At 40.8% G+C, this 60,948-nt stretch overlaps 1 long non-coding RNA gene across 1 annotated transcript; it reads right to left on the minus strand.

Moving 5' to 3' along the window:
- Nucleotides 1-35,909: 35,909 nt before the first annotated feature.
- Nucleotides 35,910-59,815, minus strand: LOC146542287 (uncharacterized). Its single transcript, XR_014880524.1, has 11 exons — nucleotides 59,770-59,815; nucleotides 58,315-58,495; nucleotides 56,954-57,111; nucleotides 54,071-54,203; nucleotides 53,801-53,936; nucleotides 51,821-51,929; nucleotides 50,922-51,089; nucleotides 47,779-47,896; nucleotides 46,810-46,934; nucleotides 46,081-46,341; nucleotides 35,910-45,759 (listed from the first exon to the last, which is right to left on the minus strand). It is a non-coding gene; the product is annotated as an uncharacterized LOC146542287 (long non-coding RNA).
- Nucleotides 59,816-60,948: the final 1,133 nt, after the last annotated feature.

Raw genomic sequence — 60,948 nt, forward strand, 5'->3', positions numbered from 1 at the left:
ATACTACCCTAACTCTAACAACCCTCTGCTCAATCATGTCCCTGAGCACCACATCCAAATGGTTTTTAAACACATCCAGGGATGGTGACTCAACCACCTCCCTGGGGAGCCTATTCCAGTGCTTAACAACCCTGTAAAGAAGAATTGCCTAATATCCAACCTAAACTTACCCTGGTGCAACTTAAGGCCATTTCCCCTAGTCTTGTCACCTGTCACCAGTGAGAAGAGACCAACCCTGGTTTCACTGTAAGTACCTCTTAGATATTTGAAGAGAGCAATAAAGTCTCCCCTCAGCCTCCTTTTCCCCAGACTGAACATCCCCAGTTCCTTCAGTCTCTCCTCATAGGGCATATTCTCCAAGCCATTCACAAACCTTGTTGCCTTTCTTTGGACCTACACCAGCACCTCAATGTCCTTTCTGTACTGAGGTGCCCAAAAATGAGCACAGTACTCAAGGCAGGACCTCAACAGTGATGAATATAGGCACAGGATGACTTCCCTAGTCCTGCTCACCACACCATTCCTGATACAAGCCAGGATGCCATTGGCCTTCTTGGCCACCTGGGTACACTTCTGGCTCATATTCAGCCGACTGTCCATCAGTACACCAATGTCCCTTTCCATCAGGCAGATTTCTAGCCACTCCTCCCCAAGCCTGTAGGGTTGTCTGGGTTTGTTGTGACCAAAATGCAAGACCAACACTTGGCCCTATTGAAACTCATGCAGTTTGCCTTGGCCCATCAATCCAGTCTATCCAGGTCCCTCTGTAGTGCCTTTCTTACCTCAGGCAGATTAACACTCCCTCCCAACTTGGTGTTGTCTGCAAACAGGACTGTTGAAGAATGATGAAGAGTGGCTTGGCAACCACATCTGCCAAGTCCTTCAGCATTCTAGGGTGCAATCCATCCAGTCCCATTGACTTGTGAGCATCCAGTTTTTGGAGCAGGTCCAAAACCATCTCATCATGGATCATGCAGGGCCTATTCTGTTCCCCATCCCTATCTACCAGTGCAGGGGACTGTGTGCCTAGAGAGGTTGAAATTAAATGGTCTATAAGGTCCCTTTCAACCCAAGTCATTCTGTATTTCTGTGAATCTATGAATACTGTTTGTTGCAGTCTTTTTCTTTTCCCAGTGGACCTTGAATCTTATAGGAAATGCATAAATTCTTGAAAGAAAGGATTGAAACCACCAAAATTTCTATTAAGAAAAGAATGTAAGAAATGCATAGAATTTTGCTATGGAGTAAATAGAAAACCAAAAGACAACCACCTACCATTGACATTCTTCCCTTGTTTTGCCTTTGACTGAAAACATCTGAGTTTTCAGTGCAGGAATTTATCAGGAAGACTTTCCCATCTTCCTTTTCTTGACAGCCAAATGTGATCTGGTTTATTTCCAAAAACTCTGCAGCAAGTCCAGATCTCAACATGGGAAGAAAAAGCACACATAAGAATTAGTGGCCTCATCTACTGCTTAGAGGTCTATTAGAAACAGAGCTCCAACGTCAGAGAGAAGGTTTACCACGTCATCTGAAGAAACTTTTAAACTTCCATAGCTTAATAGCCACTGGGCTTACACTCATGCCTTCAGTTATAGTCCTGCTTGTTCTTGGTACCAGAGCAGCGCCCAGGGCATTATGGTGAGACAATTCAACTTTCTAAAGACATAGAAGAACACAGGTATCACAGAAAATTTTCCATTAAAATTGATTTGCCTGTTCTTTTACACTGAAGGTGTTTATGACATCAGTGACTCACAAGAAAATGCAGACTATGGTGGTGATAAAACTCATGAAACAGTAAACCTTGTACTAACAAACGGAAATGGTGATAAATATTGTCCTCAAGTAGCATCTGATTTATACTGGAGAAATTAAGAAGTAGGGACATCAGAAATACACATCTCAGAGTCACTTGAGCTTTAATACAACCTGACAGGAACTGCAAATGTGGACTTCCTTCCAATATTCTCTAAGCTAGTCTTGATCTTCACAAAGAAAGCTGGCAGTTAGTACCGTGGATTGCAGCTCAGCCTTTTGTATAAAAATTCATGAGGCAGTATCTATTTCAACTGTGCTATACAGCAGTAAAGGGGAGGGAAAAAAAGTTTAGCCCTGCAACTCAGATAGGGTTCATTTTGAGCCATGATTGCAAACCAGCCGTGGAAATTACAGATGCTACTTGGTTCACTATTATTTTGCAGCATCTCCAGTAATCTTCAGTGATCATTTATAACAGCATGTCTGATGACTTTCAAAACATAACTGGAAAGGATACTTCTTTGGAGGGTATGGCTACTCAAAGGAGAAATTGATCTTTGCTGCTCAGGGAGTCAACTTTATACCACTGCTATCAGACAGTGAGAAATTTCAACACAGAGAAATAAGGTTGGGGGTGCTCCAAGCCATTTCACCTTATTGTATCACATGAAGTGCAGCAGGATAGATCATTCTGTTTTGTTCTATTGAAAGTAAATGTAAAACTGAACCAAGTTCGAAAGCGCACCTAACCAATTGCTCGCCAGTGGGAGAAGCAAACAGGCTACTGAGCAAAGAATCTCAACAAGGCCTCTACCATGGCCGTCCACTGGAACACACGTTGTCCTTGCATTTCCAAAGCATCTCACTGATTCCCAGAGATAAAGGAGACAATGTAAGGGTTGTCTTCCAGTGTCCACATGCCTGTAGCTGGACCCCAGTCAGCTAAAGCGGTAGTATAGAAAAACTGAAGTATACCAACAGTTCAAGGTTCTCAGGGACTATATTTTTGTTGTGTTTAAAACAAGGATGCAGTGGGATCCTGCTCAGTAACACGGGCTATCAGGCCCTCTTGTAATAGATACTCACATGTGAATCATATCGTAATTGCACAGACAGATATAGATTTTTCTCAGAAACGCAAAGTTCATGAAAACCCTGGCAAACTGGACTTGTTAATAAGCAATGGCAACAGCTATATTAAATTTCTGACTATTTTATGGATATACAAATAGATAGAGTGGTCTCTTCTCCATTCGTATTAGACATGTTCAATATGAGTGTCATGTGAGCCATTATATCACACAACTACAGGCCCCAGACTGAACAGAAATGCAGAACTATCTTCTTACACTTTCAAGACAGATTAAGAAAATACTCTAGCAACAACAGCAAAAGCAAACAAAGAAACAAACAAAAGCAAACAAAAAAAACACCACCCAAAACATGCTAAACAGGCAATTAAAATAAAGGAAACAGGAGGGCATTTTGTTAGAATAATGTGGTTGCTATGATAATTGAGCATTCGTATTAGTTTTGCAATTCTCTAACTGCATATGGAATGAAACTATCCTGATATTCAGATGTGCAATTACACCACTCTGAAGCCCATACAGCAAAGAGGATGGGCCTACAACTTTCAATTTCCATCCTAACTCAGCAGCCAAACACACGTGCTCACTCACTACACACCTTGCTGAGTTTGCTTCTTTGCTCTAAGTCACAGACTGGCCAGGTCTGTCTTTATTTACTGCTTAGCTCATTGTACAACATAATGGTCCTAGCCATTCTTGTTCAAGACAAACACATGGTGTGCACACACGTGCATATCTATTTCAAAGAATATATTAAGTGCAGACCCAACTAAATTGCAAGTTGCAATTTAATACTAGCAATTAATTGTACACGTATTTTTTGTACCAGTGAGCTGCAGCACAAGTGCTGGCAGTTAGATATCCTTTCATATGGTGGAGTTTAAAAATAACTTCAGGGCACTCTTGTGATGGCAAATGCTTGCACAAGGTATTATTAGAGCAGTTATTGACACAAGCTGTAGAGAAAATCTGCACCATGACAGATAATGGAAGCATCTGGGAAGTAAAAGGGAGGAAGAGATAGAAAACATAACTGAGATAGACTTGGACGATGTCTGCAGGCAGGAGAATATTTTGGTTGATTATCTGTTTCATTTGTTGAAAAATCAAAAAGAACAATATGATAAGGAAATACGACCATGATGTCACAGCACAGCAGAAAATTCATTTTCTTTCTCTGTTTTATCCTAGATAAATAATCTTGTATTGTTCGATCTCTTTTCAGTTTCTATGAGTCTTTCCAAGTATAAAGCACCAAACCACAATCTCTTCTCAGGAAATGTAACATGGGTTACATAAATACACAGGGCCACGTGCAGAAATTGCCTTTAATTAATCCCAAGCAAAATTCTTTGCTGTTTTGTCCAGAGATCACAGAAAAAAACAGACCATGCATCTGCCACATACTGATGACTAGCATACAGATGTGAGTTACTTTTCACAGCCTTTTGTCACATTGCAACATCAGCCTGAGTTAGATGGTTAGCTGGTCCTACAGGGACTAAATCTAGGACAAAAGAAAAAAAAAAAAAAAAAACGGACTCACCTGAGCTGAATAAATGCCTAGAAGCCCCAAAGCAAAGGTCTTCTGAAACTCCTGAGGCTCCTCCCAGACAGAGTTCTGGAGTTACAAGTGGGAGGTTTAGATGCACTTGTAGAACACGAGGTTTGCTGGAAGGAAGGCAGTCCATGTGGGTTGAAGCCAACACTGAGCAGCTAGTGTGTGTCAGAACAGACAGCTTCTCCAAAGCAGTCGTTCTGCTCACCACAGCAGTTCTGCACCCTTGGTGGACGCGTTTACCCTAAAAGCACCAATGGAGAAGGCAGTGCCTTAACTCAGCCCAGAGGCATCAAGAGCCTATTTGTGACCATTTCTGTATTCTGCTTGTCTAATGCACGAGTGTGCACCAGTTCCCACACGGAACATGTGGAAGCATTCAAAGGTGTATTGCATATTCTGTTTTCAACAGCTGCAGAAAAGGTCAAATGAAAACTATTTATAGTAGCAGGTACTGCACAGCAACTAATTGTGATGAATGATGGTTAAGAATGCAGATGGATAAAGCAACTATTTCCTGGTATTATATCCTTGTGCTTAATCATTTCTACTCATTGATTTCTTTCCCTTCTCTTCTGTTTCTGAAAATTCTGTAATCACCTAAACAAGCTGCTTTGGCTCCCAGTTATAAATGCCGAAACTGGTTTCCTCACCAGGGTGCAGAATCTCAAAACTCCCCAGTCCCCGGAATGCAGTTCTTACTCTGGGACAAAATCTGTACATTGACACAAAACTTATGGTACCCAACACTTCCAAAGCGGAGGTGGGCATTTTTCCTGGATCAGTTATGATGGCCAAGAGAAGAAATTATAAGACCAGACATCTTTAAAATATGTCTGTGCTGCATTTGGCAATCTGACTTCAACAGAAGGCTCCTGAAAGCAGCACATCAATGCATCAGAAGGACAGCAGCCCTGATACTAAATAGCTATCCAACAACATTTCCACAGAAGTCAATAAAACCTGGAAATGAAGCAAAGCTATTTGGCTCAACGCACACACACACACACAAAAAAAAAAAAAAAAAAAAAAAAGGAGTATGTTTATATGTTTTGCCAAAGCTGTCCTTTTTATCAAGAATCTCGTTACATTTGACATTTTCTTGAAGCCCCAGCACAAGAAAGAATAAAACTTTTTGTTTTGTTTTGTTTTGTTTTGTTTGTTTTCCATTAAAAGAAATCTTTCTAGTTTTGCGGTCCTGGAGAAAAAATAAATAAGTAAATACAGACAGAATGTAATCCTACAGACTCAAGAAACTAGAAATCGAATAAAAAGAATGGTATTTGATTAAAAAAAAATGTAGGCAACAATTTTTGAAGTGATGTAGTGATTCTAGATTTCCAATTTATGACTTTGAAGTCCTATCCTGGCAATGTCTCACTAGCTGAACAGAGAACAAGCATCCAGGCATAACAGTATTTATATCCCAACTCCTATTCTTTTTCAAATGACTGCCACAGCTTTGACTCCATCAAAAATGTTATCCATCTGTCTATTACGTTTTCCCACAAGTAACTTCTTCCAGTCCCTAATCTCCATCTTTCTACATTAAAGTTACTCAGCATGGATGTCCGCAGAGCCAATATATCATTCCTTCTTCATACATCTCCTTAAAACTCACACTGTCCAAGTTGCTGATGCTCTGCCAGATCTCCTTTAAGGATCCACTTATATCTTGTATTTTCCTGTCTCCCACTCATTTTCTCCTGCCTTAATTCTCTTGCTATAGATAAAAACGTCACAGTCAAGTTATTGCAGGTAAAACACTTATCACTTGTTAACTGAGACATGTTCACCAATGGTGCACACTCTCTTCCCATGCAGAAGCAGAAATGAAACATTAGCTTAAATTGGCTCAGCTGACAGGTGAAACTGTATGACGAATTCTTGCAGTTGTCACCCATATCCTTCAGCAGCAAACTGTATAGAGCATTTCTGACTTATGTTGCATGTGTAAAAACTTCTTCCCAGTCCCGACTAACATTTTTAGCTTGAGAGCAGCTCCGTGGAGGAGGAGTTTGGGTTCTGGTGGATGAAAAGCTGGACACAAGCCAGCAGCGTGCAGCTTGAATGCCAGCAGCAACCTGGGCTGCATCAGCAGAGTGGTGGCAGCAGGGAGAGGGAAGGGATCGTCCCTCTCTACTCTGCCCTTGTGAGAGCCCCATCTGCAGTAATGCATCCAGGCCTGTGGCCCTCAGCACAAGAAAATTGCTGAGCTGATGGTGTGGGTCCGGAGGAGACCATGAAGATGCTCAGAGGGCTGGAGCACCTCTCCTGTGAAGAAAGGCTGGGGGAGCTGGGCTTGTTCAGCCTGTGGAAGAAAATGCTCTGAGGAGATCTCATTGTGGCCTTCCAGTACTTAAAGGGCACCTACAGGAAAGATGAGGAGTGACATTTTACTAGGGAAACTATTTACCAGGGAAAAAGTTTTAAGGTAAAGGAAAGTAGGTTTAGATTAGATATCAGGAAGAAATTCATTACTATGAAGGTGGTGAGGCTGTAGAGCAGTCACAGCAGGGGATTTGGAACTAGATGATCTTTAAGGTTCTTTCTAACCCAAAACATTCTTTGGTTCTATAATTCTAATATGTCCCCATGCATCTGTAATACCACAGCAACAACTGATGCATACCTGGATCTCTTTCACATGAGTACCCTCAGGGAGACATGGAGAACCACCTGCTTGAAGAATGCAGAAATACTGAAGTATAGGTCATGGCCTTAAAACTAATGGGCTTTCTGACAGCAGCAGAACAGAAGCAGAATAACAGAATGTCACAGACCCTGTTGTGCATTAAAAATTTCATTCCAGTCTTCTGTGTTTTCCTGATTGGGCTTACTGTTATTCACACTGTAATTATTCACGCAGTTTGTAGTATACCGTAGATACTCACTGCACGTTGTGTTAATACTTCAGGAATGAGACAAAGAAAATCATCTCAATATTCATAGATGAACACTACAAGTGAATTGCTGACAGAATGTTTCCTGGGGTGGAAAAAATGGAGAAGTTTCTGTTTTTATGGGTTGCCAGAGGGAATAGTTTCTAACACACAGCTCGTGCACTGAAGGAAAATGAAGACAGTCCCAAAAAACAACACCCTTAGCTCAAGGTTTTCTGTTATTGAGTTATGGCTTTTATTTTATATGCAATGCAAAAAAGTGCTGATTATTATCATTCAATATTCTTTAGGAGAGACAAAAGCAGTAAATAGAGTAGGTAGGGAGATAGAGGAGAAACTTGTCACCAACTACAGAGTGTAGCAGTTCTGGGGGTTTCAGATGGGGCTAGGAATGATGTTCCTTTGCCACGCACAGGCATCTTGACATTGCTAGTAACTGATAAGAGGCCCAAAATCTGACCTTCCTCTTCCACCCTTCTGTGGTCATTCTTAAAATTTATAGATGGTTTTTATCTTCTTCTTCTTCTTTTTTTTTTTAATAGTGATTTAACAACATCTGGAGACCATTTAAAACACTTAAATGAGTATACTCCCAAGCTAAAACGCTCACACAGAAATGATTAAAACTCTGCAGCCATGGCACACACCAGCCTTATCTCGCAGATCTCACTCATTAGGCACACCTTTGGGGCAGGGTCATGTCTGAATCAATAGTCCCACCGGATGTTGCGGGGATGCCTGAAACAAAGATAAGGCCAAAAAAAAAAAAAAAAAAAAAAAAGGACCACGACGACTCCTCATTAACAATCTCGCTGAATTTTTCATGGGGTGTACTTGTGTTCGTTGTTGTCCCAATTAGCCTAATTCCAATTTGGGTAACAATTCCCTGCCTGCTTTCGTTGTTAAATCCCATTACACATAACACCTTTCACATGATCCTAATCTGGTAGGTGGGAGGGAAGGCACTTCAGCAATCGACACGTTGGGAGGAAGTTTCACTGCACTTTTTATGGATAGCACTGTGTCGAGCCCCGTAGGATCAGAAACACTACTTGACGGTGGTAGTATGGTACACTACAAAGAATTTGGCTCACTAGGGTGCCAAGTAGCACAGCTTTCGCCCGGCACCTCGGCCTTCACTTTATGAGGGTGACATGCCCCGTGCGCTTGTTTTTCTTTCGGGTGCTTCCAGCACAGCTCCCGCTCCCGGAGGAGCTGGGGGAGCGCTGACATGCACTTCCAGTATGGCAGGACCGTGCCAGGACCTGTCCAAAGCCCGATTCGCTCCGTGTTAGCGGCGCAAGTGCACCACGCGGTTTCGTGGTGTCCCACGGCCCGAGAACCTGGGGCAGAGTCCTGCAGGGTGGACAGCATCTCGTCAGGACACTGAGTGTATGTATGTCTGCGCCGTGTTCTGCCGCTCTCCCCGGCCCGGATCGGGGTTCCTTTGAACTTGGCGGTCCCCGCAGCCCAGCGCAGAGCATCACCCGCAGCCGCTTCTCCCCTCACCCCGCTCCCTCCTCCCGTATCTCTCCTCCAAGGCCCCTCTCCGTCAGCAAGCCCTCACACCAACACCTGGTTTCTTTGTTCAGCTGCTGGGAAAATTCCTCCGTTCCTGGCCTCCTGCGGGGCACTTGGAGAAAACTGGCTTTTCCCTAGGCTGCAGCCACCCCATTGTTCCGCCCGGACCATGCCTATTCACGGGCTAATAGTCCTTAACGACTGTCTCTTTCAGCGGCAGAGCCGGAGGCGCCGCTCCCCTACTTCTTAGCACAAGAAGCATGAGCAGTGCGCAGACAAAGATAGTGATTAGACACAGAAATAGACAGTCCATAAAGCTACAGTGCATTTCATAAGCTGTACACAGGCATGTTCTCCCCGAGTGTCAGAGTGATTATCTGTATTTCAAGGGTATTTTTTTTTTTTTATTGTTTCATCTTGTTATTCAGCGGAGACTGGCGTTTGAGTAACCATACACAATTGGACATGACTGAATCATATGAATCCTTCTCTAAACGGCCAAGTACCGCGTGAGAGAGAACAGTCTGCATCGCAAAGGGAAGCCCTGAGCAGGATTCGTGAATTGAGTGAGGACATGGGTTATCGGCCCCGTGTTCCCAGCCATGTGTATGACCTTGGCCATTCGCTATCTCCAGGTTTGACCTTCCCACTGAGGAAAGTACCTGGCAAATGAGAAGGAAAATATAAGAGGGAAGGAAGGAAGGGGGGATCTATCTCAGCCTCAGAGATGACAGAGGAACATAGGTTGGCAGAGCATGGAAGGATGGTAATTATAGGTTCAATCAACGATCAAAAAGTAAAGGGTGCAGTTTACTTGCAATTGCTTTACCTGACAGCTTGAAATATACACAGCTGCTGTTTCTCCTTTATGGGAGATAAGATTTAGCATGGCACAACCTGTGTAGGATTCAGATGGAATTTTCAGCAAGTTCTATCTCCTCCAGAAACCACGAAGAACCCCATCCATCGGAATAACTGAGTCACAGTCACACTACAGCTCAGGGGAGCAAACATAGTCTCATGAATGAGACTTCTGTAGCAAAACTGACTCTAATTAAATTCTGTCATTTCCATATGCTCGGGATGATCTAGGATGACTGCAGATGCAGCCCCAGTCATCGCAGCTGCAGAGGCTATCTGCTGTACCAGGCTAGGAGAAGAAGTTGTGGGTCTCCACCAAATCATGGAATGATACATAATACAAGTTGCTACCTTCAAGGAGTATAGAGCTGTGAAGTCTAGACAGAGGATATCAGGTCTTTTGTTACATGGGCAAAAAAAGATGGGTGATATCTTTGACCATAGAGAAATCCACACAGGATGAGCCCACATCTCTTGTCCCACATTAGGCTGGCATGCAGTCTCCAGACAGAGCCCCTGATGAGGCACTGCATCTTGCAAAGGCTATGCAGAAACAAGGGCTACCAAGCAACTCGAATTCTCCTCTCTGGGAGGAAGCAAGACACCGAGGTCAGTGCTGTTGTATTGCAGTCACAGCTCACTGCACACCCCACCCAGCCGCACCTTGTGGAAAAGACACTGGCACCACTCTTCTGTCACCCACCTGCAGAAATCTCACCTCTGCGAGTGTCCATTGAGGCCCTGCAGCTCTCAGCTGTGAAGCCAATGGGTCAGAGTCCTGACTGGAGGCAGATGTGGTCCTGACCCATTTTATTCCATGGCATTCTCTGCTCTATTCCTCTGTCTGTGAAATGGTGATAGCAACTGTATTTCTCTATGTGATGGTGAGAGAGGATGTTCAAATGCACACACTTGCAGTTTTCAGGGAAACTTCTCTGTGACAAAAGCCTCAATCAGCATGGCAGAAGTACCTAACAAGCGTAATCTTTTTTACTATGATTTTGTGTTCAGATTTTTTTTCCTGTGAATTTTATGTCGTTGTAGAAATAACAAATATCATCATGTCCTAACTGAAATGCAAAATTTAGAATACATTTCAGTTCTAGTACAAGCAGAGGAATAATTGTCTCTTTGAGATACTCATCATTTCTTTTCTGTATACATGTCAGTATGATATTAGCATTTTCATGAAGGACACCTGAATGCCCCAGCTGAAGCTGGTCCCTATATTGCTAGGAACTGAACACATCCATGGGTTAGAAATCGCATTAGTTCCTTCTTTAGATGTTTCCAGACCAAATAAACAGAGAAAACATATTCCCATGTTAAGTTGTGGATCTGAGGCACAAAGAAGATGAATAATCACTACAGGTGGAAACTAAAGTGAAGACCACTGTTTCTCATTCCAATACTTAAACAACCTTTTTTTTTTCCTCCCATATCTTCTCATTGAGAAGACTCACATTTTGCTAATTTAACACAAGTGACAATGATCATGACCAGAAAGAATGCGTGCCCTCTCATAAAGGAACTCTATGTTACTCATCAGACATAGGGCACATCTATGTGCTTTTCCCAAGCAGTTGTCTTCCCATCATATGGTCTACCAGTTATGTTTGTGTCTGTGTAACATATAAATACTATGAATTAAACCCACTACTCTTGCCATTTGACTGGTAATATTTTTTTTCCCTTTTGGTGACAAAACACGACCATTTATTTCCAGAACTTGGTGAGTGGGTTCCTGTTTTCAAAAATGAATTTGGTGAAGGAGTGAAGAGCCTCCTGAATGGTGTATTCTCCTCACTGAGTGGCTGTGTGCTCCTGGATGACATCTCTGTGGGTAGGGTAGAGGTGAATACCTTGTGTGTAGAATGTTGCAATAAGCAGAAAGCTGTTGTAGACTGTCCTGATGGCAGCAACATTTTCATGATAGAGATATCTAAGTTCATATTTGTATTTATTTATGTGGAAACTTGAAAATCTGTCCAAGATAATAGTGAGGAAAATACAGCTGTCTTGTTGCCAAGGATATTTTGCAGAGTCCAAGAAAAGCAAAGTACAAGTAGAAGGGCTTCCTAGTGCCCATCTCAGATTGCTGGGGATGACATGAGTGGGTGGCAAAAGCTGAAAAGCTATCAAGATGAACTAAAACTATTTGAAAGACTAAATCCTTGATAACTTTAATGGTCATTTGCTGAGATCTCCAGGGAGGAGATGATCTCTGAAGATAACATTGTGAAAACACAAAATTTCCTCTTTGTCTGTGATACATATTTAGCAATGTACCATAAATACTGCAGAGGACAGCATTATTTCTTGATTATACAATATCATGTATCTATTCAAACTTCTCTGTGGAAAGCAGAAGCATAATAAATTATAAAACTATTTCTTTTTCTGCCACTTCCAATTTTTTTCCTCCAGTCCCTCTCAGCTCATTGGTTTCAACATCCGTGGTACATGAACTTCACTTCAGCTTTCATTCAGAGGTACTCACCAGAACTGAAAAACAGCAAGCAGAGAAGTTTGGTTGAGAGACCAGAAAAAAAAAAAAATCATGATTGTGTGTGAAATTTGCTTTGTGATGGAATTAAATACACTTTTTTCTTTTTTCTTCCTTTTTTTTTAATAGAAAAAACATTTCCCTACTCTTCAGCTTATCCAGAAAATACTTATGTTCCTTTGCTACAGATCAACATGGGATTGTGCTAACTGAGGTGTAAGGCTCTTGCTAACTGAGGATACATGGCCTGCTGCTGTTTAAATCCCATGGCACAGTCCCAAGACACATATGGAAGTCTGAATCTTTCAGAAAAACCTTCCTTCTCCTAAAGCTGCTTTTTCCCCTTCTGCATTGTGCAGCAGAAAATGTAGATTAAAAAAAAAAAAAAAAAAAAAAAAAACAAAAACAAACAACAAAAAAAAAAAACCACAGCAATTCTTGACTGACCCAGCATTAGAACAGATCTTCTGGCATGTTTCCAGCAGCCCTGACATTGAGGTTATTACGGAAATCCAATCACACGCTTTACAATTAGAACTTGGGTTATCAAAATTACCGGCTTGTTTTTCTCTATGACTAAGGTGAAAGGTGACAGAAAATGGAGAACTAATAGAGATCCAGCAAATACAATTGGAGAGCATATGGGGCAAAGCATAGCAATTAAGAAACGACTATCAGGATTAGGTTCCTCAGCCTTATATTAGACCTCTGACAATGAAGTCGAAGCATGACTGACAGAGGATCATGACTGCACTGTTCGGAGCTTGGATCCCATGAAGCCCCTGGCCAGAGCCCTGACACAAAAGTAATTAAATACATCGGACAGAAAAAATGGCACGTCCTTCACATTCACGGCCACAGGCACCACTCATCATTCTGTGGCACACATGCAACTATGTGAAAAGAGATCTTGAGGATACTCAAACATAGGAAATGTAATAAGGTTCTAATTTTAGTGACAGTTCTTCAGGTAGACTAGAAACAGGTAGCGAGAAAAATATCCCAGAAATTCACTAATCTTCTCTACCTCCTACTTCCATCGTCTGCTGCCATCCACAGAACCTTAGGTCAGATGACTTGATCATGTTTTCTCTGTTCATCACAGCTGGACAGTGAACCAGCAAGGTGCTGAGCATTCACATGGAGTCAGCACAGGGTAAGACCACTCTGTCCTTCTAGAGGTTGCTCTCCTAGCCTGAGCCCTTACAGGAATTCAAGAGTCAGAAGCCAGTGACATGTAATCAGTCCATCAGGCAATATAAAACAATGGGCAAATGTGTGCAAAGGTTGTGAACAATCTCAAGAGGAAGAGGAAGGTGCTACCTCCACATCTATATTTAGTTTTGTTTGTCATCAACAATTAGCTCTGCTTTAATTCACAGCCTGTTAAGCATATCCAGGTCACAAACCATTTATTCTTTGTGTGAGGAACAACACGGCATTAAAAATCCAAGTTTGTTTTTCTTTTCTTTTAAGCAACAGCTGACATAAACCCTCATTCCAGATTGTCTTTTAACATTCTGTGGAGGAACCATATTTTCTGGGCATCAAACCAACATCAACACTCCTCGGTGGGGGTGGCTGGTGATAGGAGAAAGGTAAGTGGAGGTATGCATATCTCAGTAAAACAAAACAGCAGAACTTTCTGGCAACTCCCCAGTCTCCACATTCCTTGGTCTTCTGCAAGGACAGAGGTCCTACTGAGAAGGATTCCTTGAAATCTCAGATTCTCACAGATCTCTGTCTTGATATGTTCTGAATGCTGCAGAAAAGAATGTGTGCCCTGGCTGTGCAGGAATGAGTATTTTTATCACCACAGAGACAGTAGATATATCCAGGTAATATGCACTTATGAAGCAAAGAAGTTACTAGCAGCAGTAAGCTGAGCTGTTCACACAGCCTACCTGAGAAGAAATAATACCTTTCTTTGTGCAGAAGTACAAAAACTACATGGTAGCACAGCTGAGATATATTCTCAAGTAAATACCTATTAAAAATAAAGCTGTTAAAAGAATGCAATGGTTGGGCATTGAGTTTAATGCATTTGCCAGGGTTTCTACAGCAACGCGGTGAATTCGCTTTCAGTCATGATGAAACAGTGTTCTATTTTAACTATGTATAGGAATTCAATTTGTGTCTTCTACTCTCCAGTTTCTCCACTTTCCCTGACAGTTTTCGGGGTAGAAAAAGAGAACAAAGAAGGCGCAATCACTGAGCTTGACAATGTAGCTGGTGGAGTGCTCATGCATGGGCTGACCACTCTGCTGCATTTGTAACACAACTGTTATCTTCTAAAAGAGTAATGAGCTTCAGAGGTGCTGGGCACTTCAGAGTTTTGTTGGCATCATGTAATATGCAAAGCTCCAGCATCTTCAGCACCCTTCCTCCACCCCAAGATCAGGTCAAGAAAACACCTCATCCTGTATCTACTTTTATTTAGGCATGCTAATGCTCAAAGCTTCTGCCTTTTTGCATATTTTTAGGTTTGTGGGATTTAAAATGATTTCTTGGTGTATCAACTTTCTGTTATAAACAGGCAGACCAGGTAAGCCCATTTCAGATTGATTAGCACATTAGCACCATGTCCCCCAGCTGTAATCAAACAGGTTTTTTCTCAGAGCTTTGCCAGGCCTCAAGCTAGGTTAACAAGATTTTTGGGCTTCTCAGGGAAACAGTAAGTATAACAGCAGGTCATCTAGAACAGGACTTGAGTCTCTTCTCTTACTGCCATACAATGACATATCCAGCTCTGGATAAAACTGCCCTTACCTACATGCTGTCCCACCAGAATAACTACAATTTACTGTAAGTGCTTTCTAACAGGCAACACAATGAACATACACCTGTCTGCCCTCGTACATTATGCTGAAGATACACACATTGTTATACTAATGCTAGCTCAAAGTCACACATACATACACACACACGCACAAATAAACCCCTCTATTATAATAAATATCTCATAAAAAATGACATATCCTGAATAGATTAGCAGCAAAATAGCAGCTGTTGCACAGTTTGAGGGGTTTTTTTATTTTTGACTTATTAATATGCTGATCAGATTCTTTTACTCAGAAGATAGGGAGAGTAATCTCATAAAACATGTAAACTGTGTTATATGTGAGGAAGGAAGGAAGGAAGGAAGGAAGGAAGGAAGGAAGGAAGGAAGGAAGGAAGGAAGGAAGGAAGGAAGGAAGGAGAAGGAAGGAAGGAAGGAAGGAAGGAAGGAAGGAAGGAAGGAAGGAAGGAAGGAAGGAAGGAAGGAAGAGAAAGAAAATATTGGTAAGTTTCTTTCCTTGCTTGCTTTCTTTCTTTTTTCATTTCAGGAGCTTGGAACACATCTGCAGTTTGAGTTGAAAGTGGTTGCAGGTCATCACCATAAGTCCAGAGAAGCATAAGTAGATGATGAGACGACAGGGAGCTTTTAACCTCTGGGCCTACGATTTAACTCTTGTCCTGATCTGCAGAATGAGAGCATTTCTGGTTATGGTACGTGTGAAAGGAGTTGGTGGATGCCTCTATGTCTGTCTCGGAAGAATCATGATTGCAAAAGGTATCCCTTGCAAACAAGAGAACAACTGGAGGTCTAGGGGATTATATCAGTGCCAGTTAAAGAAAATGTGACTGACTCCCCCCAGTGACTACAAATAATTCTTGTATCACGCTGTTAGGCAAGGAGAAGAGAAGTTGGCCTTCTCACCTGCATGGACAATTTCTTTGCAAGATATGTGCAAAAGTTTTGCAGGGGAAGAGGAAATTTCAGGAGCCATCCTCTGGCACACAAGAGATCCAGGTAGGAGCAACAAAGGTTCAGAGACTGCGACATCAAACTCAGGACATTTTAAATAGGTCTAATAGGGAAGAGGCAGTTATATAATGCTTCCTGAAAATCATAATTTGTGTAGACCAAACTGGTCTAGAGAGAACACTTGATGTACGTAGGTATTTAGTCAATCACTAATCCAGGATAAAATAAAAAAAATAAAATAAAATAAAAAGAAGAATGTACAATATAAATATATGTAAAATGTAAAATATAAAACATATAAAATATTTTTTTAAAATGGAGGATAGCTGTATTTTTAAATTAACCTCAACAAATATTTGTAGTTTACTGAGCTAGGGACATTGAGTTCTTTGGGGATTTTAACAGTTTAATCAATATTCTTCTACAGGTTCATTAAAAACAGGAATGAATGTTTCAAAAATATGCATAGAGAGATAGCAGTGCAAAAGATACATGAGTTTGATCAGTCAGGATATTTTCTAGTGCTGACATACAATTAAACCTAATTGGGTCTTCTTGGGCTTGTCATACATATCTTGTGAGAGAACAGGACTCCAGTCATCTCCATTACGGTCAATCAAGAGATGCATTCACAATGATGATTATATCAGATCTGGTTTAGATTGACCCAATAGGATTTGTCATCTAATCTTCCATGAATAGATCCAGTCACATGAAGTTAAATCTAGCGAGGCCAATCCAGTTATATGCACAAAAACAAAACAACATTTACTGAGGCTTGGATGCAACCAGGAAGTTATGACCTTACTAACCGATGAAGCTTCCAACTAAGACTTATGTGAACATCATTCCAAAATACAGATTATTTGTGCTTGTTTCTAGGACTAAACTGCCATAAATTGCTTGCAAACTATGCACCTATGCATTAGGTATCAGATCAACAGATGATTACTTAAGGACCGGATTTAAATTTTAGGGCTCTTGGAAACATTGTTTAATATCCCCATGTAAGACAGAACTTTGAGAGATATGCCTCAGGAGCCATGAATTCTCTTTAAGTCAATAAGACTTCCTTCTAATTTCTTATTTTCTAAAATATCTATAGCACTGGATTAAGTCCAAAAGTGGACACGATATTAAAACAAGTGTAGAAATTACAAGATTTGGCAGAAGACAGATGAATACATTGGGTATAATAATCAACATGTGCAAACTCTGCATCCTGCCTCTTTCCCTATTAATCTGGTATTTTTCAGAGGCAAGACTGTTTGCCCTGTAATGAATTGCCATCCTTATCCTCTGTTACATTGATACAAATTGTGACTCATCATAGCTAAGACAGGAGCTTAACAGAAAGTAGACAGTACTCGTGAGCAGAATCAAGGTTGTAGAGGTAGCCTGGCATTTTATTACAAGTTACTAGACAAGTTTTACATGTGATAATCTTGCCAGACAGGTCATTTATCCATGATGGTCACCAAAATGAAAATTAGATTACACCTACCAGTTATGTTTGAACATCTGTTATTATTTCTCCTATTTACACAATAATACTGAATCCTGTGGAGTATATTGCCAATACACTGCCAATATTAGAGTGGTCTCTGTTCTTGATTCTATACAATTCAATAAAGGCATTCAGAGGATAGGTAGGGGGATTTAGCCTCAAACCTTGGGCTACTTCATGAGCGTCCAACTTTTTGGCTTGAGTGGGCTGCATTTAATGAAGAGGAATTGTCTTGGGCTGTGTATACACAGGTCACTCCAGAAGTAATGCTTCCTATTTATTTCCATGGAAACTACAACAGATACAAATAAAACACTGTTTGAGAGAACAAATTCTCAGCTACAAAACAATATTTTTCAACATAATCACCACTGTTACCTCTGCAAATGAACAAGAGCCTGCAATTCACACAGAACCTGTGCGAAGTTGCACACTTGTTGGTGTCACCCCTGCTGAAACACACCACCCACTGTCTCACTGTGCTCACATTCACTGTTAGGTCTCCATAAATGTTCATCAAGCATCAGTGAATGTCAGTAGGTGCCTTTGTTTCCACATGGAGAAATTCAGTGACACACCTTTGCTCCATCTGCACTTCCATGTCAGATGTCATTCTGTCTAACTGCCCCTTTGCTGCCATCTGTCACACGGCAGTAAATGTAATGGGATATATGTGGGACAATTCAACTTTTACTGCCACACACCACCAACATCCATCTCTGACACGGTGGGCCAACATCATAAAAGAGTAGGCATTACTTTCAGGGCAGTCCTTGTAAAATATATAATATAGATAATGTATTTAAGTAAGAAAACTTATTTTAATTTTTAGTACTTTTATTAAAACAGACAAAAGAGAGAGGAACAAAAATATGAAACTAGTGGAATACTTTACTCTGTTTTTGTGAAACTGATGCATTGTGATGGTTTGGTGGCAGTGGCTGCAGTTCTCAGTAAGCTCTCAAGGTGTTCAGTAGAAATTTTTGATGAAATTTTACTCTTCCTGTACTTAATCCTTGACAAAAGTTGTTCACAAATGTACATATTGTCAAAAGTGATGACATGAGTAAGGTATGGTTGTGAAGTGAGGGATATTTTTCTCTTATAAAAGTTTTCCCCATGCCCTGCTTTCAGCTCAGACAGCATTAATAATTTGGTTGTTGTAAACAATGGGTATATGCCTGAGGCAGAGCCAGGAGAGGTGGGAAGAGGAGGGGAGAGGAGGGCAGAGGGAGACAAGCTTCAACACCCAACGTTTACTTTTGTTGAATGCCATACCATTGCTGATTGTCCAAACTATCTAAATATCTCTGCAAGGCCTCTTGTCCATCCAAACAGTGAAGAGAACATTTCAGTTTATTACTGGCAGTGAAATTGTTAAAAATACATTCAACTCTCAAAGATAGTAGCTGAATAGATATTGTCCACGTAGTTGCAAATCTTCGAGAGCTAAGATTTGAAGATAGATACACACAGATGCTGAAACTTTGCTCAAAAGATTGACAGCAACATTATGAATCCAGTGTTTTCTAATAGAGCAGATCTTGTCAGTCCGTTGATTCATCAGCCAGTCTGACAGGTGTTGGTGATGACCTACAGAAAAGAGAAAAAGTATTGGAGTTTTGTAATTGTAAAGGAGGGTAATTGTAAGAATGGTGATCTTGGAGTTGTTGTTTTACACAGAATTCAATTCATGAAATGAATTGATGTCCAAGCAGCAACTTTAAAAGTGTTTTCAGACATAAGCAGGGGAAAAAAAAAAGGCTGATGTAATAGTCAGACTAGAGTAGAAGGAAAGTAACTTGGATATACTTCAGTTGTAACTAAGACCAAAGAACTAGATGCTAAGCTCTCTTTTCTGGGTGCTGGTAACAATGACTAAGAAGAAAAGCAGCTACAAGAGAGGAGTATCATAGCATGTATACCTTGCTGAATATTAATTCAGCAGGTCACTTGTCTGCTTTTTTGAAGGAGCAAGCTTGGTCTACAGAATGGAATTTGTTTACAAGATATTTGCAGAGCCTATGAAACATGATAATTGCTTTCATGAAAAGAAGGTGCAGGATTTTGCGGAACTGAAGCACTGTCCAGTTCTTGAAAGTTAAAAGGTGCTCAGCTGAGCAACAGAGAAGACAGAGGCATTAATTTTCAAAACATGGCAACCTGTTACATGGTCTAGTAACAGACAACAGTTTTGCACAGCCACAGACAGAAATAATGTTTCCTTTACCTTAAAACACAGAATGCATAGCAGACAGCAAAGCTAAATTTTGTGTTTTCTGTACACATTGCATGAGCTGCACAGCTTCAAGCTCACCAAAGACCTCTATGAGGAAATCAAACTTTTAAAATTATCTCAAGCACTTCTTTCTTAAAATGGAGGATACTGCTGAAGACCTAGCACACTTCGGCAAGCCTACATACTGCTGATTGTGTCAGAAATGTGGAATTCTTGAATCAGACCTATAAGATTCATTGACTTTAATAATACAGCACAGCATACTCCCTTGGGCTTGATACGCATAGCGTACCAACTCACCTGCACATCTTTTTGACGAGGCTCCTTAATAGTACTAATGCAAGAGAGTAAAGAACTTAAAAACCTGCAGGATTTTTTTTTCCCCCCTGAATTTGGACAAACAAAGAAGCTTTCTTCTAGATCCTTCAGAAACTGCAGGCATTAACATTCCATCTGGATGTCCCTGAAGTGCAACAACAGATAAGAGAGGCTGCTGTTATCAGCCTTCTGCACTAAAATGGCAAAATCCAGACTCTGAATTCCAAATTTTTTTTCTGTGTAAAGATCATATATTCCAGTCTTAAGTAAGTGAGGTATACAGATGTATTTTGAGACACGAATGTAGTCTGCTGGGTTAGAAGTTCTGAGTGGACAATTAATGTCACACAAAGAATTTGGGAAAGCAAAGAAATGACTGTATCAGCAGCACCCAAGCTGCAAGCAGGCTTATGAAATGGCACTGTGCCCATGCCTATCACACCACTGTGGATTTATGCGTATGCTACACAGTCACAACTGCATCAAGTTGTACCAGCTGTAGATCTATACAATCACAGAAACTATGGAGGAGGAGAAGAGTAGTGTGAGCCTGTTCCATGAAGACTTAAAGAAGCAAAATAATCACAATGTTTGAAAAAATAGAGCCAGTCGGGCATTATCTGATGAAGACATCTAAAAGAAAGGTTAGTAGTAGAAGTACTTACCTGGTCTCTCTTAAAAGACATTTCTAACACAGAGAACATCCCCTCCTAAGACAGATATTTAAAATAGGTCACTAGAAAGATTTAGACCTAGAAAGATTTATTCGTTTCCATTGCCTATAAAAAGCAACATAGATGATTAGCTCAGATTTAAATATCTAGAATTAAGTAAGCTAAGATGCTTTCACCACAAGAAAATATGCTATTTGTTTAGTTATTTAAACAAGGAAAAAAATTGTTATAGTTGCACTGAGAATCTCCTTTTGACTAGCAAACTGTTACAGCATTATGGTGCAAAACCAGTTTCATTTGACAGAAGTTTGACATGGAGAATATGGTTACCTCAACATAGTTTTTATTCATTGGAAGATATGTCTGAACAAAGTCTGCCATCATAAGTAATTCCAAAAGTCTCACTAGAACATACTACTCAGGTAGTATTAAAAGCTGAAATTTTGACCTCATTGATTTTGTATAATCAAAACACCAAGAGTTTGACAAATTACCTGTGCAACTACTATAATTTCAGACCATTGGCTGCTGTAATTTGGTGTATCTCCACTGACTCCAGCACAGTTCTGTTAAATTACATCACAAAAAATCCACTGATTTCCACAGAACTGGGAGACTGCTAATTATTAGAACATCCAACTTGCTTTGTGTCATGAGGCAGTGCAGCTGCAATGGTCTAACAGATAGGTTTTCCATAGAAAAACTTCTACAGTCCTGCCAGCATCATAGACCTCTGGAGAGCCTAATGCTACAACAGCCCCACTATGAGTAGTCACTGTACTTACATGTTTTTAACAAAACGTTCATAACAGTGAGTATTTTGTTTACTACTAGTGTCTGATGAACAGCAGAGGATGCACAAAATATACGGGGATTGAAAAGTACAAGGTATCTTGTACTTTTACTTTTTTACACTGTACAAATCCATTTTCAACACCATGCACAAGCAGACGCACAAGCAGAGATGGCTTCAACACCACAAGCAGGGATTGCTGCACCATTTGATACACCCAAAAGTGCGATGGACAGAGACTGGATACAGAACAGCCCCCTGCCTCCTGCCCCCTGCCATGACTGTTTGAATGTTTTATATATTTTTCTCAATTTACATAATCTTTTACTATCCAGAAAAATGCTTGAACACAGGCAATTTTTCTCTTAACACAAAAGTCTGTCTCCTGCAAAATTAAAATTCATTTCTACTTGGTATGTGAGGTAGGCTCTAAGATGAATCATATTAGTCAGCCATTATTTGTCACTTTCTTGGTGGCTGACTGAAATACTAAAGGCAGGGATTTTATGAGGAGAGAAACCATAGACAACTGAAACATGAGAATCACTTTGTTCAACGTGATGACACAGAGTTAAAAATGAATCTGTCTGAAGTCACAAGATGGTGAACCTGAAACCAAGATACAGAAAGGCTGTCCAGCATTACAAATGGTTATGTGTTAAATAAGGAGTGAGGAAAAAAAGTCTTACCCAATAGGAAATCAGCCCCTCTCAGGTAAGTATCATCTTAAGGGGCAATTAATTTGTTTCTTTTGTTTGATACCAGTAACAAGACCAGCAACAATGTCCAAAAAGCAAGTTGTATGAATTAGCAAAAGGACAGCTGTATGTTATGTCTTATTCAAAATTTCATAGAATCATAGAATTGTTTGAGTTGGAAGAGACCCTTAAAGGCCATCTAGTCCTACTCCCCTGCAATAAACAGGGGTACCTACAGCTCCATCAGGATGTTCAGAGCCCTATCCAGCCTGACCTTGTATGACTCCAACGGGGCAACCTGTTAGAGTGCCTCACCACCCTCACTGTAAAAAAGTTTTTCCTTACATCCAATCTAAATCTCTCCTCTTTTCATCTGAAACCATTTCCTCTTGTGTTATCACAACAGGCCATGATAAAGAGTCTGTTCCCTTCTTTCTTACAGCCTGCCTTCAGACACTGAAAGGCTGCTATTCTCTTCTCCAGGCTGAACAACCCCAGCTCTCTCAGTCTGTCCTCATAGGAAAATCCCATCCCTTGGAAAATTTTTGTGGCCCTCCTCTGGATGTGCTCAAACAGGTCCATGTCTTTCCTGTACTGAGGACTCCACATCTGAATGCAGTACTCCTGGTGAGGCATCACCAGCACAGAGAGGAGTGGCAGGATCACCTCCATTGCCCTGCTTGCTACACTTCTTTTGCTGCAGCCCAGGATAAGGTTGGCTTTCTGGGCTGAGAAGACACATTGGTGGCTCATGTTCATCTGCCATCATTCAGAACCTGCAAGTTCTTTTGGCAGGGCATTGCTCCATCCTTTCATAGAATTGTAGAATCACAGAGAGTGTGGTCTTGATCCAGGTGCAGGCTTTGCACTTGGCTTTTCTGAACTCCAGGCAGTTTACCTGGGCCCAGTGCTTGAGCCTGTCTGGGTTCCTCTGGATAGCATTCCATTCCTTGGCTGTGTTGACCACAATTTGATCATAAACTATATATACCTTGAAGATGGCAAAAAAAGAAAATAATTATCAAATGTATTTCTACCTTAACATATAGATGTGAAATCTGGAAATCCATCAGAGATCTAGGCAGATGTCTTTGTGCTTTCAAAAGCATAGGAAAATGCTAGATATTAAATGGAATAAGTTTATAACAAGTGCTGATATTCCTCTCACAACCCAATAAGTCTTTAAGTCTAAAATTATCAAGTAAGAAAATAGAAGTATCTGGAGTTTGAGTTAATAATTAAATCAGAGCATCTGTCATTGCAAGTGTGTCATGAAATTCTGTGGAAAAAAAACACATAGGAAGAGTTTTAAGTAAGTGATAAAACTGTCAGAACTTTACAGCACAGAGGCTTTGGAAATGGTATCCCATCACTGAAAACAATGACTAAACATTCTTTACGTCACGTTTCATACAGCAGGAAAGGTACAGATTCTAATCTTGCAACAAAAACAAAATATCCCAAATTTAAAGACCAAGCACATAACCACATACAAGAGACATATAAAGAGAAAACTCCTTTGGAAATTTGTTCATATAAACTTGCTGGCAAATGTGAGGGTAAAATATGTTCTCAGAAGCATTGATCAGCTCACAAGTCAGCTGTGAATAGAAAAGTAGCAAATTCTTTTTTTTTTGCAGTGAATATTTTTCTGTTTCTAACATAGATCAATAGCTTTTTTTTCACAAAGTATATTCTTTATCTTTTAGCTGAATAACTGACATAATTTTTAATGCCTTTTTTCTTTTCGTTCAACAGAACAGCCAGTGAGACCAATATGGTAGTATGAGGCTGAGAAAAAAATAGCTTATTGTTCTGATATGGAAAGGTAATTAACTAAAATATCAATTCTACTTCCTCAGAATACATCACTGATGTGTTTTGTTGTGTTTTTTTGTTTTTGTTTTTGTTTTTAATTTTTTTTTGGACACATCTTTCTGCATCATTGAGTGTTCTGGAAATCTTAAAATAATCTAACCTCTTCCCACTCTTCCTGATATGGAATTTGACTGTTTCTCTTTTTTTAATTAGATGTTGAAAATATATGGGATCATTTAGCTGTCTATAGTCAGATATGGCAACTTTTCCATATTTTCTTGGGCTGTGAGTTGGGTATGTTTTTATGTACGCCTTTGTCAAAATAAGCATATAAGCCATTTTTTACTTCAGTAAGTCTTTTTTACTGGATAATAAAGACCGATAATACAGTGGACCTATTCTCTGGCCACTTCAAGTTGTGTAAATTAGGAATAACTCCACTATGAACACAGCATGAGAAAAATGAGGTCCAAGGTGCTTACAACAACAGAGGCATGTGAGTAACATCACTCCGGTAGTCAACAACTGCAGAATGGCCCCTCAAGTTATTTCTTCTGCAGCCTTGTATTAGTTTTTTTTTTTTTTTTTTTCATTGGTAATAACTTTTACAAACTGAATCTCTTCCTTTAAAAATGCATTTTGTCACTGCCAGTTGTCAATGAGCCCATACAGCAAAATTCATATCCAGACACAGATTCAGCTCTTGTTGCATTTAGCCCACATCAAGACTTCTTGCTTGTCCTGTCACACCAGTGGGAGTATACCACAGCATGTGGGTCCAGAGGAAGCTCCAGCCCCAGCTCCCATGGAGCCTGGGATTTTTCTGAGGTTTGGTTCCGAACTCCTTGTCATTTCTGACGCTTAATACCACAGAGTTACAGAATCATTTGAGTTGGAAAGAAGCCTTAAAGGCCATCTACTTCAACTCTCCTGCAGTGAATATGGGCACTACAGTTCAGTCAGGTGCTCAGAGCCTCATCCAGCCCAACCTTGAGCATCTTCAGGGATGGAGTATCCACCACTTTTCTGGGCAACCCCTGCCTGTGCCTCACCCACTCTTAAGTAAAAAACTTCTTTTTTAATATCCAGACTAAATCTCCCCTCTTTTCATTTGAAACCATTTCCCCATGTCCTGTCACAGAAGACCTTGCTAATCTTTCATTGCTTTGTTTCTCATTCCAGACTTCAGAAACATATCTGTAAAAACAGAAAGAACCAAACAAATCTTTGCATATTTATCCCTCAGCATCAGCTGACATCCGTAGGAAGATGACAGATTTAAAAAAAAAAAAAAAAAAAAGTGGGTGGGAAACAGCTGCAGAGCAGCATCTCAATGCCCAGGGCCAAACAAAAGCAGACAGACTCCGTTACAAAGACAGCAGCACTTCCACCCTCAGGAAGGCGAGCTGCGCCCGGAAACCACCCCGAACTGCTCCAGCACCACAGAACTGCGGGTTGGGGACGGGGCAGCAGAGGGTTTTGGCCGTGGAGCCCCCGGCAGTGGCCGCGGTCACGGAGGGTTTCCTGCGGTCAGCGCGCTGCGGCTCTTTGTGCCGAGCGGGGTGCGCGACTTCTGCCGGGATCCCGGCGCTATGGAGCTGGCAGCGAGCGGGAGGTGATTCAGAGAACCGTGAGAACAATCCGGGCGTCGGGAAACGCGCCTGATTGATAGCTGAAATAAATCAAGCCGTTCCCTGTCAAAAAGACGTTATGGGGCTGACTTAATTAGAGATCACAGCCACCTATGAGGGATAAAAATCTGATAGTCGAGGAATTCTTTTGGTCTGCGGACAAAGACACACTGAGGTTTAACATCTGCTGAAGTCGGAGGTAAAGCGATTTAGATCAGAAAAAAAAGACAGGACAATTAGCGGGCAGGCAAACACGCCAAATTTGGATTTAAAGATTTGCAGTGAATTCTCCTCACAAATACCAGAGGTTTTTTTAAGGTTTTTTTTTTTTTTTTGTATGTGTGTGTGTGTGTGCGCGCGCGTTTTTTTTTTTTTTTTTTTTTCCTAGAAGATATGCTGCGGCTTAAGCAGGAATTAATTTTAGGAAGTTCAACCTCATGTGTTGCAAAAAGAGTCAGAATAAAAGATCAAAACAGGCCCTCCTAGCTTTGTAAATAAGGAGTCCAATAATAAGCAGCTAAGCTCACATTCCAGGCTCCTAAGGACACATTGCAGGCAGGAACGTGACATGACTTCCCAAAGGCTGCATGACAAATCTATGCCCAGACCTGAAAAGAGTCCCCAGGATTCCCGACAGGAATGCTCTTTGTCCCTGCTGTGTTTTCATCCCTCTCTTTCCTTTTAAAAGATCTCATCCCCTTCCTGTCCTGTACCCTTTGCACTTTCCTCTGTTTGCCCATCCTTCCCCAGTCCCTTCTCTGTCCCTCCTCCCCCCTTTCCACCTTCTCTGATAATTTTCTTCTTTGATAGCTGGAGCCTCTCCAACACAGTACCTTTGACCACATCTTCCTGCACATACTCATTGCTGGTAAAAATCAGGTGAAGCAGCCATAGGAAAGAGGAAGCCTACTGAAGGACTGGAAAACAGAAATTGGGACCAAATGGCTGTGCCAAAGAGGCTGTGGGATGCTGTGCCCTCCCTGAGAGCAGCACTCAGTGAGGGCAGCAGCAGTAACAGCTGCCTCACCACATCAACAATGTAGGGAACTATGCCTGCCAATAATCAGTATTTGAACCCCCTGTTGTCAGCCACCTATCTAACATGGTGCATTCTTCATGACCACTGGAGAAGTTATCCCACCGTTGACACCAACTCAATCATTTTACTGAGACACTACAGCAGGGAAGTTGCCTGTCTGAGCATTTGGAAATGAGAATGAACCTAGGAGTAACTTCAGGATTGCCTCTCATCATTTTCAGTTTCTTCTTACTATGATATTGTGCAGTAAGTATCCAAAACCTCAGCCTTGTCTATTGCTTTAAACAGTCGTTTTTTCTATATTTCCAAACCCTTAGATCAGTTCTGTTCAAAAGAAGAACATATTAATAGCAACCTCTATATTCCCTCTAGGATGCTCAAGTCTTACTGTGTTTTTAATCTTTGCAGAGCCCAAAAACCAACCACATCAGGTGATGTGAATACCATTTTTTTTTTTTTTTCATTTCTTTATGGATGTGACTGGTTAGGAGTTCTGCAAAGATTAAAAAACCCATTCAATAAAACTATGGATTTGAAAAAGGTGCATCACGATATGATTAACAGGGGATTCAAAAGAGAAGATAAAAAGGATATTCTTGACATCCATAGAGCTGCACAAGTCTACAGAAAAAGTGGAGCAGCAATGGCCTGCTCTTCAGTGACAGTGATAGATAAAACAACCTCATCAAACCTTGGGAGGTATCAGAAGCAGAAAGATTAGGCTGAGATTTCTGGATTTCCATACTGGAAAGAGAAAAAGTGTCTGCTTAGTCGGTCTGAAATCACAGAATAAGTAAGACTGTTAGAAAGGAAACCAGAACTATTTGTTTTGGATACAGGCTGCAGACTAATATCCATAGACAGGGAGTGGAGAGGAGCAAGTTTCTGGTGGACTGAAAGAACAAGAAAAACCTACGGTACTTCACAGTACTTCACACTTAGAACTGCAGTCTTTAATCAGAGTATTATGAATGCCATATCATTTGCCATCTCTAACTTAATTTTTTCTCAGTTTGCATTAAGGATGCATTAAAATCTGACTTCTTTGACTTTTGTTTTCATCTTGCTCTTCAAGTATGCTTTTCCCTTCCAGCACACAGTAATCTATCTGGTTTGTTATATAACAGAATATTCTACCCTAGGAAAACATTTTTTGTTCTTCTTGTTTGCAACTTTTCACTCTTTTCTATAAAGTTAACCTCCTTTGGGGGAAAAACACAACGAAACAGAGAATTACAGAGAGGAGAAATGCTTATTGTTGAATATGATGTGTAACTCACAAGACAGTGCAATGATTGTGGTGTGTATCACCACAGAAGGTATTTTGACCATTTGCTGTAACTTTTTGTAGACTGACACATTATGAGGCAATAAAGCTCATCAGTGGATAATAATTCTGTTCCTTGGCAACTTCCTGAGTTTCCTTCTTCTGCACATTCTGCACTGGAGCAAGAGGCAAATGTTTTCATTAAAGCCTCTAAATGCCTGCTCTCAGGCATTTCCGTTACCTGGTGACAAGACTCTTCATCCAAGATTTCCTTTTCTTTTCTTTTCTTTCTTTTCTTTTCTTTTCTTTTCTTTTCTTTTCTTTTCTTTTCTTTTCTTTTCTTTTCTTTTCTTTTCTTTTCTTTTCTTTTCTTTTCTCTTTCTTTTCTTTTCTTTCTCTTCTCTTCTCTTCTCTTCTCTTCTCTTCTCTTCTCTTCTCTTCTCTTCTCTTCTCTTCTCTTCTCTTCTCTTCTCTTCTCTTCTCTCTCTCTCTCTCTCCTCTCCTCTCCTCTCCCTCTCCCTCTCCTCTCCTCTCCTCTCCTCTCCTCTCCTCTCCTCTCCTCTCCTCTCCTCTCCTCTCCTCTCCTCTCCTCTCCTCTCCTCTCCTCTCCTCTCCTCTCCTCTCCTCTCCTCTCCTCTCCTCTCCTCTCCTCTCCTCTCCTTTCCTCTCCTCCCCTCCCCTCCCCTCTACCCTCCCCTTTCCTCTTCCCCTTCCCCTTCTTCTTCTTCCCTTCCCCTTCCCCTTCCCTTTCCCCCTCCCCTTCCCCTTCCTCTTTCCCTTTCTCTTCCCCTTCCCATTCCCCTTCCCCTTCCCCTTCCCCTTCCCCTATTCCTCCCTTCCCCTACTCCCTTCCCTATTCCCTTCCTTGTTTCCTTCCCACTTCCCTTCCCTCTTCCCTTTCTTTCCCTTCCCTTTTCCCTTCCGTTCCCTTTTCCCTTCCATTCCCTTTTCCCTTCCCTCCCTTTTGTTCTTTTTTCATTACAGGTCACTGCTATGAGCTAAACATAATCTTTTTCTCACAGTAACTTCACCCCCATTCTTCACTGAATAAAAGCAATTTGAATAACAACGGAGAGTCAGTTCTATCAGACTCAACTTCAAAACAGAAACCAAAAACCCAATACTCTCTTTACTGCAGCTAGAGTGTCTACTCTCCACTGAAACAAAAAAAAATAGACAAATCCATAACATTTATTCATGTAACTGCCAAGCTAAACCTGTGAAAAATGAAATGGAAGAATCAGGCCCATTCAGCAGTCAGAACTAGAGAACTCCTCCACGAAGGTGATGCAGATCCAGCACCAAGATGCTGTCTAGAGTCCAGTGCATTTCTTCTGAAATAGGTGAGAATCTTTGATGCAGAAGTTGCTACATGTGAGGTTTTTGTTGGATCCTTTTTCTTATTCTCCACTATGAGCAAAAGACTCTCTCAGTCTTAGACATTACCATGTACAGTATTTCCCCACACCTGGTGTCCCACCCACCCGAAGCATCAAGGCTGTTGATGTCCTATCTTTGTGCATCCAGCACCTTTAAGGAGAAAAGCATCAGTTAACACCAGCACACTGCAGCGTGTGTCTTCATCAACACCTCTGCAACACGCTGAGCAGGGTGATATGGCACAAACAAGACAAATTTATCTTTAACAGGTAACAGGGTTTAGTTTTGAATTAGACCTTTTTTAATTGAAGGAGGAGACAGTTTCCTTATTCCTGACAGAGTGCTTTTCCCTGTACTGCCACCTCCTATTAACAAGACACAAAGGCATGACAGCTCTGAGCTTCCTTTGTGCGGTCACACAGTACCATAGTCGATTGTCCTAGCCAGATTTTGCTTTCCCAACCCTCTTACAGTTGAATTACACAATGTTTTCTTGAGTAGCATCCGCACAGAAGAAATATTCAGCCTACAGAAAGACTTGGGAAGACAGACTGCCTCCTTAAACGTGGTTGCTTTTGTCAGCACATAAATCAGGCGAAGTGGTGCTAATCCAGGGGGGAGTGCCTCAGTCGGATAGGAGGGGCCACTGCTTCTGAGTCTGGCTGTGAAAAACAACAAGACTGGGAGGCTCAGAACTGTGTGAAGTTTTTCCTAGGTGCATTCTGTGATAGCATAACTTTCTCAACAAACAATTCCACAAGAATTTACTAAGGTTTCTCGGGCTGTACTAGTTAACTGCAAAAGATGAGCCATCATGCATTGCAGAACATTGCAGGCAGAGCAGAAGAATCCCAAAGGAGACTGTGCAAAGAAGAAACTTGCAGTATCAGACAGTTCCTCATAGGCAGACTCTGATCTCAAGGGATGTGAAGGGACTTTTGCTACTACTTCTGTTGCAGCAAAATCACATTTTCCCAGCTACCCGGGGGGTCACAAAACATTTCTAGTTCTATGGAATATAGAGGGTTCCTTTCCAGATCTCAATCATTGACCAAACCAATGAGATAACAGCTCTAACAAATGCCTTTGAAATAAAGGCCATTTGTGGCAGGAGCAAGATGCCTGGTAAAGAGCTGGAGGTCATTCTGCACAAATGACGTCCATGTGAAATTGCAGCTGCCCTTGCTCTGAAAAACAGTTGCTTCACTAAAAGCCTCTATAGCTTAATAGGAGCCCCTGCTTTCCATCAAGAGTCGTGGAGCAAACTCTTGGCATATAGCAGGGAAACTTCCTCTCCCAGACATAGCAGAAACATCCTCTAATCCTTATGTCTTCCATCCATTTACCGCTTTCAAAAACCTCCTTGACTGCTATTTCTTTACACTAATCAAAGCATCTGAGTCTATCAAAGAAGTCAAAGGCATTTGCAGAGTCTCTGGCATACACAGGACTGATTTCACTATTTTCCTTTTCAGCCTCTAGTTTCTCAGCAACTGCTTTGGCAGCACCTACAAGTGGAGCAGCCCCAACAGTTGTCAGATCCCAGTTTGCATGCCCTACTTAATTGCTTGAAATTCAGAGGTATTGAGCACCTGGGACTCCAGTGGAATTTAATGAGAGCTGTGGCTGCTTCCTCACCTCTGAAAAGTGAGACCCAGAGGACTTCTTTTGAAGACGTCAATCGCTACCCTCTACCTAGACTTCCCATATTACATCCAAATATGCATCTGTCACTCCCTGTGCTTGTAGGCTTAGGTTTTGAATGTTGTGTCCTGGTCAAAGGTGTCAATTTCAATCCAACTTGGTCTATTTTAAAAGAGATGGAGATTATATTACTTTATAATTCCCTCTTAACTTTGTTCTACTCTATATCAAATATGAATTATTGACAGAATCACCCCAATCTGTCACATTTGATGAGGCACACATACTATGGGATACATTAAATAGAGAATATAAGCTTAGAAGTATATGCCAGTGACTCTGAAAGAGAATTAATTTCTAATTCAGTGTGTGAAACAAACAACAATGTAGAACATTATGATGCTTTGTGACCTACCAGTTGTTCTAATAATGAAAGGTTTCAGTGAAGTCTAGTAGGGTAAACTACAGTCCCTTGTAAAAAAAAAATAAAAAATCAAATAATAATAATAATAATAATAATAAAAAAAGCTAAAAACAGACACACACAAGCACATATATATAACCCAACTAGCAAATTTGATTTAAGGACCAGATTCCAAGGTTTTTAGTCATGTTGAATGGTACCTTCCCATCCATGAATGACCCCATTGAACCAATGGGACCATTTGTGGAACAAGGTACTATTCAGCTCGGGAACAGAGTGAAAGGAATCAGAATCCAGCCCAAAGTTAAAAGTAAACAGGAAATTCCAGCAGCATATCTCACAGTAGTCAACACAAAAAAAAATAGTCAGCCTTCTCCACTGGTTTGCACACTAAGATACTGTAGCCATCCCTGTACACCAGAAAATAACTGCAGTATCTCATATGACTGTTAGTAGATCATCTTCATTACATATTTGCATACAGGTGTTATTTAGAAAACTCAAGAAAGAGCAAGGACTCCTGTAATACTAGGCAGTGTCTGCACTGAAGAGGTTATGCTCCAGTAGTGTGGTCAGACAAACATTGACAGAGAACAAGTGACTATACAACATGGTCATGTACAGCTTAATAGCAGAGCGGGAAACAAGAAGTGTCGAATCATTCTGGCTCTTACCTGCCACTACTACATACCCTATGTTACAACCACCACTGCAGTGCTTCACAGGCTACGTGTGTATATTGTGATCAGTGGAGGATCACCCGGCTTTTTAAGTATCCTTCAGCCTAGGGACTGCAGGCTTTTGTTTCAAGACCCTTTACATGTGGGAATGTTTCACAGTGGCTGATGGATGAGTGGATTTGATTCGGCTAGATGGTTGCCTAACTACTAGGCATTACAGTGTCAGATATATGTACAAGGACACAATACATAGGAAAATGCTAGACCAAACTACATTAAGAAAGAAGTCAATGGCATAAATTACTGTAGGAGACATAAAGGTAAGGAAAGGAAAACATGAATGTATAAAGGCTTGAATCAAACTAGGAGGCTAACTTACAGTATCGAAGTGTCCTTTCCATCTCCAGTCAGTTCTATATGTAAAAATAAAATAGTAGCTCTGCAACTAATCCCTCCCTACTTCTGGGAGTAACTGTTGGAATAGAAGATTATCTTGTAAAATTATCTGAGATTACACCATTGTGAGGAAAATAGAAGAGAAATGAAAGTTATTCTAAAAACAAAAAAGTGCTTGTGTACAAATGTTACTGAAATCCTAGAACATGTATTAATTACAAATTTTCATGGGCGATTTGTCTTATACATTTTAAGCAGAGAAAAAGAGAACTCTGTAACTGAGAGAATGTCTCTGAGCTACTAGATTGTTTCTTGTTCTCATTGTACATTAAACGGACTATAATTAACTAACCAGTAATTAAAAGCTCCAGAAAGAAGGTAGTACTAAAGTCACAGAGAGAAAAGCTTATCAGCAGCTGAAGTATGGTATCTTCATAGCCAGGAAAAATCAATATCACTGAACGAATTGCTGAAAACAAGAGGGACCAAAAGAAAATGAGAAAAGTAAGGTCAGAGAGCCAGGACATCTGAGACAAAAAATGCCATTCCATTGGCTGTTAGGAGGAAAGTCAACAATGGTGAAGTCTAATTCCTTAAATAAAAGTAATGTTATTCCCACTTTTACTGGCAATTCTTTTCCCAGTAGAAGGGGAAAAGCAAAACAAAAACTAGCTACATAACTAAGTAAGTAACAAATAAAAACAGTAAAACAACTCCTGACTTTTGCCAGCAGATAAGAAGAACAAAACAGAAGTGCAAGATGCAAGTTAGAGATGGACAAACAAGAATATATGTCAGTTTTTTTTCTATTTGACTACAGATGTCAGTAATACTATTTTCCACCAAAATGAAATCTAAACAATAATTCACAACACTGCTGTAAAAGCTGTTGCCAAGGTTCTCCTAAGCCAAGCATGTCCAAGCCACTGTCCACAGGCAACATGCAGCCCAGCACAGCTGGCAGTGCGGCCCACCTCCTTGTCATGCAGTAAAGGTTGGTGTCAATGTCAACTTCTCCAGCATGGAGGATGCACTGTGTTCGATAGGACCACAGGAGGTTCAAAGGCTCTTTATTGGCACATGCTCGTTGATCAGCAACAGGTGAAGTGTGTCGGTGTGCTATTAACGCGGTGCTGACTGAAAGCAGGGCACAGGGATGGTGATGCTGGGCAGTGCTGATTCAAGTGATGGCAAATATTGTGTGCTTTTTGGTACATCGGCTAAACACCCTTGGAGTTGGAAGGGACACTTAAAGTTCAACTAGACCAACTCCCCTGCAATGAACAGGGGCATCCACAGCTCTATCAGGTTGGTCAGAGCCTCATCCAGCCTGACCTTGTGTATTTCCGGGGATAGGGCATCCACCACATCTCTGGGCAACCTGTGCCAGTGCCTCACCACTCTTATTGTAAAAAACTGCCTCCTCCAGTCATTTGCCCTGTTGTCATTTGAAATCATTGCCCCTTGTCCTATCACCACAGACCCTGATAAAGAGTCTGTCTCCTTCTTTCTTATAGCTCCCCTATAGATACTGAAAAGCCACTATCAAGTTTTCCCAGAGCTTTCTCTTTCTCTGAACAGCCCCATCTCTCTTAGCCTGTTCTCATATGAGAGGTGTTTCATCCCTTGCATCACTTCTGTGGTCATCATCTGGACACGCTCCAACAGATCCATGCTTCTCCTGTACTGAGGACTCCACATTTGGATGCAGTACTCCAGGTGAGGCCTCACCAACGCAGAGCAGAGGGGTAGGATCACCTCCCTTGTGCTTCTGACCACGCTGCTTTTGGTGCAGCCCAGGATACATTTGGCTTTCTGAGCTGCAAGGGCACATTGCTGGCTCATGTTCTGTTGCCATCCATCAGTTCCCCCAGGTCCTTTTCAGCAGAGCTGTGCTCCATCCTTTAAGCCCCAGCTTGTGTTGATAGTGGATGTTACTTCAATCCAGGTGCAGGACCTTGTGCTTGGCTTTGTTGAACTTCATGAGGTTCTCCTGGTCCCACTCCTGAGCCTGACTGAGTCTCTCTGGATGCCATCCCGTCCCTCAGACATGTCAAACCCACTCCAAAGCTTGAAGTTTCAAGACTGCCAAAAAAGAGTCATCAATTTATGTTTGCAAAACTATTTTCAATTGATATAAATAAACGACCTGCAAAATTTTCAAATGGAATGTATAAAGTTGCAATTGGATATTCAACTCAAAAATCTGATCGTATCTCCTTACTGGACATTCATAATCCCTGTCTTAGCAGAGAAAAATACACTTCACAACCACACCTTATTCATGTCATTGCTTTTGTAGTACACATATTTTGACAAATTATTGTCAAGAAGAAAGTACAGGAAGAGTAAAATCTCATAAATAATCTCTGATTAACACCTTGGGACCACACTAAGAATGACATTCACTGCCATTGAACCAGACTGCTATGTTAGTTTTAGAAAAACAAGGTCAAATATTCCACTAGTTTTATGTTTTTGTTCCTTTCTCTTTTTTTTAATGTTTCATGAAAAATATTTAAAATATTTTGTTACTCATATATTAATGATATTGTATATTTTGTGAGGCTAGCTCCAAAACTAATGCCTTCTGTTTTATCAGGTTGGTCCATAACATCAGAAGCAAATATGGGTGCTCTGGCAGTAGAGGTTGAACCTTCCCCCTAATATCCCGTTACATTTTGCTGCCATGTGACAGATGGCAGCAAAGGGGCAGTCTGTCAGAACGGTATTTGACATGGAAGTGTGAAATATGAAGTAAAGATCTGTCACTGAATTCCTCCATGCAGAAGAAATGGCACCCATTGACATTCATCAATGCTTGGTGGCTGTTTACTTAGACCAGCAGTGGATGTGAGCACAGTGAGTTGGTGGGTGGTGGGTTTCAACAGTGGTGACAGTGGGTCGACTTCACCTGTGCAGACTGTTATGAGTGATGCATGCAGGCTCTTGCTTATTGCTGGAGAAAATGCAGAGCTAATGGTGGTGATTATGTTGAAAAATAGTGTTTTGTAGCTGAGAATTTGCTCTGTCAAGCAGAGTTACTGTGCTTATTGTATCTCTAGTAGTTTCCATGGAAATAAATGGGAGGCATTACTTTAGAATGACCTACACTTATGTGACCCAAGGATAATTTCTATGCACTAAATGTCACCCAATGAAGCCGAAAGGTTGGACACCCTTGTACTGAGTCGTTAAGGTCCCACTGCTGGTTTAATGTCTGCCTGATGTGTCTTAAATTCAGTTGAAATTCTTTTATGTAAAATAAGTTTCAGACAGTGGCCCCACAAAACTCTCCTGAAAGGCAAAGATGATACCTTCCCATTCACAGTGATAGCAAAAGGACGTGCAATAGACTGAGATGCATATAACCACCCTTTCCTGCTCCTTGTAACTTTCTTTACAAAGAACAGTGATAATACCATATACCAAACATGGTGCCAGACAGTAGACAACAGCAGGGTGGTCTCTTTCTACCAATAAATCTCAGGTTGCAGATATTTCTTACCAACTTAACATCAGTGTGTTGTTTCAGATCCTCTGTTCATACCAGAACAGGAATCGTAAGATTCACCTCTCACCACAGAAGTTCAGAAGAACTGGAGAAAACGGAGTATGAACACTGCTCCGATTGATTCAGGGACCACAAATAACACAGCATCACATGGGCCTGCTCTGTGTGTTCTCCCATTCTTCAGTTACTTTCATCTCACATCCAGGCATATGAAACATTATTCACTGGCTTTAAAAACACAGCCCACTGTATCTGCTTATGCTAAATCTTTAAGTGGTTTAGCTGTCTGGACTGTGACTGCGCGCTGAAATTCACCATTGCAGACTTTGCACCGAGTCTCTTCCTATACCCTAAGCTCCTTCTTCACCATGCTTGTAAGAAATGCACATTACATGCTAAACTGCACTGACTTCTGTTCTACCTAGATTTAGCAAAAGGCTAATCACACAACAATTTTATTGATGCTCCATTGCGGAGGTCATTGAAGTTTCATCTGAATGAGTTACAGACCTCACTGCTGCCTTTTTTTCCTGCTAATCGAATGTTTCCTAAAGTCCTGTGTACCATTCTTTGCTAGCTTAGTTTCATCATTAGGCTGTAGCTATATCTTTTCTCAAGATAGCCTCTCACTCTTTATCTCCAATCCTGAACAGACTTTGTTTGATTCAGAAGGAAAAAAACAATTAAAACAACAAAAAACAAAAAACATGGTAAAACAACCCCTCCACTTTATTTAAACGTCTCAGCTCTTAATGTTTTACATATATTTCAGAAAAGTAGCCATAAAGCAAAAATGACCTGAAGAACGCTCAGCTCAGGGCTAACAGAATTGCAGATAGTAATGGTCTAAGCGAGGTACACACATCACAGACTGGTGACTTTGCCCTGTTTTCTCATTGGGATGGTGACTGTACCTTTCTATGACTATTTTCTCAGCACTCTCTAAATATACAATATTACAACTAAAAGGGACACGAATTTCTGTTACATAGTTGGATGAGAATTGCACACACATGTAAGCTAAACTTTCAGTTGTGATTATATGTGCAATGCTAAATGAGGTCAAACAACACAAGGAACTACCAGAAACTTAAAAATCTTTATTTACATCTCAGTTTTTGACCAATATTGTGCTCACACATAGCTAAGTATAAATTCAGGCATGTGTTATGTGGAAACAAAGTATTGATTGCCAGATGTATTCTGCTTGCAGTGTTCTTCATTCAAAATCTGGCTTAGACCACTCTACCAAAAATTCCTTTGAAAACACATAATTACTAGCGTACTTTTCCTTACTGTCATGAGTTACTGCCAGCCATTCTGCATAGAAAATTCATGGAAACGCTGACTTCTAAGATGCTTATTTACTTACTTCAAGTGCTCAATATACCTGTAAAATTCCTAGTTAAGGTAAGGTTCAGGATTAAAAATACAGGATCTGAAATAATGTATACTGCAAGCTTTTGCCTTCTTGACCACTGTACAATTTTCAACTCAAAGTAAAGTACTGCATGAAACTTCAATGTAGTATCTCATAGGAAGGGAAGATGATTTGGTTAAAAAAAAAAAGAAAAAAGCCTACACTACGTGTCCAGAAGTAAGCCACTGCCTCCAACCAGCTGTCAAACACCAATATGCATATGTATAGCAATATGGTCTCTTCAGACTCTTTGGAATAATACAGAGACCAAGGGACACCAGCTCCTGCATCAATGAACAAGGGAAGAGACACTGGTGTCATCTATCTGGACTTCAGTAAGGCCTTTGACACGGTATCCCACAACCAGGAAAAATCAGTTCTCACATCACTTACATACCTTCACAAGTTTTCTAGCTTTCCCATCCGCTCCTACAACTTTCCCATCATGACATGTTTACATGTCAACAGAGCATTCCACAAGCACTCTTCAACCATTCATGCAGGTGCTTATCCAATCGGAGCCGTGAGACATTGTTCTTCTAGAGGTGTTCTTGCTTCTCATGCTGTTTATCTTGCTCCACAGAGCACAGAGCACAGAGCTCTCTCCACAGAGAGTTGCTGCTCTCAACAGTTTTTCTTGTATTCCCACAAACAACCAAAAACAATAAAATGAGTGAAAGCATCAAGACATGTGACATAGTAGGCTGTTATCACTGAATTTACTCTAGAAAGCAGTGGTTCTGAATTTTTGGCAAAGGAAAACAAACACCAGTAAGGTGGCCTTAAAATGTTCTCAAAAGACGTAACATCTGCACCATCAAGAGACCTATTTCAACGTGAGCCTTGAGAACTAGATGAGCTTGTTCATAGTTCTTCCCAAAGGGTGATGTATAAGAGATTCTCAGAGACAGCGTCACTCAGTTGTTAACAATGGTTTCCTCTGAAAAAAACAACCCTATATCCCACACACATTCTGTACTTGAATCTATACTTAATTCATTTTCCCCTTCAGAATATAGAGTATTTAGCCATCTGTGACATGGTTACACCTGCTACCAGATTCCCTTTGCTGCTGTGAGCACTGACAATTCAATAAAGTCTAATTGACGACCTTCTTAAAAGGACCCAGCTTAAGAATAATTAGCACACAAATAAGTAACATTCAAGATTCTTGTGATTTGATCAAATTCAGCATGCCTTAGGGAAGATATACTGAGTAGCAATATAAATAATGATCAGATTTACTGCAAAAAAACCCACACAACATTTTATATGTATATGCTTACATCTCTTATTAATTGAAGATTAGCCTCAGGAAAAAAAAAAAAAGTATTGTGAGAAAACTGAGAAATTTTTAAATTAGTGACTTAGACAGTAAAGGCAGTATTCATACAGTTACATGTCAAGACAGACAACAAATTTATCATAGAATCATTGAGACACAGAATTACTTGAGTTGGAAGGAATCTCAAAGCACACCCACTCCCAGCCTCGTGCCATGGGCAGGGCTGCCACGCAACAAGACCACATCCAACATAGTCTTGAGTGCCTCCAGGGATGAGGCACCCACATCTTCTCTAAGCAGCCGTTCCAGAGCCTCAATGCCCTCTGAGTAAAGACATTCCTGCTTACATCTAACTTAAATCTCACCTGTTTTAAAGCCATTCCTCCTTGTCTTATCACTATCAGGCCATGTAAAAAGTCAGTTTGTAAGTTCCCTTTAAATACTGGAAAGCCATAATGAAGTCTCCCCAAAGTCTTCTCTTCTCCAGGCTGAATAAGCCCAGTTCTCTCAGCCTTTCTTCACAGGAGAGGTGTTTGTTCCAGTCCCCCGATCATCTTTATGGTCTTCTCTGGACCCACTCCAACAACTTTATGTCTTTCTTCTGCTGAGGGCCCCAGGCCTGGACACAGTACTGCAGATGAGGTCTCACAGGGACAGAGCAGATGGGGACAATCCCCTCCCTCTCCCTGCTGTCATCCTTTTGTTGATGCAGCCCATGATACAGTCGGCCTTCTGGGCTGCAAGTGCACACTGCGGCTCATGTCCAGGCTTCCATTCATCAGGACCCCCAAGTTCTTCTCCACAGAGCTGCTCTCTTTGGGTTCTTTTCCCAGTCTGTATGCATGTTTGGGATTGCCTCAACACCAGTGCAGATACATTACTGAGAGAAAGGGCTATGTTACAGATAATACAGTCTGTACGGAAAAACTTGATGCTTAGAAAGACATACGTACCGAGAGTTCCCTATATAAGCATCTGTGTGTCTGTGCACATTCTCAAACATATACAATTAACATGCCATTAATCACCTGTTCCTGTGGAAGATTCCGACTACTTAGACTGAGCAAAGAGAGAGACTGGAAAGAATAGCTGCCTATGTTATGCACCAGAAAGAAAAAAAAGAATCAGCAATGAGCCCATAATAACCTTTTGTAGAGCTGAGAGGCTGAAGGCATTGATAAACTAGGGAAAATATCTCGCACACCCTAAATACACGTAACGAAGACATTTAACAAGAAAAATGGTGAAATCTTTTCATTCTGATGGAGGTTTGTTTTGATGTTGAGTCAGAAGTGTGGAGTGCAGAAGTGTTTTGCAGGCATAGCAAGCTTACCTTCCTGCAGTCCTCTGGAAAGTATTCTGTATTTTATCTTCAAAAAAATGGAGCATTTCCACCACAAAGTCTGGCATCACCAATATGATGCAAGTCTCTATTCAAGTTCTTCAGTGTTCTTGACTTCGTACTCTGCAGCACAGTCACACCTCAGCAAGACCTAACCCTCCTCCACTGCTGCAGGCCAGACAGAAAAGGAAAGTGCTGTGACTTGTACCACTTCTCCAGCACACTGAGATGTAGCACAAGTAGGATACTGCACATACCAAAACAAGGAGACAGAGCACTGCGGTATCACACAACAAGGAGCTATCAGTCTGCTGGCCCCTAAATAGAAGCGCTACCTGAAGTGTTAATACAGACCTCACTGTCAGATATCTCCTCAGTGCCAGAGGATTGCACCCTTGTGACATTCCACTGGAGTGTGAGGAAGGGGAGTTAACCTCATTCTACAGAAGGACGGTGAGACTCAATGGAAATTAAGAGACATGCATAAGGTGTGAGTGTCAGACCACTAAACTGATGACCCCACATCATGTAACTTCTTTACAGTTCTCTGTATTTAGCGCTATACTACAAGTTCAGTTGCTTTATTAATATAATTTGTTTCAAACAACATTAGCTGTTCACACTGAAGTTCTCTTTAAAATATATCACCACAATAATATATTTTTTTATCACAGATGGGCTGTTCATCTCAACAAAAAAGAATGTCTGCTCTTACTGATGTGAGCTCAAAGGATATACTTGAATTAAGCCACAGTGGAAAGCAAGACACAAATTGGGCTGCCACATGCACATTGGTGCTGCCTTACTAATGAACAGTCTTGCAGTGTCTGGATGAGAGTCCCCTTCTTGTTTGTGCTGCAGTAATTGTTGGAAACCAAATAAATGGGCAGAAGAGACCATCTGTCCCTTTAGAGCTTTGGGTAGGAGCTGGGAAAGGCGCTGGAAATAGGCAGAGACACACTGTGTCCCAGCTGGAGTGCAGATCCAGACTCCTGCGTGCTCCCCTTTGGCATAACACAGAGGGTTTAGAATGAGGGGCACTAGATAAGAAACTCTGCCTCGGTGAGATCATTTAAGAGACTTCATAAATTCATAACCTCTTCTGGCCTATGCTGGAAATGAGAAGAGATCTTTGATCTTAGCTGACATCACCCTTACAAATTAGGATATCTGCAATGTGATATCTATAATGGGAGACGGGTGTGCTAGATCTGCTCTGTAAGGAACACCTGAGCAGATGATTTCCTAGAGGTTACACCTTCCTACCAGAATTATTCTGTGAATCTAGGTTACATCTTTTACAGAAACCTCAGGAACTGAGCTAGTTTGGGAGTGTTACTGGGTTTTGTTTATTTATCCTTTTTTTTTTTTTTTTTTTTTTTCATTTCTGTGATTGAAATTTTTTAGCACGGAATAGGCTGGAGATGTGTTTCAGACAGGGTTATATGTATTCCAAGAAGATCTGGCTGGCTGACTGAGAGGGAAAGCAAGGACAACCTTCTATCATAGAAGGGAAAACTGTATTCCATTTTCAGCTGCAGTTCAGACAAGGTTTTGTATTATTTTACTTAGCTTTTTTTCCTCTTATGTAAAATTCACTCAGCATTGTCTCCATTACTAAGCAGACACACTGAAATCTGCCAATTTAGTCCAGCCTATATTTAGATCCAGGAAGTTTTATTTTACTTTATCTTTAATAACATCTTTTGCAAGTGATAAGGAGAACATTTTTGGTTCCACACTACCACAAATCTTTCATTTGTGGTAGCTAATGAAAATATAAAACCTATTAGATTACGAAAAGCAGGATGAAAGTGGCTCTAAATATGGTCCTACCTCCTCAATGGCAAGTTAATGACAGTATTACCAATGACCTCCCAAAACCTTCTACCCCAAAACTCCCTCTTAAAAGTTATGTGCTGTGGGCCTCCTAATGAATGTGAGTAATGGTGTATCTTCCTACTACCCCAAGTATACTACATGGACTGCATGGAGGGGTCAGTAATTGCAAATTTATTTTTCTACATAGTGCAGTGAAGTCTCAAAATACTCTTTAAGTGGGACTTAACTCGTGTGTAAAATCTTGCTGACATTTTAATAGGGCCTGGGATGCTCAGTTTTGACCAGTTCTCAGCTGCAAGAGGTAATAGGAGACTGTAATACTCAGGGAAAGCTAAAGCATATGTGTTAAAGACATACGTGAATAAGAACAGGGCCAGACCAAAATAGAGAAGAGGAAGGTCAGTTACACTATTGACCTTGGCATTTAGGTATCCGTGAAACACAGCACCACATGGATATAGCCTTAGCATTGTGCATGAACCTGACTCAAGCAGAATTGTCTTGCGTGTCTTTGAATGCACAGAAAAACTTCTCACATGACCTGGACTAACCTAACTAACCTACTTCCAGGGAACTGAAACTGGACCCCGGACCCTTGTCGAAGGCTGTCACCCACCAGATCTAGTAGGAAGTTCAAATCAAGGAACCAAATAACACTTGCCCAACTACCATTCATGCAAAATTAAACATCCTTTGTTTCATGGAGATAGAACGGGCATAATCCCAGTTACAAAGCAAGATGAACAATTCTTTATTTGTAGTCACAACCTCATAGCCTTTAAGAAAAGGTTTCCTGAATTTTTTTTTAATGCAGGTATGATCACAAAGGCAAGCACGTGCAGGAGAAGACATTCTGCTCTGAGTGTTATTTTGAGTTAGCAGTCATGCACTGCAGTGCAGTGTGCAAACCCTGCAGTTAAATTTCAGGTACCTAGTTTAGATCAGTCATTTAAAACAGTGTTTTTTTCTTGTTATAATTTTCACACAAATCAGCACTTGATGACTAAGATTTCTGGCCCTACAAACCTAAAAGAAGCTCCCTCTTCTCGCTATATATTTCAAGACTACATTTTGAGATGCATGTGGTTCACACAGTAAACATAACAAGAAGATGCTGAGTGTTTGCTGCAGTCTGTCTAGGATGCTCCCATAAATAACAAAACAGTTCAAAATCATGCCAATAAAACCTCATGAAAATATCATCCAGTTTGTCCCACGTTTATCATTAAAGGGGAGAAGGCATATTTATAAAGTGTCATTTTCAAACTGTAGCTTCATCAAAAATACAGAGAGTAAAACAACAAAGCACTTCTTATGGCAGCTTACAACAGATAGTTTCAAAAAAGACTTTTATGGCTTTGGAGGCTTGCTTCTATACATTTGTAGAGTCAGCCCACAGAAAGCAACATACTGGATTAGTTGTTTGGATAGAAGTCAGATCTATCTGTCTCCATAATCTTTAATACAGAAATGAAGTGACGAGTGATTCTTTTCTCTGTTTTGAGGGACATGCAGGTGAAAGGGACTGGAAGAAACAACATCAGTTTGATAAGTGCACAGAAATTTTTGATAGGAAAACAGATTTTCAAAGAAAGGTTGGGGGTTTGGGAGGAAAAGTATGTTTGTATGTGTATGCATGCAATTCTTGCTTATTTGGTTCATGTGGGTTTTCCTCTTGACTAGGTGTACGAATTATTGTAGGAATGTAAAAGTAGAAGCAATCTCAAGAGGACATTTGTTCCACATCACTGACAGATGTCTGTCTGACCCATTTTAAGGATTTGAAGCAAGGATTCTGGAGTATTTTAGAAACCTTGTTCCAGAGAACAAGAGAATCTATCTGAATTACACCTAATCTGAGTATCCCATGCTTCAGCTTTGCCCATCCGTTTCTTTTCACTACATTTTTAGACATGGAGAACAGGTAAGTGTCCTTTTCTCTATAACATTCTTATTAACATTTTTTGTATTGTTGATATATATTATGCCTTTTTTAATTAAAAACAACAACAACAACAAAAGGAGCCAGTTATTTCAGCTTTTCCTGATTTCTAAGCACTGCTCTTTCTCCTTTCAAAATGAAAAAGATATCAAAATTATCTACGATAATTTGACATCACCACTGGACACAGACATAATATTCCTAGGTTGGGCCTCACTATCCAGAGAACAAAATAGATGCTTCTCAGTTACTCACACTTATAACTATGAATATTTATAACAATTTATCCCATCACACAACTTTGTATTTCTGAATTTCATATTTTGTGCTATCTGCTAAACTTCTTTTGTGAAAACTGCTTCCTAACTTGTTGTTTTCCATTCCATATTAGTGTATTTGATGTTTCCTTCCTCAGAAGTGATACTTTACACTTGTCCACATTGAATTTCATCTTACTTCATCTTCAGACTCTTTCTTCAATTTATCAAGTTCAGTATCACCTGCAATTTTTAAAAGTTTTCTACATTTTCTGTCATCAAAGATGTAAATGTAGAATACTACTGGACTTAAGGCAGACCTCTGTGATATCTTATTTGATAAGAAACCACAGTTTTCCCAGTTTGCCAACAAAACATTGATAATTGCTTTACCAATAAGTCCAATTTTTCAAACAGTTTTGCACTCATCACATAATAACTTCATCTAAGCCATATTTCTCCGATTTACTTATTAAAATGTCAGGTGGATGTGTGTCAAAACCCTCACTGAAGTCAAAATCTGTCACATCTGCTGCTTCCCTCTTATCCACTGGGCCAGTTGTCAAAGAAGGAAATTAGATTGCTTTGATGTGATTTGTTCTTGACAAACCTATGCTGGCTCTTATCACCTTATTTTCCTCTACGTGTTTACAAATTGATTGTTCAATAATTTGCTCTTGCATTTTTTCTCAGTATCAAAGTCAACCTGACTGGCCTGAAATTCCCTAAGTCTTCCTGTTTCCCCTTTTTAAAGACAGGTACAGTGTTTGCTTTTCTTCTGTCCTCCAGGACTTCACCCATCCTCCATGAGCTCTCAGAGATAACTGCTAATAGTTCAGAGATCACTTCAGATAGTTCCTGAAGTACTCTGGGGTGAATTTCAACAGGCCCTGCTGACTTGAATGCACTTAACTTTCCTGAATATCTTTAACCTGTTCACTTTTTTTTCCTGTAAATTTAACATCTTTCTGACAAGTGTGTGTTACACAGTTATTTTGCTTAAAGGCAATATTCCTAATACAGTAGTTTTAATTTAGTTGACTTGCAAAGCAGTTATCCTTCACTTCACAACGTCAATAAAGAAAATGGTGGCTATATCCAGTAAACTCCTTATGAACTCACCTAAAACTCACCTAAATCCTAAACTACGAAATTTCAGAAAGTATCTGATATTCTGCCACTGGAGACCAACATATAAGAACTCCAGCTACACTTCATCACTCTCTCATACGCCACAGCTTGTTTTAGGGCAGGGGCAAACCAGCTCTAATTGCAGCAGTTCAATACTTCAGAAGGTGCTTTTCACTTAACCTGAGTGAAATCCAGACATCACCCATTTCTCCATTTATTTTCCCAAACTGGAAATGTTTCCAAAACATAGAAGCTGCTTATACAATCAAATTTCACATAAAATGCAGCAAGGCCATTCAGCAGAAGATAAAACAAAAATATATTGATCAAGAATTACAGATACAGTTCACTTCATCAGATAAGGTTTCTTCAAGATGGATATAGCTACAGATTGACTCTCAGCTATCATCTGTCTGTTTCATGAGCACTGCTCATGTTTACAAAGCAGTCTTCTGTCTCTCAGATATACACTTGACATCCTTGCTGTACTTGCAATTAGGGTAGGAGAGGTCCATTGTTCAAGTTTTCCCCTAAAGTTTTTTTCTGCACTAGTATTCCTCACGAGGGGCCTAAAAGACAAAATATAGATTTTTTTTTCTCTCCTGCACCCTCCCCCCACCTTTTTTTTCCTCCTAAATGGCTTGTTCTTTTTTATTATGTTATCCTGATGGTTTTAATTTTTTACTGCCTACTTTGATGTAGAAACATAAATACAGCCAAAGATGAAGTTCTAACCCTAAGGCCTTGAAACAGCAAGGAAACAGCATTTTCTCCCTGTCCCTCAGAAAAAGGAATAAAATGGCTTAGTTGAAAGAAATCTGTAGCAAGGAGGGTGTGAAGAAACTGTTCAATTTCCTTACCTGTCAATTAACACAAAGGATGCTACTTACATGCTGGAGCAGCCATTCTCACAATCAGGAATCCATCTTTCAGTTTACCCACAGGATACCAAATTATCCCAGCCATGATCTCACAGTGAGCTTTGTGGCAGTTATTGCTGTCAGTTCTGGGGGAAGCCTCAGGGAAGGAACCAGGAAACCATATGAGCACAAGATCACCACAGGGCTGGTGCCTGGCAGTAGTGATGCAAGAACTTCGAGCAAGAACATTTCATGAGCTAATAAGCTCATCTGTAATGATAGAGGTGATTCCTTGGAGGAAAAAGAAGAAAAAAAAAAAAGCTATTCTCTGACTGCTATTAAAGTCAAGAAAATTATCACTAAGTTAAAGGCTTCCAAATGAAAAGGTATTTGAAGATATTTGATTTCAGTAAAGATATTAGAAAAGTGTCTGAGGTAAAAATTGCAGAAGCAACCACCAGTGACAGCAGCAAGCCCTGCTGGTGCTATACGCATTAGTTATGGATTGGATCAGACTGGATTTCAAGTGGTCTAGGATCCACCCCACAAAAAACAGATCAGCAGGATGGTGATCCCACAGCCTCTCTGGCAACCTGTTTCTTGGTCAGACCAGATGCCAGGGACAAAATTTGCAAGCTGTCCCCACATCCTGTTGTTGTGCACCCCAGGAAGAACCAGGCCTCTGGTCCCTCTTGCTTTGGGGCTTTCTGTCCATGGCAGTGCTCATTTTGTCCTGCTGCACCAACATTTCTGTCTCACCTCTGACATAGTGTGTGGTAATTGCCTTCACTGAACTTCATGGGGCTCCTATCAACCCATTTCCTCAGCTGACAGTTACTGTAGGCCAGTTGCTGTTTCTATACTGTGGTCAGTCTGCAATTATCCTGCAGAAACACAGAAATGCAAGATGAAAGACCTTGGGCCAATATCCCATAAAAGAGAACAAGGCAGAAAATGAGCAGAATGATATAGCAATGCCAATGCCAATGGAGATACAGAGATTCATCAAGAATTAGTACACAATACAGTGGCATAAAATTGCCAGACCTCAAATCTTCCAGTCTTTCAGCCTTTCCAGTCACCAAAATGATACCACCAGAGCTACTCAGAGTAAAAGAAAGCTTTTGTGAAGAAACGTGGCAGGAAAATACCAACTTCAATAGTGTTAAACTCTTCTCTCATTCCCACAGTTATCCATCCAGACTAGGAAAGACTTTTGCAAATAAGAAAGCCCAGAAGAGCACTCTCTAAGACACAGTGCAGAGAGAGAGACCTCATTTTTCTTAACTGTCAGACACTTATTCCAGAAAGGAATAAAAAATGTTGATTGCAGCCAAAAATCACAGACATCAACCAACAGTAAGCTCTAAAGATGCTTTTTCATGAGGGAAATTGGGATGGGCAAAAGCAGAGGAACACATTCATATCTGGATCCATATCTAAGGTTCCTATCCATTTACGAGAAGTTGGAAGCTGAGTTATACTTGAGGCCAAGCACAGCTCCACCAGAAATGAGAACTGAGGAAAATAATAAAATAGTGTTCAACTTCAGCACATATTAGTGATAACTATAATGATTCTTGCACTCTAGAAGCAGAAAGATCATGCTTATTGCAACACACAAAAAGCACAATTCAACAAAGATATGTGCAGGCATAAAAACAGATAATAGTTATAAAAAGAGGCTTCCATTAATGACTCTAAAATAAGGAGAAGTAATTCACAAACCTTCTATCTTCTTTCTACAACCAGAGTGGGCACAGTGTTTTCTGGAACAATAGGACTGTCGTTCAGGACAAGACACCACTAGCCTCATCTTCTTCTTTGCCAATTCCTAGTGTGCTCTCTGAAAGAGAAGACCTTAAAACACACACTAGCAGCAGATGTGCCATGCTATTGGCGGAGACAAGTTGACCAACATCAGAGTGTTGCCAACTTTTTATTTGGTTCCAGAAGTGAAATTGTACTGTTCTTGCAGTGATCAAGTATTACCAAAACAAATCATCAGAACTGCATACTGTTCAACATTTTCTGTGGTAACTTAGAATAAGGTGGCAGAAGGAAATAACCACGTCATTCATGTTTGCCCAAGGCACAGTTTAAAACTAAGTTCCCCTCTAGTGAGTCAGGCTGATGTTTTCCTCTTACGCTAGTGTTCCCTACAAAAAGGTGCCATGATGTACACTGGATATACAGCTCCACACTGGAGAGATGAAAGGTTGTCTTCACTGGCTGCAGTAAAAAACTTCAATTGGGAGGGGATAGACAGAGATTCATTTCTTTGTGTTTAGTCTGGTGATATGTTCCTGCAGTTTCCCTGTCAAACTGAAAGCCAAAAGAGATCTTATGAGATTATATGTCCATGGCTTTCTGTAAGATGACTTTTCTCTTTAACGTGGCCTGGAGTGAGACCAATGTAGGTCTTCCCCCACCACAGAAATTTCAATTATTGTTAATTCAACTATAGTGTGTTGAAACCTCTGACCTGGCAGGCTTTTTTTTTTTCCTTGTTTTTTTTTTCCCCCCTTAATTTCTTCATTTTATTGAGGGAGAACAACCAAAACCTAATAAAGTTATTTCTATGTGGGCAATTTTCTCCAAGATCTATTTTTTGGGGTATATTTTTCAATGTACTCCTTAGGCATGGTCTGGAATCCTGCCCATGGACATGCAGAAGCAGTTTGGACAAAAGGGAAAGTATTGTTTGCTATCCACCTCTGAGAAAAAGACTATCTCAGTAAAAGAGAATTGAAGAACAGGAACATTCATTTAATATAGATATATCATACGAACAACAAAAAAACACTGAGTTTATTCCAGAGAGTCGAACAGTAAAATCTGGCCTGAAGAATTAAGCGGCTGGCTGGAGAACCAAACTCACTCCTCCCTCCAGTTCCTCCGATCCTGGCAATGAGCACATCTTTTTCTGGTCAGGGGGAATGCAAGTTTGGCAGGCCAAGTGGTGACATGACCTTTATAAAAATAAGAAATTAGCAAGAATGGCTACTTCCTCTGTTTATGTGGCAAAGTTGGCCCTCACCAAAGATGTCAGTCAAGTGCCAGGCTTTTCTCCTACTCTTCCTTTGTGGTTTTTTTTAGCAGTCTTCAGACTAATTTCTTTGTTCTTTCAACATAGCAGGTGATCTCTGTTGGGCAGCCAGTAAAATAAATTTATGAACTGTCTGAAAAAGCCCAAAGGGCATCAAGCTGACTTTTTGTTGTTTATTTGGTTTATTGTTAAGGGTACAGCCAGGGTATGGGAGGCAGGTGGTCAGATCTCCAGCTGATGTAAAGCAGCACTCTTTTATTGACTTTAAACTCAGTGGAGCTACTTCTGGTCAAGCCCTTGCTGTTGTAACTCAGCTGCTGGAGAAACATCAGCAGAAGATCTGACCTACCTATTTCTTCGTGCCTGTTAAATGATAAGTACATTTTCCCTCCAGTGGAGTTCGGATAATGCTGCTTTCCTGGGGTGTCTTCATAAACAAGAAGATACCGAGGAGGCTTTCTCAAATGCTGTCTGAACCACAGTGGGACAGGATTTTAAACAAAGGAGACCTGAAACTGCCTGACTAAGTCTGCAAAATTTAAGCTTGTACTTGTGCACTCAGCTGTTCTGAGGACATGCAAGGGGTAGGCCATGTTTGCATACACTTTAAATGCATTCCTGACACATAAACACTACAGCTAAGAAAGGGGAAACAAAATCAGAAAACAATCTGAACTATATTTGATGTCTTTCCCTTCCTCTCAGCCCTCTTGTTTCTCATCCAGGTACACTGTTCACACTGAGATGATAAGTGAAAACTGAAGTGCAGATGAACAGTGTGCACATCTCCTTTTATATGTTTACTTATTTATATATGCCTTTGGATCCCACTGCATTTTTCACACGTGTAGCAACAAACAATGCCTGTGTCCTGCTCTGACTCCAGCTCAGGCAGTTGTATCCTGCCTTACTAATGACCTCCCTAGAGCTTCGTATGTATGCTGGTTTTATTTCTCAGCTTTCTGTCCTAAACAGTCTTTCTTCCTTTGATGCAAAGCTGGTTCCTTCAACACATCATTTGAGCATTGCCAACAGAAGATTACTCTTGTATGTCCTCTGCTTTTAAACACCTCCTGGTGCTATTACACCTTTGAGGGAATTTCTAGGTAAAATTATTTATTTGTAAATCCAGAGCTCCCAATGCACATTTGGTTTAAGGCTAAAGTCCTTCATGTTTTCACCTAGCTGGTGCTAGGAGGAAAAGGGGAAATATCTCATATGATTTCTTCATCACATAAGTAGACAATACCTGTCTACTGTTCACCTCAGAGTTACACTGTAAAGATGAGATTAACACCTAAGAATCATGTTCAGACAACATACATATATGGCATATTTTAATAAAAAATATTGCTTTCACTTGAAGACAGTCCCAATTGTTTACTCTGTCTTTGTCTTTCTTTTGGATGCTCTGAAACTACTGTTTACTCTCTGGCACAAGTACACATTAACCAGGACTGATATGAGAAAGCCTGCTAAATGAGCTGCACAACTAGAGCTTTAGCATTGCTAAATAAAGGGAAGCATTCATCTACTCAGTGTTATTTCCATGGCTCTGGGTTTCCTGACATGTCAAGGCCAGCTTCCTGCTGACTTATGGGCCACATTCCCTGCCATGGCTGAAGGCATAGTGTATCTAACTTCCTTCCAAACCACACCTTGGACCCATCTCAAGTTTGAATGACTCCACACGACCTCGGAGGGTAAACCTCCTTCTATTTACTTAAACACATGCTGCCTGGTAAAAAACTCTCCTGTGGCAAAGGGAAGCATTTCTGGATTCCACTCTGCAGAGCAATGAAAAAAGGGTGATTCCACTCACCTTTGATTGCTGCCATAGCTACTGTGATTCTCTTCCTCAGAATGAAGATAAACGCAGGCATGGTGCTCTCTTGTTTCAGTCACACAGGAAGTCGGACAACAGTGGCCTTGAAGTCTGTGATTGTGCTCCACATTAGATGTTAACTCTCACTCCCCTTTGATGACTTCTCTTGGAAGAAAAGAAAAAAAGTGAGCTACAAGTAGTGGGTTGCAAACGACAGAGCACACTGGCCAGGGTTCTTCACAGAAGAATCAGATAAAAAGATGGAAGTGAGATGGGTAATATTCTGTATTGTTGATTGATGTAGGATGGAGGCAAAACTTCAGGCAGAAATTTTAAGGAGAAAGAAAAGTAATGTTTTTAATGAACATGTGAACACCAATTTTGAAGGCCACCTGCACATCATTTGTAGATTTCCTGTGACAATAGTGCCTTGATGGCTGTAAACAATGCTCTTGGCTACGTTAACAACAAAGAGCAGAGTGAACTTTGTTGAGAACTCTATCCTTTATGGAAACTTTTGTTAAATATCTTCTTTCAAGAATGAGAGAAGTTTAAAAAAAAAATAAATCATTTTTCCTTCTGCTTTTTTTCAAACAGCTCTCAAAATAGCTTTACAAGACTGGTAGACAGACTCTAGTATTTACTGTGTATATGGACAGCTCACATGGATTAGGAAGAATATGTTCTGCCTTGTGTCACAGTTTGATACAATTGCCTAACTGCATTTTGGATATTTCCCTCTCCACTTATTAATTTGTGGTTTGACTCTGTCAAAATCAAAATGAGAATAATCAGTGCTCTGATCTAATATGGCTTCTCTGTTCCTGCAGGTTTTTGGAAGATATTGGACCACAAAACTGGGACTTTAGAACTCATTCCAAGAATCACTTCCTTACCTAAGCATCAAGAATCCACCAAGAAACAAAGAAATCCTCTTGAAGTAATGACAAGCTTGGTAACTAACCACAGTGACTTGCGATTGAGGAAAGGAAATGCAGACTCTTCCTACACATGGAGACAATTTGACAGATAATTACTCCTGTGAGTCATTCATGGAGTAGACTTCCTCTGATAAGAAGCAAATTGCCATCATTCCTTTTGTTCCTTCCTTAGTCTCTTGACAGAGACAGCTTCAGGATGGGTGGCCTCTATGGTCAGGAGCTCTTTAAGCACAGAGGCAGAGCCCAGCATTTTTAGGTTCACAGGTATTCAGCTGCTGAGGTTAAATGTTTTTAGAGCACACTTCTGACAACCCTGACCTGACTGCATTTTGTTCAAGGGGACCCCACGGGAAAGTAGTTTGTCCTCCAACATCTGCCCCTCTGTTCTGTTTGCACAGCAGGATAACCTGTGACTCCGGGACTGGATGGACTCTGCTCAAGACACAGCATTTCTCGATGTTTTTGGCATTACTGTTCCCTTATTCATGACTTGTCCTCAGTGGAAGAGATGTGACACATGCAACTTGAAAAGGGATTAATACAAACACACACAATCACGCTCTGCTCTGGATATACTGGAAAATATCACTGTGCCTCTCTGAAACATTGTCCTATGTGAACTTGATCAAGCTTTCTTCACAGACCATCAAGAGATTCCTGCTAGGGGTTCACTGGGTGTTGGACTCAGACCTGGGAGAATCAGGCATAACCTTTTAAATAGCTTATAGTAATAGTTACTTAGATTGCAGTGATTTTATAAGCCTTCCTGTTATCACAGTTCACACACTTCCCTCCAAGTAGGAAAGTTGGGAATATATCTGGCTCATGGAATGAGAACGATTACAACATCCTTCAGTTACTATCATAGCCAGTTTCCAATTCTCAGTCACCAGTCTCTCAGTAGGAGGCAAGCACCCAGTCGGTGAGAATGAGCATCATGTTAGGAATACAAAGCACTTAATAAAAGGAAGACTTGCATCTCCAAAGTGCAGAAAGACACTAACATTTGATTACCTGGAAAGAGACTCCAGGGAGAAATTCATGACCACAGAAAATAGTTTCCAAATTAAATAGGGTACAATACAAGCATTCAAAACTAGATGCAAACTGTGTAAAATTGATTTTTCCAAGAAAACATAAAATGGTGAATTTAGCAATAACTTGCAACGGGGTCTGAATCTCTTTTGCTTTGAGTTTGCTTAGGCCATTTACATACAAGCCAAAAAAGCCAAAGTTGCCATCAGTTGGTTGAGAGTTGGCTTTATGTCTGCTTTCCATTGCTGCAAACTACAGTGTAAGATGCTCGCAAAGAAGCTGAAGAAGTTCTACTGTTTCCACATTTCAGCAGAAATAAGGGTTTATGGGAGGAACAAAAATTGTTTAAATGTTTGCAGTAAAATCTGAGCAAAAAGAAGAAATCTGATGGGACTGTGCAACACATTTGTTTCACATGGTCACTTGAGGCTGATTCAAGTATGCAGACAGCGAGACATACAACTTTGCAGCAAGGCTACTATCTTCCTAAGTAAGTCCTACAAATTGCTGTGTTGCTGCTCCTGACTCAAGAGCACAAGGCAGAAAAGCAGAGATTATGATCAGAGGAGAGAAGTACACAAATAATCACAGACATTATTCAGAGCATCAGACACTTAGACCTGGAACTGAAAGCCTGCTAAACTCACCACATTGTTTTCAATGGGCTTTGGATCTGCCACTAATCCAGCAAATTTTAGGGTGGGATTTCTTCTCTCCAGATAGGTTCTTAACAGACAACTTTTTCATTTCATCACAGAAGAACAGATGAAAAACAGCTTTCAGTTATGTTAGGGATGGAGAGGTAGAATATGTGTCCTCAATTAATTTACACAATTTAAATAAAATATCATCCTCCCTCACTTTTATTTATTATGAAGTTCTCTAGACCCTAATACTAACCTTTGCACAACTCAGGCCACCAAGATGGAAAGCAGCTTGTCCAGTGTTACCTGCCATTGATACTGGTGATCTCTACTGGAAAGCCTCAGTGGGGACAGCCCTCACCTCACCAGAGGGTCATTCTGCTGCCCCTTGGCTGGAAGGAAGAGAAAGAAATGTCTTCATCTGATCTTAGTGGTTAGAGTGAGCTTTATGTCTTTTGTCCTGAAGGTGGAGCAAGCTGAAGAGACCCAAAAATAATTTCTTGACTACAAAGTACTTTTACCTTACCTTAAGTAAGTTTGACTTTCTGGATGCCGTTTCTGCTTATTCCACAACCATTCATTCATTAGCTTCTTAGGAGATGCAATACTTCAGTGTAACTATGGAGTTGGGATATTCTTTACCTCCCTGCATGGCTCATCTAGAATAAAATGTAACCTGGCATTAGCAGGTGGTGTTACAGGAGTCTGTTTCATTGATTGAGCTTAAACACATGAAAAATATGACTGATGGAAGGCAGAGATTGAGCAGGTCCTGTCAACAAAATATGAACAACCACATTAACAAATACACACCAGTATCAGAAAATGTTTGCTTTGACTACATGCTGCTTGTTTTTTTTTTGTTTTTTTTTTTTTTTTCCCCCCGAATGGCTTGCCCAGAAGAAATTACTGTGAGGCAAAACTATCCTGGGCTGCATCAAAAGCAGTTTGACCAGGATGAGAGAGGTAATCCTGCCCCTCTGCTCTTCACTGGCGAGGCCTCATCTGGAGTACTGCATCCAGGTGTGGAGTCCTCAATGTAGGAGAGATATGGACCTAATGGAACACACCCAGAGGAGGGCCACAAAAATATCCGAGGAATGGAACACCTCTCCTGTGAGGATAGGCTGAGACATCTGGGGCTGTTCAGACTGGAGAAGAGAATGCTCTGAGAAGACTTGATAGCAGTCTTTCAGTACCAAATGGGCTACAAGAAAGAAGGGAACAGACTCTTTATCAGGGTTTGTTGTGACAGCACAAGCGGAAATGGTTTCAAATGAAAAGAGGGGAGATTTAGATTGGATATAAGGAGGAATTTTTTTACAGTAAGGAGGATAAGGCACTGGCACAGGTTGCCAGAGAGGTGGTGGATGCCCCATCCCTGGAAACACTCAAGGTCAGGCTGGATGGGGCTCTGAGCACTGATCTAGTGTAGGTGTCACTGCTCATTGCAGGGGAACAGGACTAGATGGCCTTTAAGGATCCCTTCCAGCTCAAACGATTCTATGATTCTATGACAATGAAAAAGTGATTAAAATTTTTCATAAGGTGATGACATTTCAGTACTTTAGCAAACACTTTAAATATACTTTTCGGCGTTGGTGTAACATGCACCCTCCAGTCTGATCTAACCCCCTGCTGAAGTCAGCAGAACTTTGCCCATTCATTTAAATGAATGTATTTCAAGCCTCATGTGTGTACTTGTTCAACACTGTCTTTAAACCTGATGTATTTATTCACATGCTTCAAAAAGAACGATCAGACAGGTGGAAATTGTGCAAACATCACATTTTCATTCCAGTTCCAAATGCAGGACTTGATTGGCGTGAGTCTGTGCAGAGCAAGTGACAGAACTCTTCTGAACCTGATAGAGAGGCCCCATCTCATGCACTGTGTTACTGCCTCCCATGCTAAAGCACAAAATGTCACACAGAGTGACTTAAGCAGTACCACCACTCAGACAAACTGAGGCCCCACTGAAGGCATTACTCAGGGTCTCCCATTGGCTTCCTCCCATTGCGGGGTGGATCACATACATATATATGCACAGCTGGACTAAAAAGGGGGGGGTCAGGATGCAAAAAAAACCACTGAGAAATAGCAGAGGGCAAGTAAGGAAGGAGTCAGAAGGCAAAAAAAAAGGCATCCTCTCAAATGCAGTAGCTGCCTAATCCCAGTGAATAGTTCAGCTAGACATCCCACTAGGGCAGTAGCATGGGCTGACACAAACCATTGCATTATAAGCAGAACGCGGTATATTTGGGACCCGTTAATTCTTTCCACTGCAGTTAAAGCAGCTTGTCCAAGAAAAGCCTATCAATTTAATCCTGCCTACAGAGCACCAGGGCTGTCATTTCCCACCTGTGCTACAGAACTATCTGTGTATATTCATGAAGAGTGGTCTTATTACTAAGAATACACCTAATGTGTACTTCACTGTAGCAAGAGACAAGTTACAACAGCCCTATTAAAGAAAATCGCAGAGATCACAGAATTAACACATTCTGTTTAAAGGCAGCCATACTTACACTTGATTGCACAACTAGAGACAAGTTTGCTATGCACCTCATCTTTCATGAACTCTCATCTTCACTAGTTTAAAACATAAGATAAGAGGAACCCAGCTGTGCCTTGGCAAAGGAATAGGGGACAATATCAAATGATAAGCTAGGCATATTTATATGTGTAAACAAATTCTAAAAAAGGAAACGTTAGCTTTAATGAGTACTTGATAATATGGGATAAACATAGGGAGACTTGAAAGCAACAAATAGCCAATAATTTACAACATCAAAACCAGCAATTGCAGGTCTTAGCAAGTAAATGAGATGTGAACGAGTAGGTATGTGTAAGAAAGGAACAACAGTAAGTACTTTGATCATTGGTAAGAATGAGTGCTTTACAACAGAGAACATAAAATTGATCTTATCATTATTTGTAAATGCTGATCATTTTGTAAGTTTGACTTGGCCAGATCATAGTAAGGAAGTCACATTCAATTTAATCTAGAGTGGTGATTCTGGAAAGATGAGATAAGCAGCCATCAGGAAGCATGCAGGGGGAACTCAGCACTGTTAGCACCCCACAGGTTTAGGTGACAATACTGGATTTGAAAGTCAGAGAAGCACCCTTACATGTTTCCACATGAAGGGTGTGTTTAGGAGGAATGACTTAATGACTCGAAAGTGAATTATATAAGGCAGTTACATGCTTTTTGTTCAAAAAAATATTTAAAAAAAATAAACAAAGAGTCACAATAAAAAGGAACACAGACTGGAGAATGTTAATGTCAGTAGTAGAGACAGCCTGGGAAACTATTTTAGGAGATCAAGAGGAAAAATATTTAGAAAAGCATGAGTTGATTAAGAACAGGCAATGTGAATATCTAGAAGAAGGGATCAAGTCTCACTTGTTGGAATTCACCACGAACGATGCCTCTCAGGTCCAACAACGCTGCACATTTGGAGCAGCAGTGAGGCCTGCTGTCATCTCCACAGAAACTCTTACACACCCTGGATCAGTTTATAGCTTTTTGTGGCCTGTGCAGAACCTGAGACTTCCCAGCTCCTGCAGGAAGGAAATAACACAGTAAAGAGCTTGATTCTATAGCTAGAAAATCCCCTCTGAATTAAACCCAGAGAGCAAGAGGAATCTGCTTCAGAATGCCTTAATGCTCTTTGATGCACAGCCAAAGACCATTCTACTCTTTATATTTCCAGCACATTTAGTCTTAGTCTGCTCAGTTCTGCATTTTTCACATAGCTAGCCCCTGTCAACGAAGGAAGGGCTGTGACCATTGCTGTACAGATCGGGGCAAGCATGCTTACAAAAGAATCATATCTAGCATATGAGGAAAGAAAGTATATTTTTCATTTACTTGTCAGCAGACATGCTAGGAGTGTCAGTAAAAAGTAAGGCTATCTCATCATTCTCAGAAGAGGATGGGCCAGGAAAATCAATGCAGCTCCATTTATTTAAATTCCATCATGCCCAGTTAGGGAGCAAGGACATGGGAAGCAAGTGGAACAGGTAGATCAGAACTATGAACATGACTTAAGCAACACCAGCTGTGGATCTACTTTGGTGAGAAAGTCAGGATAATGCTGCCTGAGCCATTTAAAATCTCAGTTTTGCAAGCTGAGAGCTTATGACAATTTGCTGAACAAGAAGCTAAAAAGGAGAATTATTGCTCCTTGCTCAATAATAGGAACAATGAGTAAGAAAGGTCACCATGGTCTAGGTAATCATGCTCAGTAAATCTCATGCTCTTCACAAATGCAGGTCCTAATAGGTGTCCAGCAGTGATGGTCATATCAGGACACTGAAAGTAGTGCAGGAAAAGTGGCACAGCAGGAATCGGGCACTCACTTTTTACAAGGAATGACTCAACAGTATGCATGCTAGCAAGGAGGCTCCTGCAGTTTTCTTGGGTCACAGGCACAGAGAAAGCAGACCATGGTCCATCCAGACCTTGCCAGTTCCAGAATTTGTGTTAGGGGAATTGCAAGATTACATTCAGGAACTATGCCCTTTCAAAAACACTGTTTATACTCAACACACAGCATTGCTGCAGGAATCCTCTTTAAGCCACTCATTATTTTGTAGCCCTCTATCCTGCGTTCCTCTTATCTCCCTCTTTCTCAGGAGATCAGTCCTGACCTTTTCATCACGCCAATCCACTGATGGCTTTTCTTAAGTCTCTCAAAATGAATGCATCAAGCTGCCAGCAGCTGGAATATGTTTGCATTTAAGAGGAACTTTGCAGCCCACCCGAGTCAGGCAAGAACGGTGCACACTTCTCGGAGATGAAAAGGATTAGGAAACAGAGGGTCTGATGCTGCTGTGATTCAGTGGGTCCCTTGTGTGCAGAAGAATGAGGGGGGAGAGATGGTGCTCTCATGGAGAACAAGGACAGGTGGGATCTATATACCAGTGTTGCCATCTCAGACGCCTGTGGAGAAGAAAAAATAAATACTTGATAAAGTGCTTTAAGGGTTAAGAACTTCAAGGGGATAGCCTGCACAGTCTCAAAGAAGAGATAATAAAGAGCCTGTAACACTAGATCCAGCCTCTATGTAAAGATAATCTACTTGATGGGGACTTAATCCTAGCAAAGGCTCTATAAAGTCTGGGAAAAAAAAGAGGGGATAGCGTGAACCCTGAATAGTTTAATTGATCCCAAAAGTAGAGTCTCTTTTTATATGTAAATCTCCCACCTCTCTTCAACCTCTTGATCATTCAGGGTCTAATCAAGGAGTTTCCAAAAAGACATCTGCTGTCAGCAGGAAAAGCCATCCCCTTGTTTAAAGCTCTTCTTTTTCACCCAAGGCTTGAAGATGTGACTCCCCTCAAACTCTTTCAGCTGCAAAAGCTCATACTGCTGACATGGACATCCTCTGGTGCAGATGATGGGGCCTCAATGCAGACAAGGAGGCCTCAGAAGGCACAGCAGAAAGAGAGGTAAAACCAAAGGGCACAAAGGAGCACAGAGGATCACTTCAGCAAGTTACTTTTCTGCACTTTCACATGCTGAAAATGAGAGAAGTCAGCAGGAGAGAAGCCATTTTAAATGAAGATCTTTGCTTTGGCAACTGGCGATCTCTATTGCAGGACCAAGAGGAATTACCCAACAGGCTTCTCAGGTTCTAGAAAACAGCATAATTCAGCTTGCTGCCCTCACAGCTATGGTATTTTGAAGGATGCAAGAAAAGGCATAAAAGACTTCAGGTGGAATAGGGCAAAACCTTCGATTCAAGAACTGAAAGCCTGGCAGGTATGCTCTATCTCCATCAGCTGAGATCAGACAGAGAAGCAACAAGACCATGGCTGATGTCGATGGCATCTCTCCAACCTGCCCCACTAGGAAGAAGCACAGTCATGTGGAGGGAATGGGGAACACGAATTTTTCCCTTTCTAACACAAATCCCACAAACACCAGTGGGAACAGGTTAGAGATTCTCTGGTCCCTCCAAGAAAGCTCCCTCCTTGGAGGCTGCTGCCCAGGCTTCCTGATGGTCAAAAATCCTCACTCCTCTTCCTGAAGGCTGCTCTGCAGTGTGGGGTGCCAGGAAGGGTTGCTGAAGCAGGTGAGGAGAGTTCCTCACCAGAGGGTAACTATTTAAGTGTTTCTTCCTAGTTTTTTCTCACTTATCAGCTGCTTCTTCTTTCTCCTTTATTCTGAAGGAAGAAGTAAGTTTGAGGAAGCAAGAAGCTCCAGAGGTTTACCTGTAAGCCAGAGTGAGAGCCAGGCTCCTCCTCTTCTCACTCTCTGCATAGCAAAAGACAAGCAGAAGTGTTAGCACATTTTGTACAGCCTGATCTAAAGCTCATCAAAGATCGGTGACATTAATTAGACTTTTGCCTTACTTTCTTCCAGCAGCTTAGATGGCAAAGAGAAGGAAAACTGCCTAGTGAGAGATTGATTTTCCCCATTCTGTGAAAACAGAAGAGGAGAACCACAAGAGCAGCAGATGTGATTGACCAACCGGCCTTTAGTTGTTCTGCAGAGGTTTCACAACACGTCCCTATTACTTGTATTCTAGATGTATGTGTTTTTCTTACAAGCTGCATTATTACAGTATATTTTCTTGTCTGAAAAATTTCCTTCGCTCAGATGAAAATAAAATCAATGCTCTAGCTGATGCTTGGAATGATGTGGCTCCAACACACAAACACACACATCTGTTGTCAGAACTTTTCTGCCTTTCTTTTTCTTTCTTTTAATACAAGTCTGGAATCCACTGAGTGTTCTTCAAGTCTAAGCTCCAAACATTTCAAACAGCACAAAAGGTATGACAAGATGAAAGAAAATGTCCACAAATAGACAGCTAGACAACTAGTTAGCAGCTGTCTGCTTTTCTTCAGGTTTTTCCTGCAGGGGGAAAAAAAAAAAATATTTTTCATTCTTGAAGGAGCTGACTACAGATTCTTTTGTGCTGGCAAGAATCCAGCCCTGCTTAGCAATGGAAGGGGGGGAGGAGATGAACTCCTTATGATGCCATGTGTAACCTTGAACCTGGGAATGAATTGTCTAACACAGTATGTGTACAGTTGCAACAATTAAAATAGCATTGCTCATTTTCCATCTTTTGTATTGTACAGATTGCAGTTTAATGAGGTTTTGGTGTTCTATCAAGTCAGGACATTTATGTAGAAAATGGAACAAAAAAGAGCAGGCTTTGATTAAAAATGTGCATGGGCTTTTGGGACCCGGTTTAAACATTTCAGATCTTGAACAAGCATGGAGACTGCAGTTGAAGTTATTTATCTTCTCCCTAGACAAATCTGACTGGGGGGAGGGGTAGTAATGCTTAAATCCTGGATTTTAATTACTACTGTTGCTTGCAAGTATTTTTCCTCTGTCATTTATGGTCTCCTTCCTCCCTAAACAGATGATCAGCAGAC

Source organism: Meleagris gallopavo, chromosome Z, assembly GCF_905368555.1.
Source record: "Meleagris gallopavo chromosome Z, MGAL_WU_HG_1.1, whole genome shotgun sequence".
Classification (NCBI taxonomy): Eukaryota; Metazoa; Chordata; class Aves; order Galliformes; family Phasianidae; genus Meleagris; species Meleagris gallopavo.